The sequence below is a fragment of the Opisthocomus hoazin genome, chromosome 10 (genome assembly GCF_030867145.1).
Source record: "Opisthocomus hoazin isolate bOpiHoa1 chromosome 10, bOpiHoa1.hap1, whole genome shotgun sequence".
NCBI classification, from domain to species: domain Eukaryota; kingdom Metazoa; phylum Chordata; class Aves; order Opisthocomiformes; family Opisthocomidae; genus Opisthocomus; species Opisthocomus hoazin.
In genome coordinates, this window is record NC_134423.1 from 24,031,520 (window position 1) to 24,100,445 (window position 68,926).

At 51.8% G+C, this 68,926-nt stretch overlaps 3 protein-coding genes across 7 annotated transcripts; 2 read left to right on the forward strand and 1 right to left on the reverse strand.

The window, feature by feature from the left end:
* Positions 1-1,417: 1,417 nt before the first annotated feature.
* On the forward strand, positions 1,418-13,665 carry MFGE8 (milk fat globule EGF and factor V/VIII domain containing). 2 transcript variants are annotated; one of them, XM_075431959.1, is made up of 10 exons: positions 1,418-1,577; positions 5,178-5,303; positions 5,569-5,694; positions 6,222-6,335; positions 6,770-6,951; positions 7,378-7,533; positions 8,239-8,383; positions 9,283-9,485; positions 11,975-12,130; positions 12,253-13,665. In XM_075431959.1, the coding sequence occupies exons 1-10, from the start codon at positions 1,505-1,507 to the stop codon at positions 12,394-12,396; spliced, it is 1,425 nt and encodes a 474-aa protein (XP_075288074.1). In that variant the 5' UTR covers positions 1,418-1,504; the 3' UTR covers positions 12,397-13,665. The 2 variants fall into 2 exon arrangements, with proteins under 2 accessions (XP_075288074.1, XP_075288075.1); XM_075431960.1 differs by having other exon boundaries at positions 9,301-9,485.
* Positions 13,666-17,296: 3,631 nt separating this feature from the next.
* On the forward strand, positions 17,297-21,720 carry HAPLN3 (hyaluronan and proteoglycan link protein 3). Of its 3 annotated transcripts, none has more exons than XM_075431782.1 (5): positions 17,297-17,383; positions 18,978-19,155; positions 19,407-19,778; positions 20,895-21,197; positions 21,373-21,720. In XM_075431782.1, the coding sequence occupies exons 2-5, from the start codon at positions 19,005-19,007 to the stop codon at positions 21,651-21,653; spliced, it is 1,107 nt and encodes a 368-aa protein (XP_075287897.1). In that variant the 5' UTR covers positions 17,297-17,383; positions 18,978-19,004; the 3' UTR covers positions 21,654-21,720. The 3 variants fall into 3 exon arrangements, with proteins under 3 accessions (XP_075287897.1, XP_075287899.1, XP_075287898.1); XM_075431784.1 differs by having other exon boundaries at positions 18,978-19,131; XM_075431783.1 differs by having other exon boundaries at positions 17,329-17,383; positions 19,003-19,155.
* Positions 21,721-23,545: 1,825 nt separating this feature from the next.
* On the reverse strand, positions 23,546-52,323 carry ACAN (aggrecan). 2 transcript variants are annotated; one of them, XM_075431772.1, is made up of 19 exons: positions 52,254-52,323; positions 51,331-51,702; positions 49,808-49,982; positions 49,128-49,255; positions 48,230-48,523; positions 45,967-46,479; positions 45,284-45,458; positions 44,738-44,865; positions 44,325-44,618; positions 43,970-44,161; positions 42,523-43,268; positions 40,632-42,288; positions 39,708-40,577; positions 30,751-30,864; positions 27,093-27,251; positions 26,533-26,615; positions 26,048-26,192; positions 25,107-25,289; positions 23,546-23,634 (listed from the first exon to the last, which is right to left on the reverse strand). In XM_075431772.1, exons 1-19 carry the CDS (start codon positions 52,321-52,323, stop codon positions 23,546-23,548), a joined length of 6,387 nt encoding a protein of 2,128 aa, XP_075287887.1. The 2 variants fall into 2 exon arrangements, with proteins under 2 accessions (XP_075287887.1, XP_075287888.1); XM_075431773.1 differs by lacking the exon at positions 30,751-30,864.
* Between the last annotated feature and the right edge of the window lie 16,603 nt (positions 52,324-68,926).

Consider the following 68,926-nt stretch of genomic DNA (forward strand, 5'->3'; position numbering starts at 1 on the left):
GAGTTAAACTCTGCCTGGAGTTTCCTTTGTGTCACTATTAATTGAAGGAAACACCACCAGCAAGGGTAGTGGGTCTGGGTGGGAATATGTGTCCATCTCCCTGTGTTCCTCGAGCTCCGGTGCTTCAGCAACGCTGCCACCGGCCAGATAGCCGGCGCACTGGGGCAGGTGGACCCGCCGGCGGGTCTGTCCCCAGGGTGTCCCTCCCGGTCTGGGTGCTCTCATGGGCACTGGTTGACTGCATCCAAGAGCTGGATGCTGGAGAGGAGATGGAAAAGGAGGTGGAAAGACTGGTCAAAATGCCCGGCGTGTGGCTGGGCTGCCCGGCTCGCTGCTGGCTGAAATGGCCGCGTTGCCAAAGCCAGGAATGTAGCACCACTCAGGCAGAGTCAAGATGTAAATATGAGCAGCCGGAGTGTCTGAGGTGGGTTAGTTCATGCTGAAATGGAGGGGTTTGCAAGAAGAGGTAAAATCAGCTCCATGTTTAGGAGGAGGGCTTGGAGCGAATGTCCAGTGCAGGGCCAAATGATCCAGCGTTCTCATGCTGTGCAGTTCTGTTTTCCAAAGTGTTTGCTGCTGAATATGAATTTAGCCTGAATACGCTTCAGCCTGACGGTTTCTGCCTTCCAGGGCAGAGCTCGCCACACGGCGTCAGCTCCTCTCGAGAGCACGGCTGGGCTTTTCCAGCCCTTGGTGGCCAGGCACAGCTCAAAGAGGAGCTTGTTTGTGGTTGAACCAACAGACCCGTGGCATGGTGCTTTGGGCAGAGAGCTGTCATGTCCCCCCCCAATCCCTTTCCCGTGCACACCCGACCTGGCTGCAAGCTGTTTTCCTTGATGCTGGCTAGGAGGAGCTTGGGAAAACCCCGTGCGGCTGGCACGCTGGGTGCCGAGGGTGGCACAGGGTTCTCATGGGTGCCCTGTCTCGGTGAAGGGGAAGCCCTCTCCAGCTTTCACCCCACCCAGGGAGACCAAAATGGGGTTTGTGCTGCAAAATACCTCTTCTTCCTGCCAAGTGCTGGCAGCCCCCAGTGCTTCCCAGTCCAGCTCTGCACCCCTCCGCCTGCCAGCCAGGGCTGGGGGCACTGCCAGGCTCAGGAAGACCCCAGCGGCCACCCGAGGGCCAAGGTCTGGCGTGGGGCCAGCCGCCGGACCCCCCCCCCACCGGAGCATCATCGGTGTGCCGTGGTGGCTCTCGCTTCCAGGCCGCTAATTAAGCACCTTTGGCTAACGAGGCCAGTCTCCTAACCCTGCTGTTCGCCCTCCCGCTGCTTGCCTGCATCCTGCACCCTGGGGTGGCTGGGGTACCCCCCTTGCTGCCCGCACCCCCCCCGCTGCCCGCACTCCCCCCCCGCTGCCCGGTCCCCGCCCCGGGGGCGGTCGGCGGAGCACGTGGGGCCGCGCGGGCCGGGCTGAGTCACCGCCCGCCCCGAGCCCCGCGGCCGAGCGAGCCGAGCCGAGCGGAGCGGAGTGGTGCGGGGCGGTGCGGGGCGGTGCGGGTCGGCATGGAGCCGGCGAGGCCGTGGCGGGCGCTGCTCGCCCTGGGGCTGGGGCTCTCGCTGCTGCTGGTCGTGGCCGGTGAGTGACGGAGTGCAGGGGATCCGGGGTGCCGGGGATCCGGGGTGCCGGGGAGCCAGGATGCCGGGGATCAAGTGTGCCAAGGATCAGGGGTGCCAGGGAGCCTGGCGTGCCAGGGATTAGGGGTGCCAGGGAGCCCGGGGTGACGGGGAGCTGGGATGCAGGGGAGCCCGGGGTGCAGGGGAGCCCAGGGTGCAGGAGATCTGGAGTGCTGGGGATCCGGGGTGCAGGGGGTCTGGGGTGCAGGGTTGTTCGGTGTGCAGGGGATCCAGGGTGACAGGGAGCTCGGAGCGCTGGGGATCCAGAGTGCTGGGGATCCGGGGTGCAGGGGGTCTGGGGTGCAGGGTTGTTCGGTGTGCAGGGGATCCAGGGCGCCAGGGAGCTCGGAGCGCTGGGGATCCAGAGTGCTGGGGATCCAGGGTGCAGGAGATCTGGGGTGCAGGGTTGTCCGTTGTGCAGGGGATCTAGGGTGCCTGGAGTGCTGGGGATCCAGAGTGCTGGCGATCCAGAGTGCTGGGGATCCAGGGTGCAGGGGATCTGGAGTGCAGGGGGTCCGAGGTGCATGGGATCCGGGGTGTAGAGCGAGAGATTTGGGGTGCAGGGTGAGAGGGTCCGGGGTGCCGTGCGCGGGGTGCAGGGCTGGCAGGTGCGCAGCCCCCAGGGCTGTTGATGCAGGAGTGAAGGAGCTCGGGCCCGCAGCCGCGTCCTTGCTCCCGAGTTGGGGATAGCTCAGGCAGGCTGTCCCATGGTTTCAGGCTTAGATAACCGTGCCCGCGGTGTAAACGGCTTCCCTGGGACCGCCTGGCACAGTGTACCGGGCTGGCCTGGCCAGGGGAACCCCAGGGAGAAGCAGCTCCATCATCACCTGGTGGGTGCTTCACTCCGAAAGGGATGGGCGAGAGCAGGGAAAAGGGGAGCAAAGCCCAAGTGCAGGCTCCAGGCCGGGGGGCAAAGGGCAGCAGGGAGGTGTGCCGTAAGGAAGGCCCTGTTTGTGCTCGCTCGCCCTGGGCAGAGGTGCCCATTTTGCCCTCGCGAGACAGGCTTGACCTGACCTCCCCCGGCCCCGCTGGGATGAGCCGTCCCAGTTTTCAGAGGATGTTATTTTTGCCTTCCAGCCAGCCTGTGGGTTCATATAAGCAAACATTTCCAAAAGCGGTAGCTGATCCTTGTTGCCTTGGTTCCTGACTGTCCAGCCTGTGACAGCTCTATCACTGACCAATGAAAAATGTGTGTGGGGAGGATGGAGATGCTGAACTGCTCCAAAACCAGGCCTGAAGCAGCCAAGAAATAGGAGAATCCAAACTACTTGTAGTGGAAAATGTGACCCGTGTGCTGCGCTGCTAGGCAGGGGGCTGGCTAGTGAGACCCATCACGCAAGGGATTATTCCTGGGAGGAGGTGAAAGGCAGTCAGTATAAAGCTGGGACCCATCCTGTTCTGACCTTGGGAGGAGCCCTTGCTCCTTTGCTGCTGTGTCCCACCCCAGAAACTCCTGCGTTGGAGGCAGCGCGGATGCTGGGGAGCACACGTTCGTTGGTGCTCCGTGCCTGGGGAAGCAGCTGGCTCCTGCTGCTGAACAGAAGCAGCTCTGTCTGCAGGGCCTTGGCCGGCTGCCGGGAAAGATCCTTGGGATGGGGCGGCTGGATGCGCCTGAGACCTGCGGAGGGGCGTGGGGCAAAGGCATCCCCACGTATCAGCACGAGCTCTCTCCTCCCGTGCTGTAGCTCATGGCAGCGCATTGATGGAGCATGAGGTCATGCAGAACAGGCTGGGCAGCGCAGGCAGCGACTTGAACCGCTGCCCAAGTTTTTCTGCCTCCCGAGGCTGGGCTAAGGGAGCTACAGCACCTTTTCGGAAAACTTCTTGCTGGCCTGTCTGCCACCAGTGTGTACCCTACAGATGTGGAGTGTCAGGAAGAGTAGGATTAACTCAGAGGAGCCCTGCTATTAAAAGACTAATGAGTAGGAGCTCACTGAGTAGTAGCTTAGGCTAATGAGAGCCGTGCTGTTTGGTGTGGGTCTGGGCAGCAAGCCCACAGCTCATTAACTTCCACCTTCTCCAGGGCAGGCAGGTAGTGGGGGTTATTCCTGGGTCTCCGTCTGAGTTCAGTCCTTGCTCTGACTCCTGCAGCGTGGCAGAGAAGAGCCTGGCATCGAGGGATGTGCTGTCCCAGTGCTTGGCGAGGAGTTATTGCGACTTTCAGCCAGATCTGTGGGAATCTGGTCTAGGTTTATGGAGAGTGTTGCCATCTTGCAGCTCTTGGGGAAGAATAAATTGGGGGTGGGAGGAGTTTCAGCCCGGCTCTTGCAATCTGATTCAGCACTGCAATGGGGAGCAGGTTGATGGGTGCGGTGGGTTGACCTCGGCTGGCTCACAGATGCTCACCCAGCCGCTCCCTCACTCCCCATCTGCAGCGAGGAGAAAAGAAGGTGAGAAAGCTCCAGCATGGGTCCTTCCCATGGGCCGTAGTTCTTCATGAACTGCACCAGCGTGGCACCTTTCCACACAGTCAATCAGGAACAGACTGCTCTGGCATGGAGTCCTCCATGGGCTGTAGGTGCATATCTGCTCCAGTGTGGTCCTCCATGGGCTGCAGGGAGACAACCTGCTTCACCATGGTCTTCTCCACGGGCTGTAGGGGAATCCCTGCTCTGGTGCCTGGAGCACCTCCTCCCCCTCCGTGTTCTCTTCCTGGGGCGTTTCTTTCACATTTTTCTTACTTCTCTCTCCCACAGCTGCTGCGCCGCGCTTTTTACCCTATGTGTATTGTCACAGAGGCAACACCAGTGTTGGTGGTTGGCTCAGCTTTGGGCAGAAGTGGGTCTGTTTTGGGGTTGGTTGGGTCTGACTGTCTCCATCATGGGAGCAGCTCCTGGTGTCTTCTTGCAGAAGACACACTTGCAGCCCCCTGCCACCGCCATCTCACCACATAAACTGAATACCATGGGAGATGCTGGAGGTGGATGAACAGGCAGGGAAGATGGTGCAGACCCACCAGTTCCCCGGGGGTCCCTGTCCATGGGCTGGAGCTGCCTGGTGGGAGCTGCTCGGAGTGAACGGAGCTCCAGCAGGCATCGTGTAGGGATGGACCATGTGCTCTCTCCACGCGTGTCTCCAACATCTGAGAACCGAGGCATGTGGGCTCCCCCTACAATGATTTTTTTTCAGTGTTACAAGTACAGACTTTCGTTCTCAGAACCCAGCCACGGGACCAGCCCCATTCGCTTGAATAATCCTGTCCTGCTCGTGCCTGAGCGAGCCCCAGCCTGGCCGCTCCACTTCCAGCTCAGCAGCGCATACACTTGATGCATCACAGACCAGGTTTTCCCCTGGCTTTGGTTTGACATGCGGGCTCTGTTAAACCCCTTTTTTAACGTGCCAGGGCAGCACAGGTCCTCTCATGCTCCTGGTCTCAACCATCGCTCTTGAACGCCGGTGGTCCCGCACGGGATCTGGCAGCTGGTCCTGCTGGGTGCTCCCCTCCCCGCGGCATCCGCAGGGGAGCAGCTCCTGCTGTCGAGGGTGCCTCTGTGCATCTGCAGGGCTGGGGCAGATGCCCACTGTGGGGATGGCCTGCAGTGACATGTGGCTTTTCTTCCAGGTGACTTCTGCGATGTAAACCACTGTCAGAATGGGGGCACTTGCCTGACGGGGATTAATGAGACCCCCTTCTTCTGCATCTGCCCAGAGGGCTATGTTGGGATTGACTGCAACGAGACGGAGAAAGGTGAGGTGCTGACACCAGCACGGAGGCCCTGTGAAGTCCAGGAATCTCGCAGCATGGCAGCGTGCCCTCGTCGTGGCCCTGCACCGCTGGCCCTGGGGTCCAGCCCTGCTGAGGGGCACATAGAACAGAGACTCGGGGAAGAGTGTGGTGACCTCCATCACTTGGGGGAAACGCGACGTCTTTGGGCAGCAACAGCCCACTCAGTGCTCTTATTCTCCACCTGTGCCCTATTAAAGCCATTTTCCCCCCCTTTCCCCTTCCCCAGGCCCATGCCACCCCAATCCTTGCCACAACAACGGCGAGTGCCAGCTGGTCCCGAACCGGGGGGATGTCTTCACTGACTACATCTGCAAGTGCCCCGCGGGGTATGATGGGGTGCACTGCCAGAACAGTGAGTACAGGGGGATCGAGAGGGCTGGGGGGCTGCTCTGCCGCTAAGGGCTTGGGGACCCCGCAGGCAGCAATGGGGAGGACAACTGGGGGGTGTTTGCAGCTGTGGCTGCGTTGGGCGCTAGGCTCTGTTGGGGACCACGGGCTGGTTTGGACCTTGCGGGGTAGAGGAAGGACCATGGCATGGGGACATGGCTGTGCCTGAGCCTTGCTCTGCACCTCTGGAGGGTCATGGTGCCTTGAGTAGTGGAACAAGGGGTGCCTTGAAGTTCAGCCTGCTCGATGCGGGCTCTCAGCCTTGCTGTGGCTGCGTGTCCCCATGCTGCCACGTGGCTGCAGTCAGTGGGGACATGGCTTAGGCATCTCCTTGGGTTAGAGCTTCAACCGATGCCACCGTATCAGCAGGGACCCTGCCATGGCCCTTGCTCAGAGGATGCCTCCCCCTCTTCCCGCTGCGCCGAGTGAGGGGTCTCCTCCCTGGGACTGGCTCTGGGGTCACCTTCTGACCCTCCCCGCTCTGTCTTCTAGACAAGAACGAGTGCTACTCCCAGCCTTGCAAAAACGGAGGCACCTGCCTGGACCTGGATGGTGACTACGCCTGCAAGTGTCCTTCTCCATTCTTGGGGAAGACCTGCCACGTCCGTAAGTCCCTGCCACCAGCTGTACAGAATTCCCTTTCCCTCCCTGTTCCCTACTGCTCTGTCCCTCACTGCTCGCATGCCCAGGCGAGATCTCACCAGCTGGGTTTAGGGGATCTGGAGAGCAGCCATGGGTGCCTGTGTGCCAGCTGCCCTTGGTGCCAGCAGGCCTGGTCCTGGTGGAGGGACAATCTCCAGGAAGGTGATGTCTCCTCTCTGGGGGAGGGGTCAGAGCAGCTCTTTTCCTACCCAGACCTCTGTGCTGTGAGAGGGGCTGATGGATGGTGTGGTTTTGGCTGAGGCAGGGGGACACACATCTTGGGGACAGCCAGGTCCTATGGCTCCTCCTTCCTCTGCCCTGTCCCTAGACAAGATGCAAAGGACCCCCCAGGTTTTCCTCCCTGGTCACCGTCTCTCTTTGGTCCCCACTGCTTCCAGGCTGTGCTGTTCTCCTCGGCATGGAAGGAGGAGCCATCTCTGATGCCCAGCTTTCGGCATCCTCTGTCCATTATGGCTTCCTTGGCCTCCAGCGCTGGGGGCCAGAGCTCGCGCGCCTCAACAACCACGGCATTGTCAACGCCTGGACCTCCAGCAACTACGACAAGAGCCCCTGGATCCAGGTACCCGCAGCGGGACTGGGTGTGCTGGTGTACTGTGCAGCCTCGGCAGCCACAGCTGGTCTTGCAGGGCTGCTCTCATGGGATTTCTCTGCTCCTGGTGGCAAATGCTGGGCTAAATTGCTGCAGCAGGGTGCCACCCAGGGGCATTTTGTGATGTGCCTGGAGAAAGCAAGGTCCCTGAGGGGAAGATGGGGACCTGGGGGGTGATCTGCCCTTCTCTGCCCACCCTGGTAAGCAGGGATGGAGGGATGGAGGGCTTTCACCCCAATGAAGACACAGCACCCTGGGCAGCCCCTCTCCCAGTCTCGATGCTGAGTGTGAGCCCACCCTCCCATCCAGGCTTGGTGGTGCTGGTGGGCGCAGGGGCTGTGCACCCTGTCTGCGCTGCGCCCCGCTCATGCTCATCTCCCGTCTCCCCTCCCCCAGGCCAACCTGCTGCGGAAGATGCGGCTGAGCGGGATCATCACGCAGGGCGCTCGCCGCGTCGGCCAGCCGGAATATGTCCGCGCCTACAAAGTCGCCTACAGCCTGGATGGGCGACAGTTCACCTTCTACAAGGACGAGAAGCAGGACGCAGACAAGGTGGGCTGCGATGCTCCACGGGGGGAGCCATGCTGGCTTCCCCCATCCAGAAGTTCTGTGGGCGCTGGGGGGGCTGTGAGCTGCGTCCCAAACTGTCCCCATGTCTGGGGAAGTGCTTGCAACCTGGGTCAAAGCCACGGTGGGAACCATCCTAGCAGCGAGGTGGCACAGGCGGTTCCAGTGCTGGGCAGTGCTCTCTGGCTCTGTTTAATTGACCATAATAAGCATAACCAAAGAAGCGGCGCTGACTTATTTAGGTCATTCAGATAACATCTGTATGGCTGACACGCTGTGGGAACCGAGCATGGTCTGGAAGTGCTAGTGAACGGCTTACGCAGCTCAGTGCTGTGCCTGCACCGAGCACGAGCCGACACTGTACCTCTGTCTTGAAGCAGGAATAGTCGCCGAAGGCAGCACTCTCCGCTCTCAGTTTTATGTGGAAATTGTCTTGTGGTTGTTTTTTGAGCATCCAGGGAGTGGCTGGGAATATCTGCCTTGCTTTAGAAAAAAGAAAAGTTCCTGTTGTTTCTGCAGCGGTGGAAAAAATGCAGGAAAACATCACCTGACTGTATTTATTGTGTTAAAAAGAAAGAAGCAAGCCACCTCTCAGCTTGTCGCAGTTTGGGGAGCGTTGCTGGAGCGGGAGGGATGTTATGCGCGAGGCTGCGGGAGGGCTGGGGCACTCAGCCCTGCTCGCCGTTGCAGGTTTTCCAGGGGAACGTGGACTACGGCACCATGCAGACCAACATGTTCAACCCGCCCATCACTGCCCAGTTCATCCGCATCTACCCCGTGATGTGCCGCCGTGCCTGCACGCTGCGCTTTGAACTCATCGGCTGCGAGATGAACGGTAAATGTCGGTGGCTCTCCCCTCCCCAGGGGCTGCAGGGGCAGGGCATCGCCCCCGGTACCGGTTCTGATCCCCCGGGGCAGGGGATTTGTCAGTGACTGTGTTTTCTCATGCCGGCTGCGTGATGCCTGGAAATGCCCACGGGCGCTTTTGGGGAGCACAAGCCGTTAATCCCACCAGCTCAGCCGGGCTCAAGCTGCGTTCTCACACTGCTAACACCTTCCCAAGCTGTCCCAGTTCCCGGCTGGGGTTTTTTATTGTGCCCCCTCCCCATCCGAGCTGTGAACCAGCTGCTTTGCCTGCCTTGCCTGCCGGAGAGCTTGAAAAGCACCAAGGATCAAAGTCCTCTGGTAAACAGGAGGGATGATTAGCCTGAGCCCTTTCTCTGTGCCTCCCGCATTCCTGCCCTGCGGCACGTCCCCAGCAGCTGAATGGGACCTCGTGCCGGGGTGGGAGTGGAGCCTTCTGGGGGCTTGGGTCGTGCCGTGCTGCTGCGTGGCTGCGGTGGCTGGGGATGTCTTTGCATTGCTCTCTTCGCCTGTAAAAGCACCCTCCTCTGCCTCCTGCCGAAACTGTCTGTCCTCCTGGGCCGTCCCTGCGTCCCTGCAGCAGGAGGCACTGTGAGCCAGGGAATGGCTGGGAGCTGAGCATCCCAGGGATCAGAACAACATCCCGGGGAACAGAACAACATCCCAGGGAATGTAACATCCCAAGGAACTAAACATCCCAGGGAACTGAACATCCCAGGGAACTGAACATCCCAGGGAACGGCGAGCGAGCTCCGGGTGGCGGAAAAGTGGGAATGCGGGGATGGTGCCTGCTGGGGCTGCGGGGTTTTGCTCACGATGATGCTGTGGACTCTTTCCTTTTCACCGCCTGTATAAACCGTTGTGTTACAGTGTATTTCAACACGGCAGGTTGCTCGGAGCCTCTGGGCATGAAATCCCGCCTGATCTCCGACCAGCAGATCTCAGCCTCCAGTGTCTTCAAGACCTGGGGCATCGACGCCTTTACCTGGCACCCCCATTACGCTCGCCTGGACAAGACGGGCAAAACCAACGCCTGGACGGCGCTCCACAACGGCCAGTCCGAGTGGCTGCAGGTGGGTCTCCGTGCCCTCCCTCCATAACCCGATTTCTCCTCCCCAGCTCCTCCAGCCGTGCCTGGGGCCACCTCCTGTGCCACGGTAGCTGGAAGCAGGCTGGGCATGGTGGGAGAGACCAGGCAGAGCCCCAGGACGGTGCAGCCGGAGCCTTGCCGTGGGGCACACAGCCTGGCGGTGCTGTCCCCAAGCTGTGATTGCTGGGGCACATCAGGATGGAGCTGCAGCCACCGGTTCTAACAGCGATGCTGGAGCGCTGGGTCACAAACGTTGGTGCCCGTAGGGACAGGGACAGGGTGGTGCCGTGTCTGTGGACCTTGTGGGGTGCACCGAGCCTGCAGCACCCCAGCTTGGCATCATTCCCTTGGGAAGGCTTTCGACACAGTCTCCCATGATATCGTCCTAGGGAAGCTGAGGAAGTGTGGGCTGGATGAGTGGTCGGTGAAGTGGATAGAGAACTGGCTGAATGGCAGAACTCAGAGGGTTGTCATCAGCGGCGCTGAGTCTAGTTGGAGGCTGGTAACTAGTGGTGTCCCTCAGGGGTCAGTACTGGGCCCAGTCTTGTTTAACTTCTTCATCAACGACCTGGATGAAGAGTTAGAATGTACCCTCAGCAAGTTTGCTGATGACACCAAACTGGGAGGTGTGGTAGATACACCAGAAGGCTGTGCTGCCATTCAGCGTGACCTGGATAGGCTGGAAAGCTGGGCAGAGAGGAACCTGATGAGGTTCAACAAAGGCAAATGCAGGGTCCTGCACCTGGGGAGGAACAACCTCATGCACCAGTACAGGCTTGGGGTGGACCTGCTGGAGAGCAGCTCTGCAGAGAGGGACCTGGGCGTCCTGGTGGACGACAGGTTAACCATGAGCCAGCAGTGTGCCCTTGCTGCCAAGAAAGCCAATGGGATCCTGGGGTGCATCAAGAAGAGTGTGGCCAGCAGGACGAGGGAGGTTCTCCTTCCCCTCTACACTGCCCTAGTGAGGCCTCATCTAGAGTACTGTGTCCAGTTCTGGGCTCCCCAGTTCAAGAAAGATGAAGAGCTACTGGAGAGAGTCCAGCGGAGGGCTACGAGGATGATGAGGGGACTGGAACATCTCCCCTACGAGGAGAGGTTGAGGGAGCTGGGCTTGTTCAGCCTGAAGAAGAGAAGGCTGCGAGGGGACCTTATAAATGCCTACAAATATCTGAAGGGTGGGTGTCAGGAGGATGGGGCCAAGTTCTTTTCAGTGGTGCCCAATGACAGGACAAGGGGCAATGGGCACAAACTGAGGCACAGGAAGTTCCGTCTGAACATGAGGAAGAACTTCTTCCCTCTGAGGGTGACGGAGCACTGGAACAGGCTGCCCAGGGAGGTTGTGGGGTCTCCTTCTCTGGAGATATTCAAGACCCGCCTGGACAAGGTCCTGTGCAGCCTGCTGTAGGTGACCCTGCTTCAGCAGGAGGGTTGGACTAGATGACCCACAGAGGTCCCTTCCAACCCCTACTATTCTGTGATTCTGTGTTTCTGTGAAGTACCATCTCGGCCCGGGGTGACCGTCCCACGACCCTCCAGCTGCCCGGAACACCATGTTTCTGTTTTGCAGGAAAAAATCAGGTTTGCTTTTCTCTTCCCAGTCTGGAATGGGAACAAATAGTTTTGAAATTTCCTTCTCAGTTTCCTTTCCTCTCCTGTTTTTATACTTTTCACATGATTTCATGACATAATGGGACAAAGCAGTTTAGATGTTTGTCCCACTTTTTATTTGGGAAATGATTAAAAGCAGCTGCTCCTCAGCCCTAAATAAACCAGCTTATCAAGACGTCTGCTGATGGGCTTGGGATGACACGCTGAGTTGGGCTGTCGCACTGCAAGCTGCCTGTTTGCAGGTGTGTGTATAGATTTACATGTGTTCTCATGTATGTGCACGTATATGTGTAGGCATATAGCTAGTACTGCCCTCGACGAGCATAAAATAGGAACTAAACGAAGGAGACTTTCAGCTCATTTGCTGGGTTACCCGGCAGTGTGCCAGCAGCAGAAGATCAGTGTGGCAGAGTAAAGAGAATAGAAACCATCTCACTTACAACCCAAATGTCAGACCGCGCTGAGCTGCATATTTTCTCAGCCAGAATCACTTTCCACTGAAATGCATTTCCTCTGGGAATCCTTTATTTTTTTTTAAATTGAGATCTTTTTGCCCTCATTCCCACATTGACCTTTTCAGCAAAAAATGTTGGAGTGGCAGCAGAGGGGAAGAGAGCTGAGACGGTGGGGTTTGTGTCCCGCTTCAGTTTGCTTGGAGGGGTGCTGCGAGTGTTAAAGGGTCAAATATTTCACAGCAGTGTTTTGTGAGTCGCTCTGGCACTGGGGCAGGGGTCGAGCGGTATTTTCTCTGCTCTTGACCCCCGAGGGCTGGCATGTCCTGGCTTCCTCCAGGACAAGCAAGATGCTCTGGGGTGGGAGCACTGCTCCTGCGAGGATCCTCGACGAGCTTTGTCTCTCTGGCAGATTGACCTCCGGGACCAGAAGAAGGTGACTGGCATCATCACGCAAGGAGCCCGTGACTTTGGGCACATCCAGTACGTGGCAGCCTACAAAGTGGCCTACAGTGACAATGGCACGTCCTGGACCCTCTACCACGACGGCCAGACAAACAGCACCAAGGTGTGTGGGGCAGGGCAAGGTGGGCAGCGACGTCCTGGGGCTCGGGGATGCCGCCGTGGGGAGGGATGGGATGGCGACACGGGGGTCCCGGTGGTGCTGACACCTTCCTTTCCCCCCCTTAGATCTTCCATGGTAACAGCGACAACTACTCGCACAAGAAGAACGTGTTCGACGTGCCCTTCTATGCCCGCTTCGTCCGCATCCTGCCCGTGGCCTGGCACAACCGCATCACCCTGCGCGTGGAGCTGCTGGGCTGCGACGAGTAGGCGCCCAGGGAGAAGGACGGGGCTGCTCTTCCCCGCCGCCCGGCCCGCGCCCTGCCTGCCCCTGCCCGCTCCTGCTCTGACCTCACACCCCGCTCTCCGCGTCCCCGAAGTCGGGAGGCGGCCAGGAGGGCTCCCCTGCCCCGTGTTGGCGCTGGGGACGCAGCACTGCACTTTATGGGGCCCTTGCAGGTGGGATGCAGGGACGGCTCCTGCCCTTTCGCCTCACTAGCCAGGGGGGAGACCCCCTCCTGCGACTGGGGCTTCCTTGGGGGACCCCATCCTGCTAATAGGGCTTTGCTGGGGGACCTCATCCTGCAACTAGGGCTTGGCTGCATCCTCCCAGCTAAGCCTGGAGGCAAATTTTCTCCCCCTTTTTGCTTCTGCTTCCAGCAGAGAGGCTGCAGCCAGCGGCAGTCCCCAGCCTGCACTGGGGCTTGGGGCTCAGCAGTTTTGGGGGGCTTAGGGCAGGCACCCCAGGCTCGCAGCCTTTGGCGTTCCAGCTGCTCCCCGCACGGCTGCAAGCAGGGGCTTCGAAAAACCTACTTGGCTGTTGTCCCCTGCCCGTTTCTCCAGGCCCTGGGTCTCCTTGCCTGCGGTGTCAGCGCTGCATAGTGCGAGGGGAGTGATGAGACGGCTCCTATCAAGAGGCACCGGGTCCCCACTGCCGGTGGCTCTACCCGCTGGGCGCTCCCGGCAGGCGCCGCACTGGCGTTTTGGCAGGCGCTGCCCATTCCTCTTCCCGGGATGCTGGCTCCAGCATCCTGCAGGCATTGCCACTGTCCCCACCTTACTGCCGTTTGGGGTGCCCGGAGGTCCCATGTCCCCAGAGCCGAGTGATGACCGGGGGAGCTGCGGTCTGGTGGTGGGGGAGAGAAGTTTTGTAGCCACAAAGGTGCAGAGGAAAGGTGGGGAAGGTGGTGGTTAAGCCACCCAGATGCCGTGGGCAGAGAGCTGTGCCGTGAGCCTTTTTGTAACCTGATTTTTTTCCCTTGCTGTGGGGTGGAGGGGAGGCTCTTGCAATGCCTGAGCCCTTGGGATTAGCGGTAGGGGACGAGTGAGACCTGGCACTGGCAAGTGGGAGTGCGGGCAGGGTGTCCGGGCGGCGGCGCTGGCGGCGATGCTTCCCCGCGTGCTGGGACGCGAAGCAGCCGTGGGGCCGGGCCGGCAGTGGGTTCGCTTTGGCAAGCGCCTAGGGAGCCCGGGTGGGACGGCAGCAGCGGCCCTGCTCTGGGCTGTCTCTGACAGTATTAAAACCAGCTGAAACTCTGAGGCTGTCGGCTTGGCTGCTCTGTGTCTCCCCAAGAGCCACTTCCCAAAGCCCGGCAGGTCTGGCGAGCCCCCAGCATCCCCTCTGAGCCCCCTGCCTCCCGTCCTGACCCTGCACCTCCTGCCTTCGCAGACCCTTCTAGCTCCCATCCCTGCCCAAAAAACAGGGTACCAGGGCTTTGTACATCTTCCCCACTGCCTCCACCCCGGCGCAGCTGCTGGAGTCTGCGCTCACAGCTGGCCAAGTGCAGCGGGATGGGACTTGGGGAGGGGAAGCCGCTATCGGCACCCCACGCCCTAAGTCTCCTCCTTTGGCTTTGATCCTGGAGCAAATCCCCCAGGTTGGAGCAAAACCCTCCCTCCAGCCCAGCGTGTTCCCGGGGTGCGCGGGACCTGTGGGTTTTGCCAGGGCTGGCCGCAGGGGTGCTCCCAGCAGAACCCCCCCAGCAGGGCAGGGGGATGGGTGCTGCTGGAGCAGGATCCCCCTGTGTTGACGATGGGGTCCCTGGTAGGGAAGGAGTACTGGGGTGAACAGGACAGATCTGCCACACTGAGCAGGGACCCCTGAGGTTGGCACAAATGGCCCAGGGCCACCTGCATCCCCCTGCAGCTCTGGACAACCTCCATACACGTTCCTGCTGCCAGTAGTGCCCTGCTCGGCCGTGCATCCCCTCCTCGGGCCCTGCCCGTGGGAGGTGGGCTGCTGCCTGACCCCGTGGGTGCCAGCCTGGGCATCAGAGGGGCTGGGGGGCTGCTTGCAGAGACCGGGCAGAATTCATTGCAGCCGTGGCTGCTTGGAGACAAACAGCAGCCACAGCTAGAGCCAGGGATGGCGGAGGGGGGACAGTTCAGCCCCATTCATCTCCAGACATGCCACACTTATCACCGGGAAGCTGGGGCAGAGATAAGAGCAGCTTGCTCCGAGTCCAGCCAAGACAGCCCTGAGCCGGGGGCACAGCAGAGGCTCCACGGGGAGGGTGACAGGAGCAGACGCCACGCGTCAGAGCAGGGGACACATCCTTAGCACCCAGCCACTGCTTGCCCCTGGCCGTTGCCCCCTCAAAGCAAGCCCCACTGATGGATCCTGAGCCCCTTCCCAGCTCTGTGGTGTTTCCTTCCTCCTGAGCCCCAGGACAGGGGGGTTGGTGAGGGCCAAGGCACCCTCCGTGCCGTAAGCAGCCCTTCAAAACTGGTCCGCGTCCCTCGGATGCTCTTCCCGGACGCGGCTGCGTTGCTGGGGCAGCAGGAAGGCGGGAGGGCCGGCTCGCTGCGGCCGCAGCACCCCGCTGCCTGCTGACTCGGCTGCCGGTGCTGACAGCTGCCCGCGAGCCGGTTCCTCAGGAAGCAGCCGTCGGGGAGAGCATCCTCTCGCCTCCACTCGGAAAGCTCGGCACAGATCACAGCCTTCTCCATCCCACTGGTTTTCCTCCCCAGTCTGAGCCTTGGGCAACAGGTTCCTGCTGGAATCATCCTGCGCAAGCGGCATTTCAGCGAGAAATCTCTCCAGTGGGGCCACAGCAGAGCTGTCAGCTGCCGGGTTTGAGGCGGGGAAGACAAGGATGACATTTTTATGGCTCCCGTTCAACCAAAAGCTCAGCCAGCCCTAAACACATGCTCCCGGGTCAGAGCTACACTGACCCTACGCAGCCTTGCTCACCCTGAAACCCAGGTCCCACCCAGGGTCCCCCTTGGGGAGCTCAGCCCTGGGGCTTCGTCCCAAGCCCCAGAAGAAAACACATCTGAGATCATCCCAGAAGCACCAAAAATAGGGTGAGAGGCGGGAGGGAGCGAAGGGGATTCCTCCTTCCTCGGGGGACTGCTGGTGGCCAGATCCTTCCTCACGCTTGCCTGCTCCCTGGGAGGAGGAAGAGGAGATGGCCACATCCGGACAAGAACCACATCCGAACACAAGCCCTGAGCCATCGCTGAGAAGAGATGCACGAAAGCATCCGTCTCCCCTTCCCTGCTGCTCCTCCCCTCCTCGGGCCAGGCAGAGGATGGTTCCTGCCAGGTGCTGGGGTGCAGCACCGGGCACCATGTGGCTTGTTCCTCCAGTCCGAAACAATAGGTTGGCCTCGTGGAGGAGCAGCGTGCCCCGACGTGGCCGTCTGTCTGTCTGGGTAGCCGTGGGGGTGGAGGGGACCGACCTGATTGCTGGCTCCCTGGGATGGGGACCACTTGGGTGAGGAGCTGCAGTGGGGCACTGGCAGCAGGGACGCAGCTGGGCCAGCATCCCACCGCCTCCTGCAGCCATGGGGCAGGGCTGGGGGCACCGGGGACCCTTGGCCGGGATGCAGGGAGATGTAATCGCCCCTCCGTTGTGGGCTGCCAAGCAGCCTGCTCCGGGCAGGCGAGCAGGCGTCGTGCCCGGCCGTCACGCTCCCACGTCCCCGGGCAGCCCGTCCCCACTGTGTCCCCCCTCGGGGAGGGCTCCGATGAGTGGGTGTGCAGGGAAAAGGAGAGCGAGGAAGAGCAGTGCCGCCAGACCCCAGGTCCCGCAGCCATCCCCGGTCGGGGCTTCCCACGGGGACGGGGGCTGCTGGGCTGGCACTGGCGGCAGATAACGCCGTCCCCATGCTGGCTGCTCCCGATCAGCGTGGCGGCGGCGGGCAGACAAGATCGCACCCCGAGTGTGCCGTGCTGGGGGGCCATAGGGAAGGGGTCCTGGCCAGCGCCGGGGCGGCTTATTTTTACACGAGTTGTTTTCTTTCCGGCATGACGCCGTCCCGCGCGGCGGCAGGAGCCGGACCAGGGCCCCCACGCCTCATTTCCTTGCCAATAAAACAACAAAGCGGGGGGCGAAGCGGCGCGCCAGGCTGGGGCGGCAGGTCGCCAGGTCAGGGCGCACGCTGCTCCGCAGTTCCTCTGTGTGCTCGGCCTCATCGGCCACCCCTGGACCGGCATCCCCTGGCTGTGCTTCTGCCAAGCTGCCCTGCCCAAGGGTTAGATCTGGGGGTCTCGGAGCCAGGGCTCTGTGTGCCCACGGGAGCTGGCATGGAGGGCATCACCCAAGTCTAGGGATGATGCCCCCTCAGATGAGTGCAACTGGGCACTCCCAAAGCTTTTGCCCTGGTTGCTGTGCCTCTTCTTTGCCCCCACAGCACCAAGCGGACCTTGAAGAGGCTGAACCCTGTGGCCCGCTGCCTCCCCATCACCCCAGAGCAGGCAGGCGCTGCCTGCACACCCCGGGCATGGACCACCACCTGCCACAGCCCACCCGTCCCGAGCAGTTCATGTCCGCGATGCTCCTGCTACTTGCGTGCTCAGCACCACCAGTGCCCAGGGACTGCGGCCAGTCCCCCCTGTGGAACGTGGGACAAGGGATGGCTCTTCTCCCTGGGCACTGTGTCTTCATCGGGGCTTTGGCACTGGGCATCACGGGGTCCCACCAGCCCCAACAGGGCACCCTGCTCCCTGCTGCTCACCCCTCCAAGCTGGGGGCAACGCTGGCAGCTGGCACATCACAGAAGAGGTGTGCGGGCAGCATGTGGGCAGCGTGTGAGCGCCCGGTGAGACAGTTGCCTGGGCATGGTGGGCAGGCGGGGGGCCGGGGGCACCCAACCCAGCTCCGGGCTGCGAGCAGGGGGTTGGGAAAGGCGTGTGTTTCCCTTTAAGAGGCAGGCCCTGGAGCTGCTTCCTCTCAGCCCTGCAAGAGCCCTAAACACAGTGCATCTGCCTGCAGCCTGCCTGCACGCCCGCCTGCAGCCTGCCCGCAACCAGCGTGAGTAGGGCTTGGCCCCGGAGCCGGGGCTGGGGAGGGCTGGCACCCCGGGGTGGGGAGCACCCTGCTCGCTGTGAAGGGCACGGAGGGATGGCATCGCAGCGAAGGGTGCCGGGCGTCACCCCAGAAGGTGCTGGGCATCGCTGCGGCGGGTGCTGCAGCACGATGCTCACGGGCATTGTGGTTGAGGATGCCGGGCCCCCCGGCAATTGACCGCAGAGCTGGGCACTGTGGGGTGGCTAGGCATTGGGGGCATGGGGCGGGCCAGGGCTGGTGCCCCCAGACCTAGGTGCGAAGGTGCCGGTGCCTCGAGCCCGCTGTGCCATGCGTGGGCAGCACGTGGCAGCGTGCCCGCTGGGCTCCGGCGCCTGCAGCACCGCGCATGGCTGCCGCCGGGCTCTCGGGCTGTGCTGGCTGTCGAGACGCTGCACCCCATGCCCACCAGCACCGGCTCCGCAGACCTCGGTGGCTGGTAAGCGTGGGCTGCACCCCACGAGGAGGTGGGCAGTGGCACCGACTGTGGACGAACGCCCGGGAGCAAGCAACCCACGGCGAGAGCATCTGGTTGCATGCCTCGGTCCCCGAAGACCACCACTGTACCCCGTATCAGACCCTGCCGGGGGTGAGCACCTGCTCTCCCACAGCCCTCTGGCTTGGGGCACCTTGGCAGGCACTCGCAGACCTCGTCCAAGCAGGGGACACAGATGTGGGATCCCTCCCGGGCTCGGTGGGGGCTGCTGGGGTCTCAGCGGGGGCTGCTGGGGGCTTGCGGCTGCCGGGCCCCCTCTGCCGGCTCCGGGAAAGCTCACAAGCCGGCAAACGGGGCTGCGAGCTGCCCTAGGCGAGACCCACATGCAGCACCCTTGGGTGCCCGGGGCACCCGGAGCTCGGGGCAGCGCGAGTCTCCGGCGCCGTGGAGCAGCCGGGCTTCCCCCGCGCCGGGGACGTGGTTCGGGAGGGATGCGTGTCGCCCGGGGTCAGCGCCAGCCGCGTCTGCGGTGCCAAGCGACAGCCCCGGGTCGGAGCCGGGGGTCCTCGGCCAGGCTGGCTGGGTGCCACTGGGCTTTGTCCGGTGCTGGGGCAGTGGGGGCAGCCCCGAGCTCTCTCCTTCGTTCCTCGGCCAGGTTGCGTGCTTGGCTGCCTCTGTAAACTGAGCTTGTGGCTTACAGCGGGCCTCGGCCACTTCTCTCCCCCCGCACCCCCTACGTGATGTTTTCCCAGTGCTCCCTGTTCAAGGGATGCCCTGGGCTGCGTTTCCCCCGGCTGCCCCATCCCAGTTTGGGCTCATCTCCCAGCTCTGGGCCGGCCGCTGTGCAAGCCCCGATGGGCAGCTGCAGCAAACGTGGTGTGGGCAGTGTGACCCAGGCAGGAGGATGAGGATGGAGGGGACTGGGAGCCCGGGTTGTGAGGCAGGTCTGGGGACACGGCTCAGGTTGCCTGCGCACTCCCCTGCGGGCAGGCAACCTGCTCTGCCGGCTGTTCCCCCCCCTCCTTGCACTCCTGGGATGGGGTTTGCCTGCTGCCGTGTGCCAGGCAGCGCTGGGGCCCTCCTGGTTATTTTGGGGTGTTACTGCAGCCCTTTCCCCCTCCGCAGCTCAGGGTTCGGCCTCACTCCCCAGCCATGCTGCTGCTCTCGCTGCTCCTGGAGGCCACCCTGCTGCGGCTGGCCAGCGGCTCCCACCACCCCTTCTACAACGGCTTCTACTACAACCACATCATGAACGACAAGGGCAACGGGCAGGAGAAAGGTATATTGGAGATTGGCACGGCTGGTAGGTCGCTGCGAGGGGTTAAAGTCCTCCCCTGCCTCTGGGATGGGGCTGGCACCCATCTCTTGGGGGGGGAAGGGGCCCAGAGGAGCAGGTGGGAATGCTCCAGGGGTGCTCGGGGGATGCTCATAGGATGCTCAGGCAGAAATGGAGGTGGCTGGAGGGAGGACATGGAGCAGCTGCAGAGAGATTTGGAGATGCTGCCCAGCCCTAGATCCCGACCTGCCCATCAAGCCTTCCCTCCCTGTCCCCAGTGGCTCACTTCAACGGGGCCAGGCTGGTGGTGGAGACCCCCAAAGACCCCATCTACAGCTTCAGCGGCGCCAATGTCACCCTGCCCTGCCACTACAGCTATGAGCCCGACATGGAATCCAAGCGCAAGATCCGTATCAAGTGGTCCAAGCTGCGGGATGACTACACCAAGGAGCAGGACGTGCTGGTGGCCATTGGCAAGACCTACATGGCCTTTGGGAAGTTCCAGGGCCGTGCTTACCTCCACCAGACTGGCCGGCGCGAGGCCTCGCTGGTTGTCAGCGACGTGCGCTTGCAGGACGATGGCAAATACCGCTGTGAGGTCATCGATGGGCTGGAGGATGAGAGCAACGTGGTGGACCTCCGGCTACAAGGTGGGGGCATGGAGGGGACCGCATCACCCCCTGCGCCAAGCCAATGAGCCTGGCCTTCCCATGACAGCCTGTCCCTGGGGGAGGCAGAAAGGCAGGGGAGCTGGGGAGCCCAGTTGGGGGCAGAGAGGGGCTGGGATGGTGTGACGGAGCGGTGGCTTGGGGCTGTCTGACTGTGGGGTCTCAGCAGCGAGTGAGCCCGGAGCAGTCTGCCCAGCCAGGATGCTGGAGATGCTACTGTGGAGTCAGAGCTGGGGGTGACCCTGTGGCCACAGCATTTCCTGCCTCTACCCACCCGTCTTATCGCTGTGCTGCATCATGTGCAGCCACGCCCTCACCTCCCAGGGCTGGGTGTCCCCAAGTGTCTTGTGATGAACCTTGGTGACTGGTCCAACCCCTCTTGCTCACTTGCCATGAGGGACCTGACCCAGCCCTGGCTCCACTGCCAAGCTCAGAGCTGGGGAAATATCTGCCTTGCTCTGCCCCTGTCTACCCCCTTGTCCCCCGGGCTCTCCCTCCTTTGGTGGCTTGTCCCCACTGGTCACTGTGACTGTGGTCCGTGGTGGTGGTGGTGCACATGTTCCTGTGGTCTGTTCATCCCCATGATGGTGGTCCCTCCATCCCCATGTTGGTGGTCCCTGTGCCCCTATGAGCCTTGCCCATATGTCCCTGTGATCCTGGCCCATATATCCCCGTGATGCTGGTCCTTGTGTCCCTGTTCCTGTAGCCTGTGCATCCCCATGGCAATGATCTCTCCATCCCCACGGGGGTGGTCCGTGCCTCCCTGGGACCACCGTCTGTATGTCCCCAGGCCCGTGGTCCATGCATCTGTGTGGCGGTGATCCCTGCGTCCTGGTTATGACAGTCTGTGCATCCCGGTGTGTGCCCACGAGGGTGGTCCGTGTGTCCCCAGCCCCCCTGTCCTTGTGCCACCAGATGTCGCTGGCAATTCGCTGCTGTGGCCGCATCAGCCCCGTCCCTGCACGCCTGACCATGGCTTGGTCCCTGTCCCACAGCTGGATTTGGGATGGGTTGGGGACCCCTCCAGCTCCTGCTGGGGCCGGACTCGGGGCGGGTGGGCTGCCCACGGAGCCGGCTGAGCACCTCGTCCGTCCCCAGGCATCGTCTTCCCCTACCAGCCTCCCCGCGGGCAGTACAGGCTCAACTTCCATGAAGCCGAGCGAGCGTGCCAGGAGCAAGGCGCCATGCTCGCCACCTTCAACCAGCTCTTCCAGGCCTGGAGCGAGGGGCTGGACTGGTGCAACGCGGGCTGGCTGGCCGATGGCACCGTGCAGTACCCCATCCGCCTGCCCCGCAAGCCCTGCGGTGGGGTGCACCTCGCCCCGGGCATTCGCAGCTACGGCCCACGCCATCGGCACCTGCACCGCTTTGATGCCTTCTGCTTCTCCTCCGCGCTCAGAGGTGGGTGCTGGGCCAGGGGCTGGGGGGTGGGATCCTGGGGAAGATGCCGTGCCCCATCGGTGGCACCCTGTGCCCTCCGTCCCCCTTGGGGCACAGGGCTCAGCCTGGGTGGGGAAGCTCCGGGCAGGGATGCTCCAGATGATGCTCAGCACTGATGCTCCTATCTTCCTCCTAGGAGAAGTTTTCTACCTGGACCACCCGGCTGGGATGACGCTGGAGGAGGCCAAGCAGAGCTGCCAGGATGTGGGGGCCGAGATCGCCCGGGTGGGGCAGCTCTACTCTGCCTGGAAGCTCCTGGGGCTGGATCGCTGCGATGCCGGCTGGCTGGCGGACGGCAGCGTCCGGTACCCCATCACCCAGCCCCGGGCCAACTGCGGCCCCGTGGAGCCCGGTGTCCGCAGCTTCGGCTTCCCCAGCAAGGGCAGGTTTGGGGTCTTCTGCTACAAGGAGAGATAAGGAGCCAGGAGGGCTCCTGCTTGGCCGGAGGATGTTTCCAGCCTGACGGTGCCCGGTGTCGGGTGTTTCCCAGGGCAGTTTTGGGGGTGACTGGGGGGAGGTGGGGTGGGGGGGAGAGGCTTCTTTTTGTTTTATTTTGTTTTCTTCCTTTATATTTTCCACATTTTGCTCAGCAGCCGGTGCACACAGCTGCTTGGGGCGGCTGCTGGCTGGGGCAGCGCAGGACCGACCCTGGCAGGGGGTGTGCGTGAGGACGATCCCCATGGCTGCTGCCACCCTGCTTGGCCTCTGCACCTCATGGGTGGTGGCCCCTTCCCGCGGTGGCAGCATGTCACCGACACCCACCTGCCCTTTCAGGCTGGTCCTGCCCCTGAGCTTGCGAGGTGGGAGCGAGGTGAGGCTGGAGTTGGCCAGAGGCAGAGAGCGGGTGCCTCTGTTGCATCCTGGCTCCTCTTCCAGCCCCGTCCCCATCCCACTGAAGGATGCCATTGTGCCTGTCCCCACGGGAGCACTGGTGCCTTATCTCCATGTGCCCCTTGCCTGGATGCCACTTGAACTCTGGTGCCTTCTTCTTTGAGCGTTTGGTTATGAAAAGACATATTTTCCTGGACCTCTTCTAATAAATCAGTGGAGAAAGCCCTGGAGCGACGTGGCTGTGTCCCCGTCTCTGTCCCAACATGAGAGAGGGGTCTGCCTCAGAGAGAGGATTTGGAGATCCCTGGCTGGACACCTCATCATTGTCTGAGCATCATCTCATTGCTGCTGTCTCAGCCCTGCACCCACTCGAGCTCCTGCAAGGGTCCCCATGCTCCCTTATTAATGAGTGTTAATCAACCCCGCGCACATCAGGACTGGAAACTGGAGGGTGAAGCATTGCCTGCTGGTGATGGTTTTTAGGTAGGTTTAGGACATGTGGGTTAACTCCGTCCCAGTGCAGGAGCTGAACAGGGGTGGTGATGTCCTGCCCCAGGGTCCTTCTTTGGCTGAGGCTGGGGAAACTCCCTCACACCTCTGTTGTGTCCAAAGGTGCACCCTTGGGTGCTGGCTGGGGCTGAGCTGGTCCCGTGTAGCCTGGAGGACCCTGTTTGTGCTCCCCTTCCTTCCCTGCTGCCTTGCCATATGAGACCCCTGCCCAGCCCACACAGGCATCCTCCTTCCCCCCAAAAAACAACACTGACAAAGTGCCTGTTCTGATTTCAGTCTCTTTATTATTTATCATTCTTTCAAAATAGGATATGTTCAAAAATATAAATAGGTGCAGGGAACGCTGGTGCCCCGCACGGTCCCCTGGAAAGAGCACGTTGTCCCGGGACGGGTGCTGTGCTGCAGGGGGGGCAGCGGGGAAGCAGAGAGGGGCCCCATCGCCTGGGTCCTGGGTCTCAGCATCCCCTTGCCTCCCTCCTCCCACAGCTCCTTCCACCGCAGCCCCCCAGCCCTCCCTACCCGCCCTGACGCGCTGCAGCAGTAGGAGGATTCTGGAAAAAAAAAATAAAACCCCAAAAGGTGCTGTTCACCCCGGAGATTAAATAACAGAAATAATTACATTGTTCGTGGATAAAATCAGGAAAAAATAATCATCTTTATTATTTAACTTAACCCCCTGCCCTCTGCAAACCCACCCCCCTCCCTGTCCCTGAAGGCACGAAGATAATTGGAACCGGACGGTTAGTAAAAATGCTGAGATCTAATTCGCTTTGCTTTGGTGCTTGGAAAAAACATTAATTTTTTTTTATATATATACACAAAGGTGGGTTTGTCTTTAATATAATTTTTTTTCCTTATATGACAAAAAAGCAACAAGAAGAAGAAGAAATCGACTCTGTTAATATAACTGTTCTGTTAAAAATCTCTCTCTCTCGCTGGCTTTCCCCCTCGGTGTTTCTCGCCCCGGTCTAATGGGTGGGTCTGTGCACGGCTCTGCCGCTGGGTCTCGACCGGCTCCTGGGGCTCCTCTTGTATAGCCTGCGCTGGTAGCTGGAGGCTGCAGGAGAGGGAGGAGAAGAAAAGGCACCTTGTTAGCAGGAGCTGGGACAGAGGCGCTGCTTGTCCCGTGCTGGCTCCCTGGATAAATGTGGGCAGCAGCAGGCAGAGCTGCTCGGTGGGCAACTTTGTGTGCCGCAGTGCCAGCCTGCTCGCCCGCACACAGTCGGCCCTTCTCTCGCCCCCGCAGCTGGGGTTTGCTTCACCCAGGGCTGACGACGCCCGGTGCCTCCTGGGAGCCCAGGCAGGAGCATCCTCTCTGCGGAAGCTCAGCCTGTCCTTTCCCTGTGCCCGGCCGGGAGGGCAGCTCTCTTAATGGGGTGGGCATGGAGACCGCTTCCCTGTCTCACCCGCTGCCCTACCAGTTGCTCTCCAGTCCTCTGGGACAGGGAGGGAAATATCCACCAGCAGTGGGATGTGCTCAGGGCATAGGAGGGGAAACAGCCTTGTCTGTCTGGCAGGGACAAGGTTTCTGCCTGATCCTTCCTGCCAGTCTGCCTCGAAGCTGGCACTGCTCCGGTGTGAGAATTGCAGGAGGGTTTTGATGGAAGCAGCAAAAAAAAAGCTGGCTGGGAACAGCCTAGGTCTCTTGATTGCTGATGGTCTGTGCTCGGAGAAGCCTGCAGCTCTCCGTGTCCACAGCAGAGCCAAAGGAGTCAGTGGCTCGGACACCTCCTCCATCCCTCCTCCTTCCATCTGCTCCCTGGGACAAAGGTTTGTCCCTTAAGCCCATATCAGCTCTCCCTGGTCATGGGACCGTTGCTTTAGCTGAAATTGCCCAGCTGGACCAGAATCTGGCAAGGAGACCACTGGACAGATGCTGTTTGGCGGAGGCCGACGAAATTACTGGGAAGCTGCAGGCGAGCAGGGATGGGACAGGGGTGTAGGCAGGCCTGGGAGTGGGCTGGGACACCAGTGGGAGAGGGCTGGCTGCCATCAGCTGGAGGCCTGACAGGAGAAGGATGAGGAGCCCAGCCCCGTCCCTCGGCTTAGCTCTGCTGCAGGGCTCCTGTCCGCTCCCAGGGCAGGGGGATGCCGGGCAAGGGCACAGCTTCCCCCTCGTTTTCTCTCTCTGCCGATGCCAGTGGTGCCAAAACTCACCGTTTCAGAAGCTATTACTTTTTCTTTCCTTTCTTTAAGCAGCCTGGGCCCTTGGTAAGCTCCTTGTTGCCCTTTCCTGGCTCTGGAGCTGCCCCTGCCCTGCCTACATGGAGGACCCGCCGGGGCAGGAATTGCCTGGGCTGCCCCTCCAGCCAGCCCCTGCACCCCACACCTGCCCAGAAGATGCCAACTCCTATGGCCCCATCACAGCGGACCTTTCAACAAGTCAAGTGGGCCATGATGTCCTCTTCCACCTGGCTCGGAGCTAACCTGCACCCTGAGACGATGCCCCCCTCCTTTCATTCCCAGCTCCTTCTCCCAGCTGCAGGGATGCATCAGCCCTAACCCGTAGGTAGAGGGGCCGAGACGTACGGTTTATGCAGGATATCCGCGGCTCTTCCCACTGCCCGTTGGGCTGGCACCGAATTGTGGGCACGTGGCGCTGGATGAAGCCTTGGTTGCACTGGTACCGCACCATGGAGTTTATTTCGTAGCGGTCCTTCTTCCGACCGAAGGTCCTGGCGTTCTCCACCACGGGGGGGTCACTGCAGGCCACTGCAGGAGATGGACAGAGACATGGAGAGCTGGAGGATTCCTGCCTGGATGAGCAGGCAGCTCACATCTGGGCAGCTCCTGCCTGCCCAGCGCAGGCTGGACACGCACAGCCTCCTTCGCTCTGCTTCTCCTGCACCCTGTCCCATGAGGTCTCAGGGCTGCAGAGAGGGAGTGTGTGGTGGCTGCTTGAAAGGTGTGGATGGAAAGAGGCATCCGTGTCCATAGCCATCCTTGCCCAGCCCTGAGATGCAGCGGGAGTGATGCCCTCCCCTGTTATTTCCCCCTTGAATAACATCTTTGATCTAGAAGCTGGCTGGGTCCCATCTAGGCAGATGCCATCATTTGAGCATGCTGGACTTTCTTTTGCTACGTCCACAGAGGGATCATTTGTTTCGGAGAGGACAGACAGAGGCAGTACAAAAAAGGGAAAGTTGATTAAAAAGTTCATAAAACCTTAAATCCCTTTGAGATTGCTTCTGCCCACAAAATCTAGGGGTAGAAGAATATGAAAATTCTGTGATGGGCCTTGAAATCAAGCAGCAGTCTGCCTCAGGGCTCCGTTCCTGCCTCCCAGAGAGGCAGTGAGAGCTGGACGTCACAACAGCTGCTTGTGTCCATGGGAGGGCATGGAGCTGGTGTGCAGGAGTGATGCTGCAGCTGGGCGCTGCTCTGCCAGGGGATGTGAAACCCTGGCCCTGGCAGACCCACAGCCACAGCCTAAGACCCCCAGCCTTGCTGACACAGTGCAGGGTGCTGACCTGTTCCTCTCTTGCAGGTGAAGGGAAGGTGATAGTTGCAGGGAACATCGTTCCATTCTCCTTGCTCATGCCAGATCATCACAACGCAGTCCTCACCCGCCGCGAAGAAGTTATCAGGTTGGTTGGGCCGCCAGTTCTCAAATTGCTGCCGGGAGAGGAAAGCCGTTCACCTAAGGTTGAGTCCTCCCCTCTGCTACTCCCTTCTTCATCCCTGCTGCTGCCTCCCCCATGCATCTCACCAGCAGAGACCATGGGTTGCCAGTACTGTACTACAGTGGTTATTTCTGTCGTGATGGTGCCCAGGAGTTTAGCTGATCAGCTTTACTAGAGGCTTGGAAAAACCATGAGCCCTCCAAAGTTTAGGGCTGCCTCCCTCAATGCCCAATCCAAGCACTCAGCACGTAACTCACTCTTCCCGCCCAAGGGGAACCTCTTCCCCCCCTCTGAAAGCCAGCCCCTGCCCGCAACCCGGGCTGCAGGCTCACCAGGGAGTGCCCGTCAGACCAGCGGAAGTCATTCTCCACAGCTCTGTCGCTGAGGCCGATCCACTGGTAGTCCTGTGCGTGGCCTGGAAGAGACGGTGGGGGAGAGAAGAGTAGGTCATGGTTCCCCTATACCTTGTTGGAAGCCATCTCAGCTCTCTCTGGCTCTGGAGACTCCTTTCCAGGCTCCTTCCCAGTCACTAGCCCCTGATGTCCTATTTTGCCTGCATCATGCTTGTCCTTCTTCCTCCTCACTCAGCGTGCCATGAACATGGATTCACCCATGTTGGCATGGGTCACTGCACTTGTTGCGGCAAGTGAACATCTCATAAACAAGCCACATCAGCAACGTGGTAAGAGTGAAGATCTGTCCTAGCTGAGAAAGAGCCCTCTTCTGTCTCATGGTTCTTTCTTTCTCACGCAAGAGTGAGGCCTTGTTAGGAAATACCTGAGCACTAGTGGGGGAAATTGTGGATTTTACATGATTTTGGATAAATCTGCTCATAGACTCAGAGTCCAATGGAAGGACCCCTGTCCAGTCTCAGCCTGCCCTCAGCACTCACTGTTCACAAATTCTTGCTCCTCTGGGGTGATGATACTGCTCAGGTGGGCTTGATGTTGTCGGCATCTGGTCTCTGCGTCCATCCAAGTCTCCCTCTCCTCAAAGTGCCTGTAACAGTGGCCTTGGAACTTGGTCCAGCCTTCCTCACAGTTTTCCAGGTCTGAAACACACAAAGGAGGGATGAAAAGGAGTTGGTGGATGGGTCTGGAAGCTTTCCAACTCACCTCTTAAGCATCTTATGCTCTCATGGCACGGGACAACGCATGGTCACTTCCACTAAAAAGCAAACTCTGACACTGTTGCCTGTGGGAAATCCCAGGGAAAATTATCAAAAGGCATCCAAGACACAGACAGAGCGGGGAACCTGGGTTGAAAACCCCATGTTTGCAGTAACATGACCAGTGCTAGAAAACTTGAGCGATACAAACTGATTTCTGATTCAATCCCCATGTCATGTTCCTGGACTCTGTTTTTGAGGAACTGACCAAGCAAGAACGTCTCTCTTCCCACTTGCGCTGGCTTGCACAGTTTTCTTGCTTTTGAAAGAAAGTCCAAATCCTGAATCCAGATGCCCAGAATCAGCACATATGTGTTGAAAATGAAACAGGGGAGGAGAGCCCAGGTTCAGGTGGTTGCATTGCTTGGTGCGGTTCTGGTGCTCTGGAGGAGAAGCAAGCCTACCAAGATCGGAGAAAAGAGTTGGAGGCAGGAACTTACCATGGTGGAGAGAGAACATGAAATCTCAAGGAAAAAGCTTGGAAACTGCTAGAGAAGTAAAAAAATTTCTCAACCTTTCAGAATATTTTTTACCATCCGAGAAACTCTGAAGAGTCGAACATATTAACCAAAAAAAATTAAAAACACACATGGAGGAGAGCAGAAGCGAATGTAGAAACCACAAGAAAAGACCTTCAGCAGCTCTCTTGCAATGCAACACCATACATCTGCTCCATGTGAATAAAGGAAATAGAAAATGAATTGTGTTTAAATCTCAGCCTTTCAGATGCCCGATCTACCATCCTTTCTCAGGGATTTGCTGCTCTAATGGCCTCAAGTTGCCTCAGGAGAGGTTTAGATTGGATATTAGGAAAAATGTCTTTACTGAAAGAGTTGTAAAGCATTGGAACAGGCTGCCTGGGGAAGTGGTGGAGTCACCATCGCTGGAGGTGTTCAAAAAAAGTGTAGAAGTGGCACTTCAGGACATGGTTTAGCAGGCACAGTGGTGATGGGTTCACAGAATCATAGAATCACAGAATAGTAGGGGTTGGAAGGGACCTCTATGGGTCATCTAGTCCAACCCTCCTGCCGAAGCAGGGTCACCTACAGCAGGCTGCACAGGACCTTGTCCAGGCGGGTCTTGAATATCTCCAGAGAAGGAGACCCCACAACCTCCCTGGGCAGCCTGTTCCAGTGCTCCGTCACCCTCAGAGGGAAGAAGTTCTTCCTCATGTTCAGACGGAACTTCCTGTGCCTCAGTTTGTGCCCATTGCCCCTTGTCCTGTCGCTGGGCACCACTGAAAAGAACTTGGCCCCATCCTCCTGACACCCACCCTTCAGATATTTGTAGGCATTTATAAGGTCCCCTCGCAGCCTTCTCTTCTTCAGGCTGAACAAGCCCAGTTCCCTCAACCTCTCCTCGTAGGGGAGATGTTCCAGTCCCCTCACCATCCTCGTAGCCCTCCGCTGGACTCTCTCCAGTAGCTCTTCATCTTTCTTGAACTGGGGAGCCCAGAACTGGACACAGTACTCCAGATGATGATTAGACTTCATGATCTTAGAGGTCTTCTCCAACCTTAAGGATTCTATGATTCTAGGATTCTTGAAGTGGTGGATTTTCATGAGTCCTCATGCCTCTCTCTCTTTCCAGTAAGGTTTTCTGTGTTCAGTTTCTTTCTTCTGTTGTTAAACTTGGTAGGTCAAAGCACTTGTCACCTTCAATCACACTAATTCCTCCTGATCCACCCTTCTGGTGTTCTTCCAGCTGGAGACTGCAGATGCTGCATAGATGATGGAAGGGTTGGTAGTCAGATGAGGCATTAAAAACATTTTCTGTCTACTTCAACAGATCAAGTGGATCATCTGGAAGTAGCTGAAGCACTAAGATTCTTGGTCTTTGCAGGCAGATCACTTGCACAAGGTGAGCAGAGAATGCACTCTGTACTTTGAGATTTAAGACTTTTTTCCAGAAGCTTGAATGCTACCACTTGTCATTGCAACCTAGGGATGGGTCAGCACATGGTACAGAACCTCAACAGGACATTTCCTAGGAGAAATGCCACTCTTTCCTACATAGCTGTTACTTAAGGGGAAATATGACAGCAATCCTCTTGGAAAAGAATGATGAAACTTGTTTCCTGGTAGGAACACTCATGGTGACAAGAAGCACTGGCTGTGTGCACAAAAGGCAGAGTTCACCTATGGTGTCCTGCTGTTCTTGAAGACCCATGGGAGGGATGGTCTGCCTCATGGGAATAATGAAGTTTTACATTCCCCACTGAATTCAGGGCACTGGCTTCCATTTCCCCAGATATCATGAGCCCATAAATCAGAGAAGAGAGGAAATTAAGTCTGGCTTGGACCAAACAAGATTGTAAGCAGCCACAGGGTAGAAAGTTTCTTGCTGGATCACAGGGATCTTCAACAACAGGTAGCAGGGACAGGTAACTCAGGGGCTGATTAGGTTGCATAAGGAAAGCGATGTTAAGATAGCACAATTCCTGCCCAGATGGTCCAATGATTCTGAGTCACATTCTTATGGTCTACTCCACATGTTCATGTTGGAAGCAGAAAGAGCGATGCAGAGCAAGGAGAGGAGAAAATCTAATATATATTATCATTACTCATACCAAGGTAAAGAAGACACTGCAACCTTATTCCTCTTTTGTTTGAGCAAGGTGGGAAAGCTTCCCTTCAGCTAAGCTGACAAAAGTTTGGACTTTCATCAGCTTTAAGAAAAAAAGTATCTTTTTTTCTTTCCTTGTAGAAACAAAAAGAAGTATTAGTGCAGGTCAGAGTATTTAATTTTGCTGGAAAAATAGGTCACTTCATGTTTTCTCAAAGATACATATTCCCTGCTGATTTTGCCACAGGAAGCCATGTTGAAGAGATGACAAAAATGTCATGCTGTGCCAAATTGGTGGAGATTCCTGGAGTGAACCAGGCTTCTCTCAGCTGCATCTTCACAGAGAGAAACACAATCATTTTTCATGGCTTGGTTGAAGCATCCTTCCATGAAATTCCAGTCTAGCAGAGAACATTTGCCTGGGGTGAAGGTGTACTCAGATGTTTCCCTACTGTTACAGATGAACAGAAAGACCCTTGACCCAAAGAGATAGCAACTTATGTGATCAACACCATTACAACCTGTATGGAGCTTCACTAGAAATACTTAACAGAGAAGAGAAAGCTGAAGAAGACACCAGAAGCTCCTGCTTAGGAATCTTGGAAGACACGGTGCCGTGATGAACAAAGTAACCAAAATACATAAGCAAAAGTCTCAAAGCTTTTCCCTAGTGTATTTTAAGCTGCTGTTAGATGTTAGCTTACTGAGATGAGGGTGGGACTGATGGGAGCACTTGGGATCAGCTTTTTTTGGGGGTGGGGTGTGAACGAAGTAGTGCAGCAGTTAGTAAGATTAGCTGAAGCCAGGTAGGCCGTACCGATCTCACACAGGTCCCCTCCGTAGCTGGGAAGGCATAAGCATTTGAAAGAGTCGATGCCATCAACGCAGGTAGCTCCATTCAGACAGGGGCTTGAGTGGCACTCATCAGTGTCTGCAAGAAATCAAGGGCTTCCATTAGGGCTCTGGGCAGACAACTCCACCAACAGGAGAACTTGTTTCCTTGCTTATTAGGAGGGAATATCAGTTGTTTGGGGGGAACCTGGGAGTTGCTAGGGTCTTATTTTAAACCATACTGCCACTGCTGCTGCTGGAAGAATGAAGACAAGAGACCCAACCCACCCTTCAAGGAAGACACTGTTTTTCTGTCACTTGATGTTTGAATACCGCTCTCAAGATATCACTACTAGCTCAGCAGGATGTATCTAATACACAGCACTCAGTGTCCTTGACAACTGTGATAACTGTTCCTCGTCCACTGTCTCTGCCTGATGGATCAAACATGCAAACTTTTGTCTGTGTCTTCACCAGCTATGGCTCTATGAGGAAGAACGTGAAATTCTTGTAAGTGATGGAAACATCCTGAAATAGACCTCTAGGTCCTAATTGGCATTCCTGGGGCCAGTGCTCACTACTTATTTCTTCCTAACTATAATTCAGATGAAGTCTTGGGGCAAGAAGTCTCTTCTCAGTGTAGAAGAAGAAAGTGTGGAGAAGAAAAGAAGTGGATTCAAAGGTGGTTCAGAGATCCTCAGTTTTTTCCCTTTGAGGATCTTAGGCCTCTTCCTTGGTGAAGAATACTGGAGTGCAGTGCCGTTTTCCCCAGCTTTGTCCCCACTATGCTCTCTCTTGATTGTGGCGGGACTGGAAGAAGTTGTATGTCTTTTCCAGCCACGGAATCCCTCTTGGTAGAGGAAACTACTCTTAGTTTCCCACCTAGAGCAGCCCTTATGATTCTTTCTGCTTTTCTGGACATGAAAAGAGAAGATGGTATGGGAAGAGTTTGGCTGCCAGCTCTCCAACTTTTCTCAGCTTGCTAGTTAGCACAAGCCTGGGTAGAACTTCCATTCCCTGTCATGGTGGGGCAGAAGGAATGAAGCATGGATGCTTTGAAGAACACCACCAGTAGATATTTTATACCTATATATTGTAAAATCCAGCTTGTGCTGGAAGTGAAAGCTCTTCTCCCCATATCCCTCCAGACCAAGCTTTAATCCTACTTATTGAGCTTTGGAATCAGAAGAAAAATCATTCAGAATGGAAAGATTTCAGAGACGTTCAACTCAGGAATCAAAGAGGAAGACTAAGGAAGAAAGTGGGATCACATCCATGCAGGTTAGGTTAAATGATGACTGGTTAGATCCTCATGCGAGATATTTCTCTCTTTTACGCTCAGAAGAAATATAAGGCTTTAAAAGTGCCCACTAACACTCCATGCTCTGCTTATGGATGAGAGTGGTTAGTGAGGAAACATTCAAAGATGATAAACATGCTGGCTATGAAAATACCAGAGCAGAGCAGCAGCTCCTGAAGGTCTGTGCTCATCTTCTGATTGGGGTATATTCAGTCAAACAGCATTTCCCTGCAGAACCGTGGCACAGCTGCTCAGTGGCCCCAGACATATGAGAGCAGATGCATGTTTTACCCCATGTGGCTGTCTGGTCGTTCACTGGACAATGTCTAAAAGTTGACATGTTCTGTAATACACTTAAGTGATGGTAAAAATTCTTCCTGACCTTGAATGGTAAATCGGTTCATGCTTTGGAGCACGAAGGTTGTCATCCTTATTCTAGGCTATATCACTGTGAGCAATGTAATTGTTCTTCAGATGGCTGATGAACCTCTTATATCAGTTTTGCAGTTAGTTCTTCACCAACAGAAGGAATTTTTTTACTCTAAATTGCCCTGCTAAATACTCATAAATTCTTTCTGGATTTCTTTGTTCACTGCATCTTGAAAAGAATTGGAGATCCTGTTTCCCTTGCACTAATAAATACTTTCCAGAACAAAATGAGGGTCAGAGGCCTAGCAGAAGTGAAGAATTGAACTTGGCTGGCTGTTACTTATTAGTCACACTTGGAGTTCCTAGGAGATAGAGAGCATAAATCAAAATGAGGTATCCTGAGCGATGACCACAATTCTAGAACACCCTTGGGCTTCCCAAAAGCAGTGGCAGCAGAAGTTTGTGTTGATTCTGGTGGGCTCCAGCTGAGCAAGTAAGGAAAGGCTCTCCTTTGTCCGTGAGGCTCCATGAAGTGGAAAGCATGCTGTGGAAGTGGGAACAAAGCACATACGAGAGCTAAAGGAGAACGTTTTGCAGGGAATAATGAATATTCAGCCATCTTTGGCCACGTGAGCTAAAACTTGGCACATCCAAGATCTCTTCTGCGATGCAGGAAACCCACTGTCCGTTGTCATCCCTGGTCTTGGAGGAGGAGGGAGCAGGCACACATGTGCAAATTCATTGCCAAAAATTTCTAGCCGGGAAATAACACTGGAACAGAATTTCCTTTTACAGATATTGTATATAATATGATTGCACATATTATATATGCTGTAAAAACAAATATCTGCATATAATATATATGTTATGTATCTCTCCATACATATACATATATATTTTTATATATGACACATAAAGAAAGGGTCTGTATATCTAGACAGTACTGGAAAAACAGACAACAAATACAAATGAGACACAGTTATTTTCTTTCCCAGAAGTGTGCTGCAAAAGGCTGGAGAGAAGGCATTTCAAGCACATGATGATCGTAAATATCGAACTTCCCCTTCAGCCCACTGGGCTGTTGGGGCAGTGACCCTGTCTCCATCTGGATGTAGAATCACCTCACCAAGCTGATATCAGGAAACTCAAACACACCAGCGGGGTGGAAGAAGTGTTTCTGGTTCTGGTTCTCACGGAAAATCTAGGTCTTAGAGGTCTGTTTGAAAAGTAAGGACTAAATGGTAAAACTGGCAGAGAAGTTGTCTCTGGAAACCCTGGCAAGCCGGTTTGTGGGTGTTCCTAAGATGTCACATCAAGGCCATAGGATTTACAAGAGATGGGAACTCCAGTAAAAAAAAAAATTCCCATCTATCACGCAAGGCTTGGTGGTTTTCTTCATAACCTTTTATATACCATAGATGTGTCCACTCTCACAGAGATTAGAGCTAGCTGAGGTTAGTCAGTCACCATACACCTCTTCAGCTGCTGATAAGCCTGCGGCAGGCTAGGTGTGCCAGCTCAGCTCAGCTCGGAGCGAGCCCCCGCTTCCACAGCACTGGCTGCCCTGTACCTTGACATCTAAAGATCTCACGCAGATGAGAGCTATTTATTTGCTTGAGTGAGCAGTCGTTCAAAAAGTCAGCTCTGCTTTGACATGCATCTCAAGTGCTTATCAACGGACAAGAAGACAAGACTACTGCTATTATTACCCAGCGCTAACAAAGGACAAGCCATGCGGCATGGGATGCAGAACAGAGGCAGCCCTTGCTTTTGAGAGCTTTGGCTCTAAAACAGACAGGAGAGAAAAATGCCTTGTGGTGCCAAGAGCAGGAAGCCCATTTAGAACATATTATTAACTCACTTCTTGAGGATAATGCAAAATTAGCAGCTCTTTAGAAAACGATTCATACTGCAGTTAATATCCCAGAAGTTGCAAAAAATTATTCAAATCTATTGTCACAACAGTTTCTAATTTTTGCTACTAACAGGACCCAAGGTCTAACTTCTAGATTCTTTTTTTTTTTTAATAAAACAATTAAAGCAAAATATCCAATGTAAACAGAGTCTTGCATCTGGAAGATGTAAACCATTGGCTGGAGAAAGCAAGCGGAGTTACATAGCTACAATGCAAACTTTGAAATTGTTTCACCATTTTCTCCCTAAGATTTCTTTGCATTGCCAGATACATACTATATTTAGTCAGAACTATTTTTTTTGGTACAACTAAACACACCATAAGTATTCTTACAATGCCTTTGAAAACAATTTGCTGTACTAGATCATAGAAGTTGGAAAGAGAAATCCTTTAGAAAAGAAAAAGACATGGATTGGTCCTGGTTTTGCTCAGAAGGCAGACGACACGCAAAAGTGAACACGCAGTGTCAGTGGTGAGAAGGAAATGCTTTTAAAATACTTCATCCCAAGCTAAGAAAACAATACTGAAAAACAGTGCGAATGTTTCTTAAAACAATCCAGTCTGTGCATTTCTTTCAATTGCAGCCTGCATGGCAGCTGAGCAAGAGTACCCATTAAACAAGGTCAGCTTTGTGCTTGAAACATCTACTAAGGAGAAGCAGCTTGTGAACAGAGAGGATGCTATCCGAAACCCCAAACAAACTGCTTGGTTTTCCTGCAGCTGTGAGTAACCCACTTGGAAATACACGCTAGGATTTAAATTCCTGTTTTTGCTGTGCAGAGAGGAAAAGTGAAGACAGAAAGGCAAGGCACTTTCAGGATGTCCAACCATCCCTGTTGTGCCCCTCACTCTTTCTCTATAGGCCTCCTTGTAAGTGCAATTATCCATGTAGGGACTTGGAGACCCGCTAGATAATTATCTTCTAGAGACTCATGAAAAAATCCGGGTACAAACTAAATTTGCTTTTCAGAGACTCCTGGGAAGTTTGAACTGCCGATTTGATAGCTCAAACAGTGAAGAAAAAAATTGGAGCAATTGTAGGGTGATTCCTACAAGAAAAGAATAGGAGGAGTCAGGGAAAACAGTTCCCTCACTTTTTAAGTAAAATGTTGGCATTGAACGTCACATAGCCAGCTAGTGACTTAGGATGAGCAATGAAGTCATTAAAATAATTAAAATAACTAAACCAAAGCCTCCATGCAGCAGAAGGGACAGATAGTGCTACAGCCTTTAAAAGTTGTATTCCCCTAGAGAACAGCAAGTTTCCAGGAGAACTTGTTGATTTGCTGGGACCTTTGATTTGTCCAACACTCCCATGAAAAGAGAGCTCAGGAAATTTGGACACCTCTGCCTCCAAAACACTGTGTGTAGAAGTTTACTGACATGTATACAACACTAGTCCAGGACTGTAGGTTGCCTCTTCAGAGAAAGGATTTTATTAAGCTAATGAAATTCTAATGCAAAATAGACAGTATATCCAGGAGAGGTCAAATCTTCTGGTCAGCCACAAATGACGTGTGCTTTAGCTTGTCTCTCAGCCAGGACTGGTACCTCTATCTCCTTCTTGAGAGCATACTCTTCATTCCACATTAGGTGAAACTATAGTCAGCGGAATGTTTTCTAGATGTTTTTCTTCTGGGTTGGTCTTCTCCAGACCAACAAAACTCTATCCCTTGGACTTCCAGGCTGTGAAGAACGAGGAAAGCCCATCCAGACCTTTCCTCATTTGGATTCTAACCTTCAGCTGTGTTGGAGCCATAGGCAGAAGCCTTCATGAACTCATTTCACCAGAGACAAGCAAAACTTAACACAAATAGCTGCCATATCAGCACATTTCTCTTTTTTCCCCCACAGGGAAGTTTTTAAGTCATTGACTGGTCAGAGTGCTCCAAACCGCAATGTTTCACTAGAGCTTCAGCATGCTGTTTTCAGCTAATAATTATGTGTCTTCAAATGTTACCAAAAGCAAAAAGACCCGCTGAGTTGGCAAAACTCTAGATGAAGAAGCCAAACCTATGGACAATTCTTCAAGCTTGTGGGGTTCCTGTCCTTGCAGAGGAATCAAACTGCTGACTAAAGACATATGCATGTGTAGCCTTCAGTTTGCTTACATAGCAAAAATACTGGCACTCCAAGCGTTAATCTTTGGTCTTCTTGTGCTTCTGGCTCCGGCTTTTAGAGAGATGTAGAGGCCACAGCAGAGCAGAAAAATATTATTCTTCTTAAATCATCCCACTAAAAAGACTGCTGGATCTAACTGGAACCCTTCAACAACAGGATAAGAGGGCAACAGCCACATGCCTCACTGCTCCTCACTCTAAGCTCCTCCTGTAAGCTGAACTAGCTTCGGCTGTGTTTTAATGTTAGTCAAAATTAATTGCAGTTAATGGGCATCCATTACACCCTACAAACTCTGAGCACAGCATAAGGCACAGATAATAGAACTGATCTTTTTGCAGGAGCTAAATTTCAAGACTGGGAAGCTTCAGGTAAAAAGGCATCCACAACATGGGAAATAGCATTTTGGGTTCCAGCCCAGAGCACTGTAAAGAGTAATGACCCCAAAAAAAGAAACCCATGATTATTTTTCCATTTTTTTTCCTTCTTTTGTCATCACTTTGCTCTAATTCTCTAGAAGTTGTTTGACTTGTTGTGGGGTTGTTGCATGTTCATGGTCAACACACTTTCTTGCTGCCTGGATGAGCCTCCTTCAGACCCTGACCAGAACTGTATTTAACCCTGTAGGAACACTGTAGTCATGAAATTTTACCCTAGCATATCTTCCCTGTTGGGAGCAACAGCCATGCACATGTGCTCAAGCCCACCTCTAGTTTATGAAGAATCTACAGTTAAACTTCATGCAGTCGTCGCTCACCTCTCCCTGACACCTGCTTAGAAACCCCAGCTGCTACGTTGTCATCTCTATGACTCGCAAATACACAACATGTTCCAATTTCAGAGCATTTTTCAAGCTTCTTCACACATGAGCTGCTGAACACATGGTTCTCTTTCAAAATAATTCACAAGAATGTTGGCTAACAAACACTCTGAAGAATCTGGCAATCGCCTTATGGGTAATTTATAAAAAAAGCAATGAAATAAAATGATACTTTGGGGCCAATTTTTAAAATTTTTGGGTTGTTTTTGCTGAGCCTCGCTGGCTGATTTCCTTCCTTCTCCTCATCCCTGCCTTTGCTGGCTTATTTTTGCCTCCAGGCTTGGACGTGGCAGCGGGCATGGCCCAAAAGCAGAGACCATTAGGCATGCAAGGAGTGATTTTGGGCGCGTAGCTCCTGCAGCACCCTGCCAAGTCCCGGACCTGGTGCTGGGCTGGACCAGTGCTGCAGGAACAACCCTGCTGACTTGCCCTCACCCAATCCTGCAGCATCCTCTGTGCAGCTGCTCAGCAGAGACAGATAGGACCTCCAATGTGTTATAAGCAGGACTGAAGAAAAGTTTGTGATTACCTGCTTTCTCAGAGGGACAGAATTGTTGAAGAGAGAAATGCAGTGACTCATTCGAAACACTTTGGGAATGGAAATGAGGTTAGAAAACAGGCTGAGCTTCACAAACCCCTGGATTTGCAGACCCTTACTGATTCCAGAGCTACCTATGCTCAATGGTGTAAATTATCCAAAAAGAAGTAATTCAGGAGGTAATGTGGGAAGGGGGTGGGATTAATAGTATTTTTCTAGAAAGAACTGGGCAAATCTCTTTGCAGGGTACATTTTGTACCAGATATAAGCAACATGTCCTACATGAACATGCAGCCCGTTGGGAACTGAACATACGTAGGACCTTCATACAACAGCACAAACATTGATGGTTTTGAAATGGGGCCTGTCCCCGGGAGCCAGCTCCTGATCGCAGCAAAGTGAAACCAAGCTGTGGCCAGAGATGTCGCAGGACATCCTGCATTACTGGGACTGGGCTTCTCCCTTGGCCAAGAAGCAACCACCAGCAAGTACAACAATATCCCATCTCATTTTCTTCTCATTGCAGTATCCTAATGCCTCCATGGTACGTGAACACTGCTCGGGGAATGCTCGTTGGAAAGCTAGTGGAGTGTTTTCACCATAAATGGTTACTCAGATTTAAATATTGTGTCTGTTTATACTCGGCAGCAAGTGGTCCTACCGAAGACAGAGCACTAAAACACCAAAAAGGGGCAAGGTGGAAGGAAGGGCATTTATCAGCAGAGCTGACAGAAGACAGCAATGCTCTAAGCTTTGTCTCTCACACGTAGCCCGTTCTAGCTGCAGACAGCAGCATGAGCCACAGACCAGAGGGCACCTGTGCTCTGTGCCCGAGGGACTGGAGCAGTTCGCCCGATGCAAACATTGCATTCAGCGCGCATGATGCTTAGAGCAGAGATTTTTGTTCCCAGCTGGCTTGCTTTGCCTCTTACCCCTCGGCACTGCAGAGCTGCTGATGGCCAGCATCTCACCCCAGAGCAAGCGTTATGAAACACTTGGGGATATGGGCAGCAAGTCAACACATCGCAGAAAGAGAAACAAAACAGGACAGAGCTTGCAGCCTGTCTTATCCAACTTCTCAGCCACATCCACTAGTGAGGGTGGAAGTCTCTGGTGGGTGGAGCTGTCTTTGCTCTTGTTTCCACATGAGAAGAAAAAGAATTGTTGTTTTCTCTAGACGATAACAATGGTTAAGAGTAATCAATTTCAGAGCGGGCGTCAATGCCCTAGTGCCTTCCCCAGCTATATCACACCCAGAGGCCTTGTCACAGTGGCTCTCAATGACCGTTCACAGAATACTCTTTTTTGAGACCCCACCTCTGGCAGCACAGAGGCGAAAGCTCACTTCTGTCCCAGTGGTGACGTGGGTACCCTGGGGGGCACAAGCAGATGATGTCTCCATGTTCCTGGCAGGTGCCAGCTCCACCGGCTTGTTCATCATGGCTGGGGTGCAGCCGCGTCCACCAGGAACAACAAATCAGAGGAGCAAACGATGCCTACTGCTATGGTGCAGTGGGAGAAGGCTGGATACGCATCTCCTGGTGCTTCCCTTGAACTGGTCCTCTGCTGCTCTTCCCAGGGGCATGTAATTGCCACGGGCAGGCAGGGGGGAGGTCCAGGAGGCTTCTGGAGATGTGGTTACTCTGGCTGGATAATTGCATTACCTGCCCAAACACAGACTACCATTTGTTAAGACAGAAGCTATAGAACACAAACTGTGGAACCCCCCCCATGTTTCTGGCTTCCCACCACAGTAATATTCTGCCAAAGTCTGCCTCTGTATTTACTTTCTCTGCTGTAGAGGAAGCAAAATGTGACAGAGATGCCCCCTCCCTCCCTTTCCCTCCATAGCACATCCCCTTCCCTACGAGAAGACACGGTACCTTCCGTAGTGGGTCCTAATGCATCTATTGCTTCTTGTGAGACTTGAGGCAGGGCAGCGGTAGGGGTGGCCAGCAGATGTGGATTGTCTAGAACAACAGCTGTCTCCATCTCTTGTCCTGACACCACAGGAGGGGAAAGCTCTATTTCAATCTGAGCCTCTTCAGGGCTCCTGGGTCCCTGTGTTGGTTCAGCATCTGGAGTACTGGTACTAACTACAATGTCTGGGACAGAGGTTTCCCCTGAAAACCCTGTGACTGAGTGTGTCACAGCTCCAGATGCTGCATCAGGAAATTCCTTCTCCTCAGGAACACCAGAGGGCTCACCACTGGCCAAAGATGTGGCAGCTGTTTCGATGTTAGCAGCAGGCAATGCGGATGCTTCTCCACTGGTTCCGTGAACTGTGGATGTTTCTATGCTAGTCTCTGGAAATGCAGATGTTTCACCCTGGACGTCTTGATTTGAGGATGTTTCTATTCTAATTTCAGGAAATGCAGATGTTTCCCCACTTACTTCTTGAACTGTGGATGTTTCTATGCTAATTTCAGGATAAGCAGATGTTTCACCCCTGGCTTCTTGACTTGTTGGTGTTTCTATGCTGATCTCAGGGAATGCAGATGTTTCCCCACTGATTTCATGGACTGTAGAAGTTTCTATGCTAATCTCAGGAAAGGCAGATGTTTCACCTTGGGCTTCCTGACTTGTGGATGTTTCTATTCTAATTTCAGGAAATGCAGATGTTTCGCCACTAATTTCGTGGACCGTCGAAGTTTCTATGCTAATTTCAGGAAAGAGAGATGTTTCCCCACTGGTTTCGTGGACTGTCGAAGTTTCTATGCTGATTTCGGGAAATGCAGATGTTTCCCCACTGGCTTCGTGGACTGTTGAAGTTTCTATGCTGATTTCGGGATATCCAGATATTTCACCCCTGGCTTCTTGACTTGTGGATGTTTCTATTCTAATTTCAGGAAACGCAGAACTTTCTCCACTAATTTCTTGGACTGTGGAAGTTTCTATGCTAATTTCAGGAAAGGCAGATGTTTCTCCACTGGTTTCATGGACCGTGGATGTTTCTATTCTAATTTCAGGAAATGCAGATGTTTCCCCACTAATGTCTTGACTTGTGGATGTTTCTATTCTAATTTCAGGAAACGCAGATGTCTCCCCACTGATTTCTTGTGTTGTGGATGTTTCTGTGTTACTTTCAGGAAATGCGGAGGTTTCCCCACTTACTTCTTGAATGGTGGAAGTTTCTATGATAATTTCAGGATAGCCAGAGGTTTCACCCCTGGCTTCTTGACTTGTGGATGTCTCTATTCTAATTTCAGGAAATGCAGATGTTTCACCACTGATTTCTTGAATTGTTGATGTTTCTATGTTAAATTCAGGAAAGGCAGATGTCTCCCCACTGATTTCATGAATCGTGGATGTTTCTACACTAGTTTCAGGAAATGCAGATGTCTCCCCACTAATTTCTTGAATTGTGGATGTTTCTATACTGGTTTCAGGAAATGCAGATGTTTCACCACTGATTTCATAAGCAGTTGATGTTTTTATACCACTTTCTGGCAAAGCAGATGTTTCCCCACCGAGTTCACCAGATGCAGAGGCCTCACCACTTGGCCCAAAACTGTAGGGAAATGTGACAGCTGTTTCCCCACCCAGTTCCTGTGATACTGTTGGTCTTGTTACAACTTCTACTAAATCCGAAGTAACTAAAGTGACTTCTGGAAGCCCTGAAGCCTCCCCACTAGTATCAGTCACTACTGAAGATTGTCCACTTAGATCTGTGGCTCCGGAAATGTCTCCACTGATGTACGGGATCCCAGATGTCTCTCCACTGAAGTCTCCTGCCCCTGAAGAAGACCCGCTAGTCTCCACAGTTCCAGACCCTTCTCCAGATAGTCCTCTGTCTCCAGAAGGAAATCCACTGATATCTAGCATCCCAGATGGCCCTTCTCCTGCCTCTTGTGCAACTGATGTCTGTGTTACAACTTCCACCAAAGTGGTATCCACAAAAGAGACTGTGGGAAAGCCAGAGGTGAGACCACTTTCCTCTCCAGACAGTAGGCCACTGGTGACATCAACTCCAGAGACTTCTCCACTGCTGTCAGTCACTCCACTTGGATGTCCGCTTATCTCGAGTACTCCAGAAACACTCCCACCAAAGTCTACATGCCCAGAAGACTCGCCACTGATGTCTAAAGTCCCAGATACCATGCCTGATGTGTCTTCACCTCCTGAAGGCAATCCACTGATTTCCAAAATCTCTTTTGCTTCTGCTTCTGTAACTGAGGGGGTTGTTGTCACTTCCTCCAAACTGGCATCTACAAAAGTAATGCCCGAGGCCTCAACGCTTCCTTCGATACCAGAAGTAAGGCCACTTAGGTCCACGAGGCCACTGACCTCATGAGTTCCAGATTGTTCTCCACTGACATCCAGCCCTGAGGGCAACTCACTGAGCTCAGGCCCTCCGGAGGGCTCGCCGCTGAGCTCAGGCACCCCGGAAGGCTCCCCGCTGAGCTCAGGCTCTCTGGAGGGCTCGCCGCTGAGCTCAGGCACCCCGGAAGGCTCCCCGCTGAGCTCAGGCTCTCTGGAGGGCTCCCCGCTGAGCTCAGGCACCCCAGAAGGCTCTCCGCTGAGCTCAGGCACCCTGGAAGGCTCCCTGCTGAGCTCAGGAACCCCAGAAGGCTCCCCACTGAGCTCAGGCTCTCTGGAGGGCTCCCTGCTGAGCTTGGGAACCCCGGAAGGCTCCCCACTGAGCTCAGGAACCCCAGAAGGCTCCCCGCTGAGCTCAGGCTCTCTGGAGGGCTCCACGCTGAGCTCAGGCACCCCAGAAGGCTCCCCACTGAGCTCAGGCTCTCCGGATGACTCCCCACTGAGCTCAAATCCTGAGGGTAACCCTTGGGTTCCTCCACTGGTGTCCCACTCAGCAGATGGGAACCCTGACATATCTCCTTCACCGCTGACTCCGATGGATCCTTTTCCCTCCTCTCGCCGTTCTGGTGCTGTTGTTACAACTTCCACCAACGTGGTATCCACAAGAGAGACTGTAGGAAAACCAGAGGCAAGTCCACTTTCCTCTCCAGATGGCACACCACTGACTAGTTCAGTGCCAGAGATTTCTCCACTAAATCCAGAAGGCAGCCCACTGCTTTCCGCTCCAGATGGCATCCCACGAATTTCTGGTATCCTTGAAGTAGACACTGATATGTCTTCTGCTGCAGAAGGTAAGCCACTGATGTCAACGATGCCAGAAGGCACCCCACTCAGGTCACCTGAGGGTAGCCCACTTTCTCCAGGTAGCAAGCCACTAGTATGCAGGTCTACTGATGGTAATCCACTTTCTCCAATCCCTGAGTGTTCTCCACTAGGCTCAAAAACTCCAGAAGTCAGTTCTCCACTTGTATCCGGGACTCCAGATATCCAGCCGGATGCTGAAGATTCACCACTGACTTGATGTTCTCCAGATTCAGTCACTTCCCCTGACACTTCGCTGATGGAAGTGTCAGTACTTGTTTCCCCTGGTATTACAGTAGCTGTAGGAAGAGCAGATGGGCTCACTAGAAAAGAAAGGGTGAACAAAGAGAGAGGGAGAGGAAAATTATTTACTGAATTGTTTTGAAGAAGCTATTAACAATTTCCTGATTGACTTTACCTCCGAACTAATACCTTTGAGACAAAGGCATGAAGTCCTATGAGCTTGCAAAAATAATTTAGTCCCTGCAAATTTATTAATGAACATTATATCTTACACAACTGTATATATTTCTGGGAAGTTGACAGAGTATATAATCTTCCGACATGAGACGATGGCAACAGTGAAACCAGTTCCCAGGTGCCAAAATCAAGATACTGCTTCCTCAGAGATAACATGTAGAAGAGAAGAAGTTCATTGCTGCTCTGACCACACTGCAGCTCTGTCCTCCCTTGAAGGCATGGCCTGAGAACTGTTTCTAGCCTGCCTTCCCTATCCTGGATACATGACAACATATTTTGTGAGGTGTCCTGGCAATGCTGTGTGTGCTGGTCTGCAGCATGGCAGGATGACCGGTTATTTAGTTCAGTCCTAGAAAGAAGTTCTATAATGTACACATGTAGTTCCTCCTGTGTGCACAGCCTCAGACTTTGCTAATATGGTGATAATCATCTGGATTTAGAGGGAGTCCCCTGCAGCAAGGACACAACCCATTTATTTTGAGAGTGTCCCAACCCTACAACACCATCCAAGTGTGACCCAGGAGACGAGGAAGATCTAACCCACCTGACAGCAGCGACACATCTGTTGGAAAGACCTCTGTCCCCCAGGCTGTCTGATTCTCAGGTTGAGTGGCAAACTCTGTCTCCACGGTTGGCTCCTCCCCGGAGGGTATCCCCTCTACTCCAGGGATCACTTGGGTTGCCAGCACATCTTCAAAGAATGAGGTGACCCCCTCTTCCTCTGCGGGTGGCACAGCTGGAACAAAAAGGTATTGGAGGGAGTTTCTGAAAATTCACAGTCCAACATGCCAAGGAAGGGCTTCACCCAAACTGGCACCCCGATGTGCCCAACCTCCCTTGTGAAATCCCTTTCCCCCAAGGAGACTGGTCTGCATCCCCTGCAAGGGGTGTGAGGGTACCTCTGAAGCAGAAGGCGTGATGCCGGGACAGCGGGTCAGGAAAGCCGGTCTGGTTGTAGTGCTGGTAGATGGTTCTCACACCAGGAGCATCCCCTCCGCAGGCGGGACGGGGGCTGACGATGGGATAGCGGAGGCTGCCATCGGCTAACCAGCCAGGGTAGCACCTGTCCAGGCCCTGCTTCCAGGCAGCGTGGAGTTGGCCAACAGAGGCCAGCGTGGCGTTTTGGCTCTCACAGTGCTGCTGAGCTTCTGGGAAGGTGAACTGCTCTGGTTGGGTTGCGAAGAACACCTCGCCTGAGGGAAAGGAGAGAAAACAGTTGTCAGTCCCAGCATCCCACACAAGCACACACAGATGTGGAGGTGTGAAGCACATTTTTGCTCCACAGCCATTCCGAGGAAGGGGGAGAACAGACCCTTGAGCCTGTCAATGTAGCAGTACACGTCGTAGGTCTCCGAGGCAGGGCGCATGCCGTACGACCGCACGCCCGGAGAGCTCTCTTTGTCTCCTACGCAGTTACTTCGGGGATTCACAATGGGATACCTACCAAAAGAAGAAGAGAGGAGGTAACCCAAGGTCAGCTCTATGTAACCTGGACTGACAAACATCCGTGTACTTGGGAGTAGGACACAAGCACTTCACTGTTAGAGGTGCTCTCAGTGTGACTTGGAAACAAGTCCACTTACAGGCTGGGGCAATGAATACAAACTTTCCTCCACTTTTCCTGCATGTCAGGGCAGCTCACTGCTGCAGGTTATATACACAGGTCAGGAAACGGGTGGGACAGGGTGAGAAGTACAGGTCTATTGGCCACAAGATATCATGGCCTGGAGACCATCTTAGATCAGGAAAGCTTTAGATGCTGATGAGCAGAGCAGCAGGACAGAACAGAGTAAAACCTCAGTTTCACAGCTGAATAGTCATTTTGAGAGGTGTCTTCCCTAGGTTAATACAGTTTTACCTGACTGTCTGGTCCCGTAGCCAGCCAGCATCGCACTGGTCAAAGCCAGCCTCGTAGGCAGCCTGGAGCTGTTCAGGAGTGGCAATAACTGCGTTGTTCTCGAGACAGGCCCGCTGGGCTTGGATGAAGGAGAAGGCGTATCTGCTGGTGGCGGCGCGGTAGTGAAACACCACGCCTGAGGGAAGAGAAGCCATGGTGAGACAGCAGACACAGGACCCCCCCCTTCACCAAGGTGTATGACCAGAAAGGGTCTTCCCAACAACAGTGCAAAGACCAGCGCCTAGTCAATGCACTTTGATGGAGATGCCTCATTCAATGAGCTCTGCTGCCACTGAGGGTGATGTTCCGGGGATCTCTTTGCCCTCCTCTAGGATCTTCCTACTTTGACTTTCCCCTCCCTGAAGCCAGGTGCAGATGGGAGTGCAGGGTGTGACCATGGCAGCCCCAGGCATCAGCCAGCTAAGCCCTTTTCAGCACATCAGAGGGTGGCCCACAACCACCTCCTCACTCCTAGGGTCCCACTGTAGCACAGACACTCAGCCTGTCCCTGACCCCAAACAGGCCTGCACACCTCCAGGGACCTGGGTGCCCTCTGCGACAGCAGAAGCTCAGACTGTTTTTAGCTGAATGGTTATCGCTAGAATAAATGGAGCTTCAGGCTTCTTGGAGTCCTGGTGACTTACCTGTGGGGGAGATGGGCTGCTCAGGGAGGAGACCGACACCAGGAACTGCTGTCACTTGCACGAGCTGGTCTTCCACTGTGAACGCTGAGGCAGACTCTAGTCCTGGTGTTGCAGTCACCCCCATGACCTCTTCCACCAAGCTCACCTCTGCCATTTTGGTGGTGATGGCAGTGCCTAAGGCTATGGTGGTGACCTCTTCAGCTACAGCCCACACCTCTGTGACATCCCCCCTGGTCACGTTCTCCTCCTCTGGGACAGCTGTCTCTACTGTGACACCGGTGGTGAAGAGATCGGGTAGGACGGTGAAGCCCTCGTACAGCTCAGTGGCGGTGGGTGTGATCTCGATGGGCTCTAGGGTGGCGATGCTGCCACGGGCTTCCTCCTCTGTGGCGTTGCGTGGCAGACGGATCTCCACTTCGGTCTGCGTGAAAGTCTGGACAGTAAAAGCGCTGCCCAGCTCACTTCCTCTCTCATCGATGAACTGCCCTGGGACCAGAGTCTCAACGTCGTCCCCTACATCAGGAGACAAAGCAGCGGTCAGAGGGGATGTGGTCAGTCTAGCAAGGTGTTCTGGGCTGCTGCTGCCTCCGAGAACAAGCTGGATGTTTGTTGGCTCTAAGAAGAGCAAGGAAATCATGATGTCCTTGTAAAACCGATGGTTTTCCTTCCTCCAGTATGGTTCTTTACAACGCCCCAGCACGGAGGGCATGTTCGTGAGCTAGAGACAACGAGCCACCACGAGCTCCACAGCTGATAAATGGGAGAGGACTTTCCCTGCTCTCCTTCCCGGGAACACCTTGCCCATATCCAAGTCTGCACTGACCTCTAGTGCCTGTTACGAGGAATTTAAGGTGACCGGAGGGAAGCAAAGGAGCTTGGATAACCTCCTCAGCAGATCTGAGCCGTGGGAGGAAGACAACTGGATCCTCACACTCAGTACATGAAGTCTCATTAATATCACTACCTCATTCTGCTCTGCCTGGGCGAGAACTTCAGAGCTCATCGCATACAAGCATGCTAACCCCGCCACCGAGGCAGCCAAGGTAGTCACTTGGTGTACCAAATGCATTCAAACAACTCCCACATCACTTTTCTGCTGAAGACAAGTCCCTTGGGTGCAGGAGAACACGCTTAACGCACGACGGAGCAGGTCACCCTACAGCAAGGACGGTGGTTTAAAGAGCAGCATAAAACAGAACTGGGCAGGCTAGGGAGGGATGGGACAACTTGGAAATGCAGCGAGGCAGGTCTCAGCTGGGGAGGGAGAGGTAATGAGACTCTGTCAGGCTTTTCCCTGAATACTGCTTTCTCTGTTCTATTTATTTATTACCAGATCCGTTTTCCTGCTAGTTCGTTTTAGCCAGTACTGCTCAGACCTCAAGGGATTCAGAGAATTAGACAGAGATGCTCAGGCAAGGACTGGATGTACTCAGCAGTTTCAGATGCATGTCCTGAAATAACTGGAAGGCCGTGGCTTGGTGGACCAGTCTTTAGCTTGGCCACATAGCTGGATAGCTCCAAGGGATATGGGAGGTTTTACAGGGCCTCCTGTCACATTGGTCATGCATGCATCTAGGCACAATAGGTCTGTATCAAAGGGGTTTCAAAACATATTTTCAAATGTTGTTGTTATTTTTGTAAAGATATCAGTCTTGTTTAAATGTTAGCATCTGGTTGTCCTGAATAGATCATATACCACTGTGCTTTGCTCCTTCTTGTTGCAGGGAGAAGAGTGCAGTTATATAAGAAAGAGGGAGTAGCTGAGATGCTCTCAACTTTCTAGGTGCAATTTTGCCCCATTTCTGATTGCCTGGAGACTGCTGCAGTCTCTGATTTACCCCAGCGTGGAAACTCAGGCACGCGCCTGCACCACGTCACAGCACTACCCATGTCTTCATGGTCAGATCTGTTCTCTTTTTTCTTGTCTTCTATCTCTAGCATTGTCTCGTGCATAAAGCACCTGAGCTCTGCTCCGTGTCTCCTGGAGAGCTACCGAAGCTGGAAGGTGTGGGAGGGCTGGAGACAAGGTGGCTGTATAAACCCTCCTTCTCGGAGTCCTCCTGGATAGGCATCCGTGCACTTTCTGGACTCTGCTTCCTACCTGAACGTGAATGGATGACTCAGTCCTTTGCCAAAGCTTCTTTCCCCCCCTTTTTTTATTAAACTAAAGAAGCAAGGGGTTAGCTCTGGGCAGGGAGCTCCCTGCTCCCTGTGTCTCCCCATGGACACACATTGCTTAGTCCCACAGCCCCCATGCACTCACCACTATAGCAGATGGCATCGTAGCGAGAGTCAGGGTGAGGGTACCCAGTCTGGTTGACATACAGGTACACTGTCCGCACTCCCACCAGATTTCCTCCGCAGTTTGGCCGTGCTCGGGAAATGGGGTAGCGGACGCTGCGATCGGCCAGCCAGCCTGCGCTGCACACATCCATGCCATCCTTCCAGGCCAAGTACAGCTCTCCAGTGGTGGCCAGACGGGCTCCCAAGCTGCGGCATTTGTCGAAAGCTTCTTGGAATGTGAACTTCTCAGGGGCGGTCTCATAGAAGACTTTACCTACAATCACACCATCCATTAGTACAGGAATTAGATGCAGAGTTTAATCCCAATTCCCTTTCTTTCCCCTTCCCATTTCCAGGAGTCTGGATAAAATGAAAAGTCCTGGGTATTACAGCTGAACTGCAACCCTGTGTTGGTGACTGTCTATAAAGACCAGAAGAAAGGGAGTCTTGCAGACCGACTACAGACTGGAGCAAAACATACCAAACAAGCTGGAACCACAGGGCAAAAGGAAGATAAAGGACTGTTCCAGGTCTGATGTGCTGAATAGTTCAATGGATCCCTGTTGTAAGCAAGGGTGTTGAACACCTCTGAATGTCACACCCTCAAACGGATGACCAGAGACACGTAGGGTGGCATGGCCTCTGGTGGAGTTTTGCCAGACTCCTCCCTCTGTACTGTATTAGTCATTTGACATTAAAATTGTCCAAGGTCTAACAAAGAGACTGTAGAGAACATCTGGCCTTTTGGGGAATATGCTTTTCCATCTAACCTGTCTTGCCTCAAGGCCCTTTGCCTCTGTATTTACTGTTGTCCAGTCTAGGCATGATCAGCGCTTCGGCTGCTTCTGCATCTAGTAATGACAAAAGCACCAAATCACCTTGCATTTTCTCTGCATAGCAGTAAACATCATAGGTTTCATCAGGCTCGCGGACACCGTAGGTCCTCACTCCTGGAAATTCATCCTTGTCGCCGTAGCAGCGCTCCCGGGGCCAGTGGATGGGGTACCTGGGGGAGAGAGGGTGCGTAGGGAGTGGGAGCAGGACCCTGCAGCCGCAGCGAGGCTGGGAGGGAGCTGCTGAGCACTGCGCAGTGTGATGTTTTGTGGCCTTTCCTGGGGTATGGGAAAGGGGCAGGAGGATCTGCTGCCCTCCCTCTGAAAGTCCTGAGCACAGCAGGTCCCTGGGAGCACTGGCCAAAGACATCAGGCCAAGGTGACTCCCCAGTGGGGGATGTATGGCTCGGTACAGTTGAACCACATGCGTGGATCTTGGCATAGCATTTATTTTGTACATGGAGGATGAAGGGTCAGGATTAAGCTGTTGTCCATTCCGTTGTCACCATCAACTGGGGAGGACACTGGTCACTCTGCTTTCCTACTATAGATTGCTCCCTGGCAGAGAGTGGCTTGTAATCCACCACCTCCCTCTGCACACCAGCAATTACAACAGTTGCTATTTAGAAGCTGTTTCTCAACCATTCTCAGTTGGTGACTTTGTTACAGAAGCCCTTCCCTGATGACCCCGCTGTGGTTTTCCTTTCCCCTCCACTGTTCATTACCTGACAGTCTGATCAGCCAGCCAGCCAGCGTCACACTGCTCGTACCCATCCTCGTAGGCAGCTTGCAGCTGCTCAGGAGTAGCAATGACAGCACTGTTCTGGATACAGGCCTGCTTTGCTTTCTCAAAGTTCAAGGTGTACCTTGTGGAGATTGCTCTGTAGTGGAATACAACGCCTGGAAAACACAATGGCCATCATTCACACATCTGCTAGAGAGCAACCAGCCCCTTTCCTTCATAAGAATCACAGAATCATAGAATGTTTTGGGTTGGAAGGGACCTTCAGAGGTCATTTAGCCCAACTCTCCTGCAGTGAGCAGAGACATCTTCAACCAGACCAGGGATTCAAAGAACAGATACTACATGTCAACTAGAAACAATGAACTATTTATGCTGATAGTCTTTGAGCTTCTCAAGCCAAGGGTGACTTGCTGAGCTCCTTTCACAGGACCTTGTGGAGCACATTGGTGACCCAGGACAGCAACTGCACTCCCATGATGCTGTAACAAAGTCATGGTGCGTTAAAAGCCGGTACCTGAGTGTGAACAGTGGGACGAAATGCATAGCCCAGTACACAGAGTTCTATGACTGTCAGAAGGACTCAATACTTTCCTGCTACAGCTCTGTGCAGTGTTCTAAATGCGTGGTTCAGAAATCAGCCAGTGGGGCAGCGCGGGGACTGTGCTGCTGTGCGGGTTTGAAAGCTGCAGCCCCTCAAGGTCCTGCTCAGGACCAAGGGTGCAGAGTGTCACTGTACAAACACCTGGGAAACGAGAGGCAAAACTACTTGAAATCTCCAGATCTGCAGCAAACCTATCGAAGTTGTATTTTTTGATGATCAGGGATCTTTACAAAGGATGGCTATCTGTACACTCTGGTCTGACAAGAGTAGATCATTAAGTGTCCACTGTCAGATAAACACTCCAGTGTATGTGACCAGCAGAGACCCCTTAGTTAGGTGTTGTAGTCGAAGCTGTCTCCCTCTCCTGCACTGAAAGCAAAATCCACAATAAAGATTTTGGGAGACTTAAGTGTTGTTATTTTATCCACCCATTACTAGGATGAGCTTTGCAGGACTATGGAGAAAGTTTTTCCAGAACAGACTGATTGTCCAGCTGAGGGCATCCCATCTCCTAAAATATCTGGAAGAAATAAAAGGTCTTACAACAGCCCTGATCCAGCTTCACTCCTCTCAGCACTAGCCCGGCATATCCAGTATGACCTCCTGCCAAGGATGTCGTCTTGCTGTCTCCGTAACTCACCTTTTCCCAGAAGAGTAATTTTATTGCCATATATTCTGCCATGAGTCATTTTACTGGTTGGTTTAGTCTGGTCTTAACCTGCTGAAATAAATGCCTGGCCCGTGGTTTCTGCTCATCTGCCCAGGGCTGAATCTGTGATCTGTCCAAAAGGGTTTATATCTACGGGGAGAGCAGTACCTCCTCTGCCCTTGTATTTCTTTCTCCCTTCTGCCCAGGCCAGGCAGCAAGACCTTGAGAGGAAAGAGCAAGGGAAGGATCTCACCTTTTACTAGGACCTCTATTGTGTCTTCTCTGTCCTCAATCCCGTACATCACTTCACAGCGATAAATCCCAGTGTGGTTGGATCTCAGCGCCTTGATTTCCAAGGTGGCATCGGTGGGGATGGCAGGGTAGTTGGGCAAAGAGATGGCCTCCCTGTACTCGGTGTTGAGCCGGATTTTCCCACCGGTGGCTACTAGCAAGACAACTTCGGTCCCGTTTGAGAGTTTGCTCCATTTGATCCGTGGGGTCAGCAGAGCATTGGTGTCCTGTTCCTCTGGGATGTTGAAGTAACATGGGATGTTCAGGGAGCTTCCCAGGACAACACGCAGGGGAGACTGCTCAGGTATCTTCACTTCCAGGCCATCACTACTGTCTGCCAGTTTCCAGACAAAGCAATGGTTACATCAATAATGCATTTAATTCAAAATATCCAGTGCTCCTGCATGTTCCAGTGCCTATATCTGCTTTGCAAACCTGTACCCACATATTCAGACATACCGTGTTTGGTCCAGTCTGCTGAAAATAACTTGCAGAAAGGGAAGTTATAACCATGACCCTCGCACCATGTTGCTTTTGGGATTTGGACTAGTGCTGGATGTGGGAATGAAGGGAACGAAGCGCTCTACTGCAGTGTGGCTGCTGCCCATGAGACAAGATAACACCTGATAGGGTTTAAGAAAGGGAAATGCTGAAATTCCCTTGGGTTTCCCATAAATCGACCTTTGCGTGGAGCTATCTCCCTGGCTTCCCAAGCACAAGAATAGTGACAAGCTATGGCATAGCAGCCATACAAACAGCAGAGCCCTGTGTGTACGCAGAGCAGATCTTGGGTACACTTATTTCTGGCAGCTGCCCAGTCTCAGGGATGGGACCAGAGTGCAGCGTGTTGCTCGGCCCCGCTTCCCCACACCCCGGGGCACGTACCTGAGAGCTCCACAGGGATGGCTGCTGTGATGACTTGCAAACACACAAACACTAATAGTAAAGTGGTCATAGTTTACCTGCAAGAAATAACATAGGGAGAAAGGATTTATGACAGCTATATGTTCACAGGGAGCTGAGCGTTACGGATGCTGCTGCGGGGCAGCACAATGTTTTCAGCCGCCCCTTAAGCCTCCTACGTGTGGCTGGCAGTGAAAGCCGGTCCTTGGGGAAGGACACTGTCTCAAAGTGCCTCTTGCTTCAGGAAATGAGTCTGTGAGACAAATAAATAAGATGCTTTGCTATGTACAACAGACTGAAGTGTTATTATAGATCACTTATTATATTGCTCTTCCATTCTCCCTCTTGTGATTCAATCTTCCCCGTGGAGTAGAAAAACAATTTTCCAACAGATCTTCACACTTATTATGCATTTACTCAAGAGGGACCATCACGTCCACTAAGCTTCACCTCAGCATGCGAGCTGCCCCTCACCAGCATCCTCCATCCAAGCCAGCACTGGCTCTCAAGCCAGATGTTTGGATGCTTTTTGTATACCTTAAAATGCTCTGAAGGGATAGCTGCCTTCTATATGGTGGAAAAGCCAAAGGTGACAACGCTTTGTCCCAACACTCTTGCATTGACAGCATACATAGCCTTAACTGAAAAGGAATCCTGAACTGATACAAGAAATCCACAGGATACAATTCTGAGTGTCTTAACCCCACCCTAAAATATGCTTTTGGGGTTACTCAATCAGTCAGAGCAACCTGCCACTTCTGAAAGCTTTAGGAAAGGAAAGGACCATCCTGCTGACACTGAATGGCAGAAGCAATATAAGGAGGCCAAATAAATTAATCCTAACTGGATTATCATCCAGTATAATATAATGGGATTTTAAATAGCCATAAATGCTCAAACTGGTTTTAATATTTCAAATAAAAGCCATGTCCTCCAGCAACACAGCGTCGTTTGGCGTCACATTTCAGCACTGACTCAGAAGGAAGGACCACACCTACTGAATCACTGGTGTTCCCTTTGAGGTCACCAGTCCGAATATTGGCTGTTTAATTCCTGTGATCCAGAAGGATCCCAGCTGGCTTCAGCTGACAGGGAACATTCTGAGTATAAGCCTATTGACCTTGCAGACAAGTCCATTAAATATCCTCACTGGCACAAGAAAAGACCAAAAATAAACCTCGTCCTGTACAGTCCAGCATTACCCTTTCACTTATGGAAAAATTGATCTTCATGCACTCATTCATTTCAACCTGACACATCACGAAATTTTATCTTCATGAAATCTTTAGTTAAAAGAGACAGCTATACTCACAGAAAATAGGACAGAACAGGGCTGAAACACATAGGCAGAGAAGCATGGAGGCTGGAGTTTGCAGCTGTAAGGCTGAACAAGATCAAACGGGCATATCTCAATTTCTGCTGGGCCCGGGAACAAAAGATCGGGTAAATATCAACCTCAGGGAGAAACTGTGCAGTTGTGTGTCTGTTTGGGTGTCTCTGTCATTAGGAATATATCTGCATAAACAACGTATTATGAACCTCTTCTGCAGCATGACGGTTGACTTCACCATATCCCTCTACTGATGGCCAGGACCAAGTCAACTGCTATGCTGCCGAAGAGGTCAAAGTGTTTGGCAGTCGGTAGCTGGAAGATGGCAGGGAAATGTTCCCATAGGATGGGCTGTGGGGGGCAATGAAGTGTCTTCTGCTCGTCAGTAAATAAGGAGAATTGGAAACACCATCTGCTACAGATAAACGGTCTGAAATCAGCTTGGCTAAACAGCCGTACCCAAGAGTCCTTAAAGAGCTGGCTGAGTAAAATGCTGGCCCACCGATGTTCATTTATAATCTGTGCTGGAGCACTGGGGCAGGTCCCAAATACCGAAGCACTGTGCCAATAGTCAGCCAAGATATACAATGATGAGCCTCATAAATACACACTGGTTTGATTGACATGAATTCCAGGCAAAATAATGGAAAATCTGATACGGACTTCACTTCATTAAGCACTGAAGAAAAGGAGTAATATTAATCTTAGTTTAGGCACTTGTATATGAAACAGATGCTTCCAAACTTGATTTTATTAGTTGGCATGATTCTAAGTTTGTCTGGTAAAGATGTCTGCCTGGTTGTAATATAATGTAATTAGACTTTGATAAGGTTTGGCTTTCACAGGATTCCATGATATGAGGATATGTAATGTCAGTAGTACATACATTAAAATAGTTTAGCAGAAGCCTAGCTGTCCGGTCTCTAAAAGGAGCCATCTGTGGGACACTGCTGTTGAAGAAGATATTTCCAATGAGCGTCTACAGTGGTCAGTATTAGATCCAATGTGTTTCCAAATAGGCTATGTTTTAAGAGAATCAAATATAAAACTATACAAGGGATGCAGAGCATGCCTGACAATGGGGTGTTCTGTCCTAGAAAGCAGTCACTCAGGAGAGCTACTGGCATTAATTATCTGCCATAAAACCAAACACGAACACCTCTCTGTGCATCAGTGTTAAGCAAAGGGAATACTGTGTGCACCTCTGGGTTGGTATGAGGATATCAGAAAAAGATGGTGCAGAATATATGCACTAGCAAGGATCTGAGGGCTGGAGGAATGCCTTAAGGGGGAGACCAGGAAGCCTGAACCTAATTATTGTAACAACAACACACAAAAAAATACTGAGAAGTTGACAGCAGTGCACAAATACTGTCTCAAGCAGAAGCTGCTGGTTCTAAAGGGCCCTTTGATCTAACAGAAAGTCATCACCAGAACTAATAGGTGGGAGCCATACGCCAAGCAAACTCAAAGAGGAAACAAAGCTCACATTTTAAACAGAGGGTGGTGGGTCATCGGAACTGGTACCAAGGGCAGCAATGGAGTTTCTATCCCTTGGTAGCTTCAAACACGGCCTTGAAGGCTTCTTTGGAAGACACGGCTTAGGCAAATGCAAGTTAGTGGGCTCATTACAGAAATACGTGGGTGAAGTTTAAGGGGTCTGCATCCACAGATCAGCCCAGAATGGTCCCGTCTGACACTAAAATTCATGATTATGAATGTATCACTCTTTCGATCTTTGCTCTTGTATTATTCATCTTGCCTGGCTCTAGGCAGTACAAAGGATCATGTTTATGAATATCACACATATGTTTTACCTGTCTTGTAGGTTCTAAGGCAAAAAAGACATCCTGTAAAATTAACCCCCTTCCCTGCTCCATCTAAGCCAGCTGTGCCTGAAGTCCACACAGGTGAGGCATCCCCAGGGAGAAAGGGAAACGGGGTAAGCTGCAAGTGGAGGAGAAGGAAAAGGGCTTGACCGTGTTTTTGGGGAACATGTCCAGGTTACAGACCAGTCACTGCTAACACATGAGGCACTGCAGAAAACTTCAAGCAAACACAGCTTCTATGTTTTGGTGTATCTTTCAGCTTTGAAGGGCAACTGAAGTCCACTCTCTGAAGCACATTCTCATTTAGTTAAAGGAATGTTTCCCACAAGAACAAAGAATGGTGGGACTGTGCATCCAGACCCCTTCTAGAGTAGGTCTCTTTCACTACAGCTTTCACTATGGACCAGCCTGACACCGACTGAGGACTGTCTCCCTGGAATGAAGTGATGTCATGTGGTAGGCTCAGATTATTTCTACTTGAGCCATCCCAAAACTGCCATTCCAGTGGATATCTTCCATTGTCATCCTCTGGATAAAAGAAGAAATAGGAAGACAAAGATCATGTGAGTCCTGGGAGCAGGGCTGGACCCTCCAGGGCAGAAGGCCCTTGGAGGGGATCCAGGTAGAGGACACTCTCCTAGCCACTAGTAACGAAGTCTTTAGTCATGATACCCACTGAAGCATTAATTAAAAGCTCTTCTCCAGGCTCCTTAAATCAGGTACCTTTCAGCAGGCTCTGCATTTTCCCGGTATCCAGGTGAGCTGAACAGCCCTGAGGGTCATGAAATAAATGCAGTCAAGAGAGGCAGGCAGCTTTAGACCAAGATTACGTACTAAAGAATAGAAACATCCTAGAGCACGGAAACAGGTGTTTAAATATAACGGGAGATAGCTGGCTGAAAAGGCTTTTAGGGTCCTTGCCTACAGCAAACTGGTATTGCTCTGAGCCTCACACAGTTATTTCTGTGTACATTGGCAATGGGTGGGAGGAGAGCAGGTTTATCTGTGCATCAGCTAGACATCACAGAACAAAATGTCCCAAAAGCTAAGAAAAACCAATGTACTCCTAGTCTTATTAATTCTTTATGCTGATCTTTCACATGGAAAAATAATCTCATGATAACAGCTGGAACCAGCAGTATCTTTGCAGTTTGGTTTAGCTATGGAGAAAAAAATCCCAATCTTCTCTTATCCCACCGAAGCCCGGAGGCAAAGGCTTTTGCTTGTGAGCAGTGGTTAAACAAATCACAATCACAATGTTTTGGGTGTATTCTGCGAAAGTGTTGACTCCCTGCCAGTAAGAAACCCAACCTACTCCTCAGGGTGCTGTTTGCAATGTTGATTTCCACTTTTCATTTTTTATGCGTGCCAAAGAGATCCAACGCTGAGTCTGCACACAGCTCTGGTTGGGATTTACTATGCTGGGAATGCCTTTGATTGACGTCCCGTTATTACAGCAGTGGTTCCATGCTGCAATACTTCTACTCCATGTTGTCTCTAGGGAGTTATCCAAGCACATGATAATGAGCAAGCAGCTGCTTGAAGGAGCAGTTCTGGAGGGAAGTAAGTAACAACAGCCGTCTGTCTGAGCAAACATGGATAGCACAGATGATGGAGACCTGGTCTGTCTAGCCAAGGGAACTGGGGAGGTCATTGCTCTCATTCTAAGGCAACATCTAAAACAGATTATGTAGCATATGCCTCAAAACTGATGACCCTTCTTCACTGACAGTCAGAGAAGAGGAGAGTGATTAGCTCTAAGTGTGGATGCTGTCTCTACAGAGGTGTGAATTCAGATTGCATGAGCTGTGCCCAAGGAGCACGAAGGTAAACTTTAGTGCATGGAGCAGTGTGTGCTTGCTGAGACAGGATCTGGCACACAGGAAATATATTCAGGGATAAGGAAGTGCCTGAGCTGCACAACTGAGTAAAGGCAGAGTAAAGTCTTGACCAGGCTAAGAAGCGGCAGGAACTTCTCCCGCTGAGCATCTTACTGATGGCCCCCACTTGTGGCTGAATGGCTAAGTAGAGAGGTGGACCCCAACATGTTGGGGATACAGTCAATATCCCTACCATATATGTCATAAATAAGACAGACTTCTGTAGATAACTTAATTTGACTATTTTTTTGAAAATAATTGAGGTAGCCTGGCTAAGGGAAAAATGTGAGCTACTGGACCCATAGGAGCTACCAAGTCACTGCTAACAAACTCCAATTCAGTTTCAGGGTCCTCGTCTTCTAGTAGAAAAAGTTACATTGACAAGAAGAAGTTCTGCAGCCCCTTTGGTGGAGCTCCTCTTAGGGTGACTACTAAGAGCAGACTGTCCAAGCTCTAGTGGGGAGCACTGGGAGGGACTAACTCTTGCATCACAGAGCCCTACACACAAGCAGCAATGATCACACTATGCTTTCTACAAGGTGCATGCTACCAAAACACTTTCCAGTCCTGCAGATTACTTTATTGCAAAACTCCATTTGCTCTTACTGGGAGAATGGCTGGAGAAGGCAGCTTTTGTGGCGAGAAGAGAGGAGGAGGAAGGACAAGTTACGCAAGGCCATGGCTATACTTCTGCATCAGAATAACTGTCCCTGTGCAGGGTACTGAGCACTCTGGAGGAACAAGAATCCAGCCAAACTGCCACAAAAATCCCAGCCATCCTACCTTCTCTAACCAATAACCAAGACAGAAAAAACGTCCTCTCCAATTTAGCCTGGGTCAGGAAGAATTCAGGAAAAGCTCTTGCCTTTCCAAAAAAGACAGAGTTGGGAAACGCTGGTAGGCTCAGGAGCTCTCCAGCCCAGAGAACAACTGCCCCTTTCACTGAAGTTTATTGCCACTTTATTTTATGCCTAAGGCCGTGCTTCTGTATCAGGTTGTATGCAGACTGTCCTAAATTGGCTGCATATAAATGTGTTTATTTGAGAATCTAAGTGTGTGTGGAGGGAAGTGTGTACATATGTGCAGACAGGTTTAATCCCTTGCTCTTCCAACCCTGTCCCCAAGTTTTCAAAGAACTGAAGAATCTGGAGGGAGCAAGAACAGGAAAAGTCGCTACAGTGAAAGTCCAACAAAGTGTCTACACAGTAAGACTGTACAGTGGAAAATAGCCAGATGGCCCATTTGCAGCACAGTCTAACTTGTTTGCTTGCTGGAAAGCATTTTCTGTTCTAGTCTATTTTAATTGAGTCCCATCTGCAGTTTCTCCTGTGGCCTTAGCTTGTTCCAGACCATGTTAATCACCCTTGTTGCAATTAAATTTATTTTCATCACCCTTAATCCTGCTGTTGTCCTTTTTTTTTTTTGATGAGGGCGAACGGGTCATTTTCAGCTTCCTTGTTTCTCGATTTTGGAAGACCTTTAATACACTTATGTACTGTTTCTGGCAGCTAATAAAATGCCACTCATTACATAGAAGATATGGCTGAGCATAAAGGTATTTCCAAAGACAATATTTCCTTTAAAATTGTGGATATAAAGAGGCTCCTGGAAGAGACTCAAAACCAGCACTACATGCTTAGCCTCGAATTCTCTCTCCTCAACTGCTTTTCCATCCCCTGCTTTTTCTCTGTCAGGGAACTATCAGGATAGTTTCTTTAGGACACGTGGTCACCTCAATCCAACCTTGTTTCAGCACTATTATTTTTAGGCACCAGCACTAAGACCAAGGGTCTGATGAGGTCTGAGGAAACACCATCATCCAGCAGACACATGGGAAGTGTTCTCATGTATGTTTAGACAGCATATCCCATGTCCTTGTAGGCTTCAGCATCAAATGGTGGTTTCTCCACCATGTGAAGCTACAGCCTGTTCCTCTATGATCTCTATGAACAAACACTTTATTGTCCCTCTGCATGTTCCCAGCACAGGACTGAGAGCTTTTCTGTTAAAAACCTCAACCTGGTCCAGGAAATGGGAGGGAAGGAAAGGAGGAAAAAAAAGTGAGGGGGGTGGGGAAAACCAGTTTTATTTCTTCTTTTTTTTTTTTTTTTAATAAGGCAAACTTTGGAACTGAAATACGGTAATAAATGCACTCCTGTGATTTTTCATGTTTTTTCAGCTGTAAAGAAAATAGGAGAAATATTCCATTCTGTCTGGCTTCCAGACCATTCTGAGAGTAAGGTCTTTATGTACAGTGCAACTTGGATGCTGCTCCCGCCTGCTCTGTTTCTGAAACCATCCCTGGAACAATAAAGTCCTTTATTCCCCAATCATTAAGACACATGGCAGTAACTGCTCAGATATTTTGTCATCGAGGGATATAATTCTCCACACACTGACAGTCTTGCAACATTGGCTTCCTGGCTTGCTACAGGAGATGGCAAACTGATGGCACCGAGGCGTTCTTAGTGCATAATGCACAGAACAGAGAATATTTGTTGAAGATTAGGAATAATGTCAAGTTTCACCTCGAGCCTCAGACGACTTCTGTCCTCAAGGGCCTCTTGCTATTGCAGGCATGAACACAGCCAGACACAGCTCTGCTAATGCACCCTGGTGATGGTATCAGTATGCCCCTCAGTCACAATGTGTGGTCCAGAACTCCGCTCTGTCCTCCTCCATAAAGAACCAAAGTAGACTGAACTTGTAATTTTGTTTCTGTTCTATTCCATTTTCAGTGTCTTTTTGATTTTTCTTTCAATAAAAGAGCTGCAGTCTGTTATAATTTGACTGTTTATCTAATCATATTGCACATACACTACAGGAAGTCGACATAACCAAGGATGTATGGACATGCTTTCAGTAAGCAAGATGCCACAGGAAATCTTAGTGAAACCTAAACATTCATATGCTAGGTTCAGTTAGTGATCCAAACTCAGATGTATGGTCCGGAATAAACGTCCTACTGAACACTAAGAGCTTTATAAGAATTTATGTCTTTTCTGGTATCTGCCACAGAATGGCTTGCATTCTCCCCTGATTTACATTGATTTTACATTATATCTCCATTAACTTCAGCAGAATTTCTCCTTTTTTTTTCTTTTTTTTAATTCCCCTCCCCCCTACCCTGAGAGATCAGAAGAAAGCTAAACACACTGGCCCCAGAACATCAGAAACCCATACCCCTGGCCACCTCAAAACTAGGTCTCTTGTAGGAAAACCGGAACTGTCTGTCACTGACAACACAGACACCACCAATTTTCCTACCCTTCAAGGGCAGAGAAGCTTCAAAATGTTCATTAAGGCAAGCGGATGACAGCTGGAGCCCTTCATGCAAGGTATGGGATCAGCACCAGCTCCTGAGCTGCCATGGCTCTGAGTGTCTGCTTGATATGGAAAGCAAGAGCCACATTCAAACATCCCCTAGAGCCTCTAAATTCAAGGGAACAATGAGCCTTTGAGACTTGCACTCAAAATCCTCTCTACTCCAAGGGGAGAAAAAGAAACTTCTAAAGAGAAATTAATCTCCTTATGCAAGAGATGTCTTGGTTGAGAACCTTTAAGGAGTGGTTCAGCCATTTCTCCACTGGCTAGTAAGGGAGCCTGGAGCACTGTTAGGCACCTAACTTTTAGAGATGTGAGGGTGATTACGCACTGCATAAAGCCTCCTTATACCTTATTTTTTATGCACAGTAGTTGAATGTAATTGGGATCTATCTCTTCGCTTGGGATAGGAAAGAAGAATTTAATTTGCAGAGAAGCATGGGAACTTGGAAATCTCTTTCCTCCTGGATATGCTGTCTCAGGGAATGACAGTCACGCATCACCCCGCTTTGGTAGCAAAAGGCAGGTAAACAATCATATCCCAGGGAAAGAAAGAAACAATATCTACACTTATTTTCCGGAGCTGTTGTCAGCCTTGAGCAAAGCTCCCCCGGACACGGGAAGGAAACCCAGCAAAACACAAAAGAAGAAAAACCAGATTCTCCCTGGATGTCAGGTGTGAAGATGGCAACTTGGGTCATGATCCAAGGAAGTCAAGAACACGACCTTCAAGTGACAACTTTTTCCATTCAAATGCACTGGCTCACTCTAAAACCCACTGAGAAATATAAAAGCTGTTGTTTCTGAGCACCTAGGATCTGAGTTACCTAAGCCCAGCACAGAGCAGGAGAAAGAGAAGACTGAGCGACCTGGCAAACCATCCTTCCAGTAACCTGGTAAGGCCTCTCTAAATCGCCACAAAACTACCTGGTCCAAGCAGGCATCAGCTAACCAGGCAGGTAGGTCCTCTGCAGATGCGGGGAGCACTAGTGTGGTACAGGTAAAGATCAGCCGACTGATAGCAGCTGCTTGCCCCAGTTGGGGGATGGCTCATTACTCTGTTGGAGCATGAGAATGATGCACAGACTGCGCTGGGGATTTTCATTTGTGCAGAATTTGACTTTTCACTTGTTTCATGAGTAGGCTGAAACCTCATTTGTGTGAAAAAGCAGCCTTAAAAATGAGAAAACATCCCTCTCTGGCTACAGAACAAGATGCGAATGTGACTGCAGAGAAGTAAGTCTCTGCAGTGCTTTCACATTGGCAGAAGATTCATGGACATCTTCTGCCTTACTTCCTTTCTGCTCCGACCCAGCTCAGCCCTTCAGAGGGCTAGTTTTCCAGAAATCCGTAACACCTTTGAAACTGTGTTTTAATACAGAATCCATGGGCTTGGAGACCAAAGTCTTCACTGACTTTGCTAGTTACTGTCCAAATCTAATATCTGTTAATACTCAGCTTCCCCAAATTGTCTTGGATGCAACATATGTGCTCCTAAGATATCTGATGTGAAAGTTCACTTGACAAGGCCACAGGCAGGGCTGGAAAAGATATAATGAAGCTGGTCCCTATCAGCTTCACAATGGTAAAGATATTTCCTCTTGCTGTGTTCCACGTAGAGGGAAAACATCACACTGGCTTGGAAAGTCAACAAACCTAGGAGATTCAAGGTGAAAGCCACAAGACCATGTGCACAGCTGTAGGACCTCTGTAATAACTGCACATTTGGGTCATGCTAATGACATGTAGTGTGATCACATTTCTGATTGGTACCAGTTATGTAATATTGTGCATAGCCTCAGCTTGCATTAGTGTCCCTTCATGTGAATCAGCACCTCTCATAAGATACACAGGCTGCAACAACCTCTTGCTAAGGACGCCTTCTACTGATGTGCTGCGTGCATCACGCTGCACCACGATCTTTGGTGAGGCCGTGCATACTGGGAGTACACACAGCTGGCAATACTAAACATCCTCATGCCGTCACAGCTTGGTCACAAAAGAGGTAGATAAGCAATCACACCCTATCTGGCCTTGGCATTACCAAGTATAGCATGCTGCTGGTGCTTAATAGCAGTAATAGCAACCTTCCATCCAACCTGGAGGAAGAGCTTCCAGCTTCATCACTTTTTCAGTATCTGCCTCTTTTTGCTCCCCATTTTCTCTTTCCAAAGTTGGCACCTGAAAGTTTTCTCTGCATTAATTCCAGACATTGTGTAAACACTGGGCTTAGATTTACTTAAACGAGGCTATTTCAGCCCTAGCTTTCCTCTCAAGTAGATTTCCCGTCTCATAAATTCAAGACATGCACAGTTCAGTTTTGCTAGGAAGGTGGAATCTTGAGTTGATCCTCCTTTTGGGATGACCTGGAAGACAAAAGGGCAAATGGAGGATCTGGGATCTTCTGGTTACTGGCTGGAAAGCGGGGCAACATCCTGCCATGTGCTGTTCAGGAGGTGGTGCCAGTGGTCCAAGAGAGTGTTACTACTTGAGATAAATAATCTGCAAGATTTGAAATCTACCAGTCTCTTGGCATTTTTTTCTTCAGAATCCCAGAACACAGAGAACCATCTCTTCCTACTGAGCAGACCACTGGCATTTTCAGTGGAGAAACACATGATTACTATTTTCTCCTGTTTCCAGATACTCAAACTATTTGTTACTTATTAGAAAGGCACTTGCATATCAAATGTTCATAAACACTCTTTGGGGAGGCAATCAGAGAATCTCCTAGGAGTGAAAGAGCTTTTCCTATTTGATTCACAAGCCTCTATTCACCAGGACTTCAGATATTTTTTCTGGCAGCAATGTGAACCCCCAAACATAATGCAAGTGTGGGTTTTGCTACTGCTGACGAAGGCTCTCACACACCCCTGAGCCTGGCAAAGGGTCTTTACCAAAATGATGGAGTAGGTTTTTGTCAAACTTTTTTTCTGCCTGAGACTGATCTGCTAAATCTCAGTTCTGGAGGCGCTGGGCTGGCTTTGCCTTCCAGTTTATGGAGCGGGCACAGAAACAGAGACCACAGACTTCACATTCTGACTATAACGAGGGTTTTGCTGCTTTGGCTGCGTTGAGGAAGACTCTCCTACTTCTCACTTTCCTCTGCCAGCAAACCTCTGACAACTAGACTGAGCACAAAACAGCCATGCCAGCCTGTACTAATCTAGCAGATTGAATGGTACAGGAAGGATTAAGCAAGAGAAGCAGCTTTTCACTCTCGTCTCTGGTTCTAGGGAAGCTTAATCAATGGCTGGGAATTGCACCCCTGAAACCAACTCATGCATGACAGCAGGAGAATGGCTTGCTGTCTCCTTTCATTTCCTCCTAGACCAGCTCTCCAAGCCTACTTTGTCCCCCTCTTGACAGTTTTAGCAGTGGTGGAAGGTTACGTGGACCACGGACAGTGTGCTCCCCCTCACCGCCCTTCCAGGGATCGAGTCACTCAATGGGCGTATGCTGGGCAGGGGCAGTGTCCGTGGCTGTTGTGTGGTTGTACAAACCAGGGGCTTTCCTGTAAGCGTGTGGAGGATTTAGGCTCTGTTAAAATCTCACCAGGCTGTCTCTTCTTTGAGGTTTTTCCTTTATATTCATCCCCACTCATTCCTCCAGCCAGTGCCATCACATGGCACCTGGTCACACTGCATCCCTGTACAATTCCTTCCTTTGCTGTGTGCTCAAACCGTTCATGTACTAGGAGGCCATTCTGGCATGCAGTACCCTCCTTCCTCCTAGCCAAGACATACAGTGTGTATTTAACTAATTTAATTGGCTCAGTCAATAAGGTCCCTGTTTATTTCAATATAGCTCCATTCCTTCTCGGGGATGGAGGTACCTCAAAGCACAGTCGTCTGCCCTGTCCTTCACCAGTTCTGAGGGGATTTCACTGTCTTGGGAACACTGAAGGATGCACAGTTCTCCTTGCTAGGGGCATTCACTTTGGGCATGGACACTCATCTTCTACTCCTGTTCACTTGTCAAGTCACTTTACCCGACCAGTAATTCCTGTCTTTGGTTCAGAGTGTTCTTTTCTTCTTGTGAAGAAACCAACAGGGACTCCAGGCAGAAAATAAATCTTCCTCTTGTTTTTTGCTACTATAGTGATGCTTTTGAACCAAGTCAAATTGTACAGCGGAAAACAAGACAAGAAAGAAGATAACAACAAAATAGTTCTCAGTCAAACAAGCTGTTCTGGGTTTACCACAGAGAAGACCATCCATCAGAGACCTCAACAGCTTTAAGCCCTACTTTATGAGACTGGCAGGGAGTTGGAAGGGAAGGAGCAAGGTGATGGAAAAGATGCCTGAGAAATAGTCCACTTCTAGCCACTGGCCCCTCCATGAAGGTGAATGTTGGTCTCAGGGTGCTGCATTCATCCACCCAGCAGAAAAGATAACGGGACTCCTCAGCATGGGAGAGGGCACAATTGGCAGAAGATTTTCAGTTCCCTGGCTGAGATTTCCGTTTTGGGTCAGTCCAAAATTTCCCCAAGAAAACCCTTCAAACACTTTCTGAAACAAGCAACAAATGTAAAAGGATAATTTTTTTAATCATGTGAGATCCATTGTGCAATCCAAAGCTGAATCACAGCCTTTTGTTTTTTTCAGAAAGAGATTTCAGTGTCTTCACAAAACTCTGCCCACACCAAAAGGTCTGTTCCCTTCACAGATACGGTGAAACTAGCCTGGAGAATAGAAATATTGGACTTTAAAAACAACTAAACACCTTGACCTAAAAGTAACTTATGTATACACAGAGCTTTCTCTCTGCATGTACACAAATATATAAATGGGCATAGGTATACTGTTACTTAGGAATGAACTGTGGTGATGTGATATCGAAAGAGAGAGCAAGATGGAGACAATTAGCCTCTTCAAAATTAGTTTCAGGATGAATGAATGCCTATCAATAACCTTTTCATTACAGCTCGGATCTCAGGGCTCCACTGAATTACCCCAGCACAGGCAGACAACAGTCCCTGCCTCAAAGATCTTGCAGTCTAGAAAGTATGCTACTGACCAAGCCTAGAGAGCATGAATATGAATTTGGGGAGACCACGGGATTCCTGAATAAAAGCAAGGCTCTTACATGGAATATAAAATCATTCTGTGATGTGTAGACTGCAAAAGGAAGGAAATTTAACCTTAACATAAGCCACAGACATTTGGAGAGCCGCTGCTGTTAAGCCCAAATCTACAGTTTACTAAGTAAAGTCCATATGTCATACCTTCAAAAAGAGAAAGCAAGGTATGGAGGAAACCGAAACAGCAATTAGATGAGAATACAAAATTTTCTGAGAGGCAAATAAATTCCTATGTATGAGATGTGGTTGAGGGAAAGAGCCAAAACTTTGCCCAGCATTGGGTGAAGCATTCTGTAAGGGCAACAGAAAATGTTTTTCCAGAGGTATGTGGAACAGCTTAAAACCAACAGTGCCCACATTTTGGGGAACAGAAAGGCACCAACAAGGATCCCCTTGTAGGCAAAATAACTGTCTAGAAAAGTGTTTCAAACCAGCAAATATGTTCCAGCATTGATAGAGGAGATGTGGGCTTTAAAATGGATCCTGGAGCATGCTACACTAGTATTTTAACTCAGACACAAGAGAAACTCACAAAACAAGTGTTTAAAAGTAAAATTTGTTTTATATTGTTGGCATAACAGACCAATTCAAAGGCAAGCAATAATTATGATCTATTTTGACCAAACTATCTTGTATTTCTTCCAATAAGATGGGCAGGTAAATTATCTGGTGGCCAGATCCAGTTACCACTGGAGTCAGTAGAAAAGATGCCATTTACCTCTGAGGTTAAGTCCAAGTCCTGGTATTAAAACCTAGTCTAGACAAATAGCTGCTTGCAAGTCCCAACCAGACAGCAGGCAGTGCTCTTGAAAGGAAGTCTAAATACCCACAAGTCTGTGCAGAGCGCTCTGCTTGCAGGCAGAAGAAGAATTCCATAAGAAAATCTAGCAAGGAAAATCCCTTTTGGCTTTTACACACAGCATGAGAACTAGATCTAATCATACATAATATTTGGGTACTGTCAGGGAGCAGTCTGCAGATCATGATATTTCCATAGCTGCAACTGAAAAGCCATCAATGCATATGGATCCACACCACTTAAATAAACCACACACAGGAGCAATGTTCAGTAGAACTAGTTGACAGCTAAATGTTCAAAACAAAAATACTCTCTAACATTTAGGATGAGCATTCCTGCAAACACGGTTGAATGAGTTATACTTTAAGTTAATGATTTTTAATGGAAGTACACTGGAAAGGTGAGGGGCTACAGCTGGTATTCTTCCTGGCCCTCAAAGACTGATCCATGCAGACCCCATACTTGCCCAGCCTCTCGAGCCCCTTGTGCAGCATCAAGGATGTTCAAAAGCCACTTCGGACATGCTCCGCCCTTGAGCTGCGCACTCTGTGCTTACTCTCTGAAAAACTCGATGCGATTGCCTTCCTACCATAAGGATGTCACAAACGAGAATGAAAAGTATAAGCAAGCATTTTGGAGAGCAAGAGAAACAAGGGCTGCTGCTCCTTAACAAAATTAGCAGATGGCTCCTAAACTGAGCTTTAAAAGATCTAGATTACAAGTTTTGACACAACAGCAATAGATACAGTGTGCTCTTGCATGGTTGCCGTGAGATTTCTGGGAATGTCAAAATTGTTTAGTAAAACTATGATAGCCTGCCAAATTGTCCACGGTATTTCAGAATTTAAAGATGCAAATGGATGAGTGAGGCACCTAATAGAATTTGCAGAAGTGCTTCGTGTCTTTGGGCACTCTGCTGCTTCTGCAAAACGTGGCCTTCAGTCCCTCAAGCAACTTCTGGAAAAGGACATAATTTTATGAGGGAGATAAATCCAATCAGCTATCTGAGTGTCTAACGACCCTTATACCCAATCAGTTTAGAAATATTATTGTTTAATTACACCAACAGCATGGAAGAGAGAGACATCTCTGGTGGATAAGACAGTACAGACCTACAGAAAAAGAGTCCATTGCATTTACAGTTGCAAAACAGAGAGCAATCCAGTTGGAGAATAGGAGAAACTGGAAATAAACTTTGGCAGGATTGAAGAGAAGGTGCCAATCAATGTATAGGAGTGTCTTCAATTTCACCAATATGCATAATGGAGGCATGAGTTAAGCTTCAGCATTACTCTGAGACTGTAGTTTGAGAGAGAAGTTTCCATTTTAAGCAAACCCAACCTTCTTGCCTTTGATGCTAGTCTGTTTCTGAAGCTGTCAAAACACCCTCACTCCAACAACATGTGAACAGCCGAGCTGCCATGGAGGATGCAGGTGGAGCAGGGGGCCTTAGCACCTAGGAAAGAAAGGACTGAGCATATTCAAGAAGTATGGGGGTTTATGTTGCTCTGATGCTCTTATTCAAAGTAGGAGGCCAGTGACAATTGTATGAAACTCGCCAAAACCAGAGCAGAAGTGAGGTGGCCTGTGTGGACTGAAAAGCTGGAAAAGGGGCTTGTGTCAGCCAAAGAATATTTATTTCCCAGTATTCTCAGCTACTTTTGGCTATATCAAATCCGTCTACAAATACTACCTTGACTAAAAAAGAACAAGTGACAGGGCTAGCAGAAGGAAGGACAGAAGATTATTAACTATTTGAAACAGGGTGTTTTGGGGAAAATATGTAGTTTCCCTGATGGATAATGTAGATGAGGACTGAGGGGCACTTTCCCTAATTTCTTCAAGGGGAATGTTGCTAGGTAGTGCAGACAAGACTGAGCTGGCTGACACGCAACTGAACACCATGTCTTGGGAGTGCGATGTCCAGCAAAGTACAACTAACTCAAGAATTTCTCTTCTTTCTCAGGAAGATTTTGCAGCCCACACTGAACTCAGTGCTGTCTTGGTCAGAATGGTGATGGTGCATGGGCTAGCTAATTCAAAGTTACTTTGGGTGTGTTAGTTAGACCTGGAAGCACAACATTGAAGATGAAATGAAATTAAGATCTTAGTTGACTCTGAGATCTTCATGCCTGTAACCCACATACCTGCCTGGATACAGCAAGACAATGGCCCAAACCAGCATTCACATACTTCAGAAAGGAGCAAAGGAAGGTAAGCATGCCTATCAGTGTACTGAAACAGGAATAATTACACAGATGAAGTGGGTACAACAGTACAGGGTGCGGTAGTCTCAGGGGCACACTGGTATTTGTCTGGAGCATTTCAAAATGCTGGACAGATTCAGAGCCAAACAATAAGAGCAAAGAAGACCCTTCTGTCCTCTGCTAAACACAACTCCACACTATAG

Excerpts from the sequence above, each read along its gene's own strand:
- MFGE8 (XM_075431959.1), top strand. The coding sequence starts at position 1,505 with ATGGAGCCGGCGAGGCCGTGGCGGGCGCTGCTCGCCCTGGGGCTGGGG. Across the intron at positions 6,952-7,377 it reads ACAAGAGCCCCTGGATCCAG|GCCAACCTGCTGCGGAAGAT; the intron begins GTACCCGCAGCG and ends CCCCTCCCCCAG. Across the intron at positions 9,486-11,974 it reads GCCAGTCCGAGTGGCTGCAG|ATTGACCTCCGGGACCAGAA; the intron begins GTGGGTCTCCGT and ends TCTCTCTGGCAG.
- HAPLN3 (XM_075431782.1), top strand. The coding sequence starts at position 19,005 with ATGCTGCTGCTCTCGCTGCTCCTGGAGGCCACCCTGCTGCGGCTGGCC. Across the intron at positions 19,779-20,894 it reads GGTGGACCTCCGGCTACAAG|GCATCGTCTTCCCCTACCAG; the intron begins GTGGGGGCATGG and ends GTCCGTCCCCAG. Across the intron at positions 21,198-21,372 it reads CTTCTCCTCCGCGCTCAGAG|GAGAAGTTTTCTACCTGGAC; the intron begins GTGGGTGCTGGG and ends TCTTCCTCCTAG.
- ACAN (XM_075431772.1), bottom strand. The coding sequence starts at position 52,323 with ATGACCACTTTACTATTAGTGTTTGTGTGTTTGCAAGTCATCACAGCA. Across the intron at positions 49,983-51,330 it reads AATAGAGGTCCTAGTAAAAG|GCGTTGTATTCCACTACAGA; the intron begins GTGAGATCCTTC and ends TGTGTTTTCCAG. Across the intron at positions 48,524-49,127 it reads CTATGCAGAGAAAATGCAAG|GTAAAGTCTTCTATGAGACC; the intron begins GTGATTTGGTGC and ends GTGTGATTGTAG.